Source organism: Aegilops tauschii, chromosome 2, assembly GCF_002575655.3.
Source record: "Aegilops tauschii subsp. strangulata cultivar AL8/78 chromosome 2, Aet v6.0, whole genome shotgun sequence".
NCBI classification, from domain to species: domain Eukaryota; kingdom Viridiplantae; phylum Streptophyta; class Magnoliopsida; order Poales; family Poaceae; genus Aegilops; species Aegilops tauschii.
This window is the reverse complement of record NC_053036.3, coordinates 442,893,654-442,965,742: the sequence shown is the minus strand read 5'-3', so window position 1 is coordinate 442,965,742 and position 72,089 is coordinate 442,893,654. Positions and strand designations below refer to the sequence as shown.

At 47.8% G+C, this 72,089-nt stretch overlaps 3 protein-coding genes and 1 pseudogene across 5 annotated transcripts; 3 read left to right on the top strand and 1 right to left on the bottom strand.

The window, feature by feature from the left end:
• Positions 1-17,987: 17,987 nt before the first annotated feature.
• On the top strand, positions 17,988-19,811 carry LOC109743680 (uncharacterized). Of its 2 annotated transcripts, none has more exons than XM_020302770.4 (2): positions 17,988-18,140; positions 18,248-19,811. In XM_020302770.4, exon 2 carries the CDS (start codon positions 18,303-18,305, stop codon positions 19,518-19,520), a length of 1,218 nt encoding a protein of 405 aa, XP_020158359.1. In that variant the 5' UTR covers positions 17,988-18,140; positions 18,248-18,302; the 3' UTR covers positions 19,521-19,811. The 2 variants fall into 2 exon arrangements, with proteins under 2 accessions (XP_020158359.1, XP_020158358.1); XM_020302769.3 differs by having other exon boundaries at positions 17,997-18,153.
• Positions 19,812-37,639: 17,828 nt separating this feature from the next.
• Positions 37,640-41,608, top strand: LOC109743678 (uncharacterized). Its single transcript, XM_020302768.4, has 3 exons — positions 37,640-39,801; positions 40,527-41,282; positions 41,366-41,608. Exons 1-2 carry the CDS (start codon positions 38,596-38,598, stop codon positions 41,055-41,057), a joined length of 1,737 nt encoding a protein of 578 aa, XP_020158357.1. The 5' UTR covers positions 37,640-38,595; the 3' UTR covers positions 41,058-41,282; positions 41,366-41,608.
• Positions 41,609-42,725: 1,117 nt separating this feature from the next.
• LOC109743683 (uncharacterized) lies at positions 42,726-44,673 on the bottom strand. Of its 2 annotated transcripts, none has more exons than XM_073508757.1 (2): positions 44,420-44,673; positions 42,726-43,745 (listed from the first exon to the last, which is right to left on the bottom strand). In XM_073508757.1, the coding sequence occupies exons 1-2, from the start codon at positions 44,671-44,673 to the stop codon at positions 42,797-42,799; spliced, it is 1,203 nt and encodes a 400-aa protein (XP_073364858.1). In that variant the 3' UTR covers positions 42,726-42,796. The 2 variants fall into 2 exon arrangements, with proteins under 2 accessions (XP_073364858.1, XP_020158360.1); XM_020302771.4 differs by having other exon boundaries at positions 42,726-43,761; positions 44,420-44,644.
• On the top strand, positions 44,652-46,903 carry LOC109743679 (cytosolic Fe-S cluster assembly factor NBP35-like; annotated as a pseudogene).
• Positions 46,904-72,089: the final 25,186 nt, after the last annotated feature.

The following is a 72,089-nucleotide window of genomic DNA, read 5'->3' as shown; positions in this document are numbered from 1 at the left end:
CAGATATGGAGGCTCATCCAATCACCGGAGTCCTTGTGTGCAAGAGTCCTAAAAGCCCGTTATTACCCTGATGGTTGTCTTCTTGATGCAAACCCAAGGGAGGGGATTTCATACTCATGGTGCAGTCTCCTACACGGTCTACAACTGTTCCGAGAAGGTTATATTTGGAGGATCGGGGATGGTATGAAAGTCAAAATCTGGTCTGACCCATGGCTGCCACGACCGTGGTCTCGGGGAGTCATTACACCTCGTGGTCATAGCCTTTTGGAGTGGGTTAGTGACCTCATCGACCCTGCTACGGGTAACTGGGATGAACAGCTCGTTCGTGAGACTTTCTGGCTCGATGATGCGACGCACATCCTGCGGATCCCCTTGTGAGATGGTGTCCAAGACTTAATTGCATGGCACTATGAGACGAAAGGCATCCACTCGGTTAAGAGTGCATACAAACTCCAAGTCCAGCTGGAGAAGACGAGGAAGGATGGAGGAGTGGGAGGGAGTTCAAGTGCTTTAGGGAACTTGAATGAGATCAAAGATGACTCGTGGAAAAGGCTGTGGAAAATGTCATGTCCGAGAAACATTCAGATGTTCACGTGGAGACTAAAGCATGACTCTCTTGCGCTGCGGACAAATGTTGCAAGGAGGGGCATCCCCATTGCAGACAGGAAGTGCCTCTTCTGTGCGAGAGCTGATGAGGACGGGGCTCACCTCTTCATCAAGTGCATAACTGTTAAAGAAGTGTGGAGGGAGCTTGCACCCGAGAGTGACCGCATTCAGCTGGAAAGGATAGGGTATGTGCATGCAATGCTAGACTATCTTTGGGGGCTAGATGAGAAAAAGCGCCTACATATATTAACTTCCTGGTGGCTATGGTGGTCCAATAGAAACAAGCTCAGGGAAGGAAAGCTGCCGCTGTCGGCCTCTGTTGTAGCTCGACAGACGAGATCCAATGTGCTTGAGTACCTGGAGATCTTCCGTCAGCCAGCTCCCAAACCGCAAGCGGACAAGTGGCAGCCACCGGGGGGAGAAGACTACAAGATCAATGTTGATGAATCTTTTGTGTCGAGCCAGAACCATGCAGGTTGGGGAGTCGCGGTGCGGACGACAGATGGTGCCCTTGTGTGTGCTCGAGCTGGCAGATAGGAGCATGTTACGGACGCGTTTGCCGCGGAAGCGGCGGCCATGTCGCATGCTATCAACACGGCAGCGGACCTGGGCATTGTCCGTGTGGTGCTTGAAACGGACTCGCAACTATTGGCCGAAGCACTAGACTTGCAAAGAGTTGACTCCTCCGCGTATGCAGTGGTCATCGAAGACATGAAGTACCAGCTTAAACTTTGGTTTTCCAAGTTTACTATCTTTGTTTGTAGACATTCTGCGAATTCTGTAGCCCATGAACTTGCCAATATTGGCCGTGTGTGTGACCCTCACCATTTCATGGAATGGGAGTCGGATGTACCAGCCCAAGTGGGCGTCTCTGTCTTGGGCGATATGCCTAAGATTAGTTAAGTAATAAAGCCAGGCGCAGATGGATGGCTTTTGGGATGCACTTGATACGTGTGGCTTGTCGGATATCGGATACATTGGTAACAACTGGACTTGGGAGAAGAAGGTGACTGGAGGCACGTTTACTAGAGTTCGATTGGACAGAGCGGTGGCTAATCCAGCATGGAGCATTGCCTTCCCATCGGCCGTTCTTGAGCACAAACTAGCAGCATCTTCAGATCACGTACCGATCCTTCTCACGCTTCGCGACATGCATGCATGCAGGAGGGCCCCACGCTCCTTTAAATATGAGCGGGCCTGGGAACGAGAGGAATCACGGGCGACAGCGTTGGCAGCGGGATGGGGAAAAGGCAATGTAGATTCAGTGCAATCATTGCATGATAAGCTGCAGTTAGTGGCGGGAGATTTGAGCACCTGGGAGCGATCGCATTTTGGCAACATACGACAAGAAATAGCTCGCCTCAAGCAGCAGCTACAGGAGTTCCGCGGGATCCCGGGGAGAGCCGGGCCTACACACGCTGAAACCAAGGTTTGTGATAGGCTGGTTGAGCTATACCATAGGGAGGAGATCCTCTGGCGTCAAAGGGCGAGGCTGGAGTGGCTTGTTCATGGCGACAAAAAAACATATTTCACTTGCAGACATTGTTACAGTTTCAGAATGAATACTGGAGGAAAAGATGCACGATCAGATTCTTCAGATTTGCGGATGAAAATACCAAACTCTTTCAATCTCTGGCCACGGAGAGATACAGACATAACTCTATCGCCATGCTTCGTGATGGCGATGTGGAAATGCATGATCATGTTGGCAAGGAAGGGGTGTTGTTCAGAACCTATAAGGAACGGTTGGGTTCCTCTAAACCCACTCACATGCGCTTTGATCTTTCCAGAATCATCCGTCGGATTGAGGGACTGGAGCACTTGTCGGCACCTTTTTCCAATGAAGAGATTGACACTGTTATTAAGGAAATGCCGAGTGATCGGGCTCCAGGTCCTGATGGTTTTAATGGTTGCTTCCTTAAGAGCTGCTGGCCGATCATCAAGTCGGACTTCTATGAGTTGTGTCATGCATTTCATGCGGGAGGGCTAGATATAACCAGTATTAGTGAGGGGTATATCACATTAATCCCAAAGAACTCTTCTCCAGAAACTGCAAATGATTATAGACCAATTACTTTACTGAATTGTTGTCTCAAAATCATCACTAAGATCTTGGCAAATCGGCTACAGAAAGTCATCCTCAAGATCATACACAGAAATCAGTACGGTTTTCTCAAAGGGAGGACTATTCAGGATTGCCTAGCGTGGTCGTTTGAATACATCCATCAATGCCATACCTCAGCGAGGGAAAACATCCTCCTTAAGCTAGACTTTGCCAAGGCGTTTGACACTATTGAACACGCCCCCATGATGGAAATTATGAAACACATGGGTTTTGATGACAAATGGCTTGGATGGATGAACACGATCTTTGGCTCGGGGGTTTCTTCTGTACTCCTTAATGGAGTCCCTGGTCGAAAATTCAACTGTAAATGTGGAGTGCGCCAGGGGGACCCTCTCTCACCGTTGATCTTTGTCCTTGCGGCTGACCTCCTCCAAGCAGCAGTTAACGATGCTTTTACTCGAGGGCTGCTTGATCTTCCTCTCCCTCGTGACAGGGCGGGTGATTTCCCGGTTGTCCAATATGCTGACGACACGATTTTAGTTATGCAGGCATGTCCCGTGCAGGCTGCCCATATGAAAGCTATCCTAGAAGATTATGCTACTTCCATTGGACTGAAGATCAACTTTCAGAAATCAACTCTCATACCCATTAACATTGATCACCGACGTGCTTGTGAACTGGCTGGGGTTTTTGGTTGCTCTGTTGGTTCCATGCCCTTCACATACCTCGGCCTGCCAATGGGCACAACGAGGCCCAGTGTCCTTGATCTTATGCCACTGGTTCATGCAGTTGAACGGAAGACATCCACTGCGCTGTCACTGATGTCATCCGGAGCTAAACTAACCTTGGTCAATTCAGTTGTGACTTCGATGCTGATATATGCAATGTGCACGATAAAGATACACCCAAAGGTGATTGAACATCTCGACAAGCTGCGTCGACATTGCCTTTGGGCTAAAAAGTCTGACGACGGGGTCAAAAATAACTCTCTTGCGGCCTGGGAGCTTGTCTGCCGCCCAAAACGCTGTGGAGGCCTTGGTGTTATTGATCTTAAAACGCAGAATGCAGCCCTCCTCCTAAAACATCTTTTCAAATTCTATAATCATGAAGATGTTCCTTGGGTGGAGCTTGTTTGGGATGCCTACTACAGAAACAAGATACCGCATGCATCTGAGGCAGTGGGTTCTTTCTGGTGGAGAGATGTGATGCAACTCAGTGGGATATTCCGAGGGATCACTAAAGTCACCCCCGGGGATGGCTCTAGTGCTCTGTTCTGGAAAGATGCTTGGTTTGATAGTACTCAAGATTCTCCATTAATGGATATATACCCGCGAGCCTTTTCATTTTGTTTGAATGAGGACGACTCCATTGCTAAGGTTCTTACTGCAACTGACCCATCCACGATCTTTAGTCTACCTCTCTCAACCCAGGTGTAACGCCCACGATGCGGCTATATCTCCCACGTGTCGAGGCACGACTTAGAGGCATAACCGCATAGTGGTTTTGTCGCAAGAAGGGTCATCTTCACACAATCCCATGTAATGAACAAGAATGGGATAAAGAGTTGGCTTACAATCGCCACTTCACACAATACATAAATATCATCATACATCATCCAAAATACAATCATATAGACTGACTACGGTCAAAATCCAGATGAAAATAAGACAACCCCAAATGCTAGATCCCCAATCGTCCCAACTGGGCTCCACTACTGATCATCAAGAAAAGACACATAGTAACGACCACGTTCCTCGTCGAACTCCCACTTGAGATCGACGCCATCGTCTGCACTGGCATCGTCGGCACCTGCAACTGTTTTGGTAGAATCTGTGAGTCACGGGGACTCAGCAATATCACACCCGCGAGATCAAGACTATTTAAGCTTGAAGGGGGGAATGGTGCAAAGAGGTGGAGCTGCAGCGGCAAAAGCATATATGGTGGCTAACTTGCGCAAATGAGAGCGAGAAGAGAAGCAACGGAACGGACGTCATCTAGCAATGACCAAGAAGTGATCCTGAACACCTACTTACGCCATACATAACTCAGACCGTGTTCACTTCCCGGACTCCGCCGAGAAGAGACCATCACGGCTACACACGCACTTGGTGTATTTTAATTGGGTCAAGTGACAAGTTATCTACAACCGGACATTAACAAACTCCCATCTGCCTCATAACCGCGGGCACGGCTTTCGAAAGATAATACCCTGCAGGGGTGTCCCAACTTAGCCCATCATAAGCTCTCACGGTCAACGAAGGATAAACCTTCTCCCGGAAAGACCCGGTCAGTCTCGGAATCCCGGTTTACAAGACATCTCGACAATGGTAAAACAAGACCAGCAAAGCCACCCGAATGTGCCGACAAATCCTGATAGGAGCTGCACATATCTCGTTCTCAGGGCACACCGGATGAGACATCCTACGAGTAAAACCAGACCTCGAGTTTCCAGGAGGGGGCCCCGCAGTCTGCTCAGTTCGGACCAACACTCGAAGGAGCACTGGCCCGGGGGGGTTAAAATAAGATGACCCTCGGGCTCGCGAAAACCCGGGGAAAAAAGGCTTAGGTGGCAAATGGTAAAACCAAAGTTGGGCCTTGCTGGAGGAGTTTTATTCAAGGCTAAATGTCAAGGGGGTCCCATAAATCACCCGACCGCGTTAGGAACGCAAACTCAAGGAACATAATCCCGGTATAACAGTAACTAGGGCGGCAAGAGTGGAACAAAACACCAGGCATAAGGCCGAGCCTTCCACCCTTTACCAAATATATAGATGCATTAATTAAATAAGAGATATTGTGATATCCCAACATATCCATGTTCCGACATGGAACAAACTTCAACTTCACCTGCAACTAGCAACGCTATAAGAGGGGCTGAGCAAAAGCGGTAACTTAGCCAAACAACGGTTTGCTAGGAACGGATGGTTAGCGGCTGACATGGCTAAAATAGGAGACATGATATAGCAAGTGATGGGTAGCGGAGCATGGCAATAGAGCGAACAACTAGCATAGCAAAGATAGAAGTGATTTCGAGGGGTGGTCATCTTGCCTGCAAGATTCTCAGAGTTGTCGAAAGCTTGATCCTCGTAAGCGTACTCGACAGGTTCCTCGTTCACGAACTAGTCTCCCGGCTCTACCCAAGACAAGAACACAAACAAACGGAACCACAATCAACAACGAGAAATGCACAAGCAACATGATGCAAAACATGTATGATATGCAAGATGTGATATGCGATGCATATGCGTGCTCCGGAAGGAAAATGATGAACATGGCAGTAACTTAGAAAACCAAGCATGCCACTGGAAAGATGAGATGATTTCGGTCGAAATCGATATAAAGATCACCGGAATCGGATGCACGGTTTGCAAATGGCAAGCAAAACAAGAATGACACTAAACTGCGATAAACAGCAAGATAGCACTTAAAATGCAACAAGTAACAATGCTACAGCACCCCAACATCGCAACAAAGCACATGGCAGTAATCTACAGGAGATTCTTGACAAAAGATGAACACTGAGATACGGCTAGTTCACAACATATCAAGCTCAAACAAGCATGGCAAAAGTGCAAAAGATTACAAGTTCACAGACTTAGTGAAAAACTGGACATGGCAGAAATCATCATCAGGTAGCAATGTTCAGAGGACGAAATTAACATGCTACAGAAATTTAACATAGCAAAACAAGGCATGGTAGTGTTCTAATAAATGCACATGAAAAAAGTCCCTTACTGACCATAAGCCAAAAAGGACCGGAATATATGATGGCAAGCATGTAAACATAGCAAGTTTCGTTATCAGGTTTTAGACTTAGCAGAAAACAGAGCATGGCAGAAATAATAATATGTAGGCCTCTTTGTGAGCTTGATGCACTCACTACAGAGCAATGCATGACAAACCAAGCATACCTACAGCAAGATGGCATTTTTATGAAGCTATCCATGGCAAGAACAATTGCATAGCATGCATGGATCAACTACAATAAGCTTGGCAAAAATGCATATCATGTTAAGAATCTGCCAGAAATATTTTATAGCAAAAGTAGAGCAAGATTGAGTCATGCTATGGTACTCTAAAATTGCAAACAATTGTAGGAATGGATCCATTACAACTATATCTACAAAACATCCTTACTGAACATCTCCAAAATATGCATGGATCTCTCTGTAGCATCAAGTTTACATGGCAAAAAAATTACAGCAGACAAGGACTTAGAGAAAACACCAAGTCCCTGAAATCAGAAATATTACGGGGCCTACTTTGCATGCTTGTGCTAGTCACCACAGAGATCGCAAAAATATATAGACTACACCACTGGAAAGATGGCATGGCATACTTCAAAACACATGTAGATCTCATGCTCAAAAGATGCACAGAATAAATGATACAAAAATGACAAATCTCCAAGTTCTGATAAGAACCAGAGATTAACAGCAACTAGCCCTCTTCCAACGAAGATTTGGGCATCAATATGACCTCTAATGAACATGGTGCAATTGAACAAAATGAAGAGCATCATGAGACAAACAATTTGACATATTATACGCGCGAATCGGAGCTACATGCACAGAGTTATAGCATCGGGAACAAGTGCATATGCTGATAAGTTTTAGGGACTTGGAAGAATTAGAGGGGGATTTCGAGAAAAATTCAACGGACTCATACCAGATCGGATCGAACCCGAGCTACAGGAGATCGGGCCGGCGACCGAAGGGACGAGGGAGATGGCCGGCGGGGGAAGCGGCCGGAGGAGGGCCGGAGCGGCGCCGGCGGAGGAGGAGGGCGCCGGAGGGCGGGGCACGGCGGGGCCGGGCCCGTGGCGGCGGCGCCCGACGGAGATGGCGGCGGCGGCGCCCGGCGGTGATGGCGCGGCGGCGCCGGCGGAGATGGCGGCGGCGGCGCCCGGCGGCGCGGGTGGCGAGGCGCGCGGGCCCGGTGCGGCCCGGGGCGGGCCGGCCGTGGGCTCGCGGGCCGCGGCGGCGGGGCGCGGGCGAGACGGCGGCGGAGGACACGTGGCAGCTTCTGATTCGCGGAGGGGTGCAGTTGGACGTTGTCCGGCGCGGGCGGACGCGTCCGGCGCGGCGCGGAGGGAGGAGCTAGGGTTCGTCTGCAGTTGTATTTCGGGATGCCCACTTATAAATAGGTAGAGGGAGCTAGGAGACTCCAAATGAGGTGCGGTTTTCGCCCACACGATCGTGATCGAACGACCTAGAGTATGGAAGAGAGTTTGGTGGGCTTTGGGCTGGTTTTAGAGGGGGGTTTTGCTGGACACTCAAATGGACTTTGCGGATGCCCGGTTAACCTTTGGAGTACCAAACGACCTCCGAATGGAACGAAACTTGACCGGTAGTCTCCGGCTGGTATATTAAGACCACTTGACAAGCCTCGGTCCATTCCGAGAAAGTTTGACACACGCACACGAAAGAAAACAAGAGGGGTGCACTGGAGGAGATAGGAGCGCCGGATTGCAAAACGGACAACGGGGAAAATGCTCGGATGCATGAGACGAACACGTATGCGAATGCAATGCACATGATGGCATGATATAAAAATGCATGACATGACAAAATACAAAATGAAAGACAAAACCCGACAACGGAGGGAAAATCATAACACATAGCCGGAAATGGCAAGAGTCGGAGTTACAAATATGGCAAGTTACATGCGGGGTGTTACAACACTCCACCACTACGAGAGGATCTCGCCCCGAGATCTAGGACTGAAAGAACTCCGGATATTCGGAACGGAGATGGTCCTCGCGTTCCCAGGTGGCTTCCCGGTCGGAATGGTGCGACCACTTCACTTTCAGGAATTTGATAGACTTGTTGCGAGTCTTGCGCTTAGTTTCTTCAAGAATAGCAACGGGCTGCTCATGATAAGACAAATCTTCTTGAAGGTCAATCTCTTCGAAGTCGATAGTGCGCTCGGGCGTCTTGAAGCACTTGCGGAGCTGTGACACATGGAACACATCGTGCACGTTCGCGAAGTTGGAAGGAAGCTCAAGTTGATAGGCGAGGTCACCTCTTTTGCCAATGATCTTGAAAGGACCCACGTATCTAGGGGCAAGCTTCCCTTTGATACCGAAGCGACGAGTGCCTTTCATTGGAGAGACGCGGAGGTAGACATGGTCTCCGATCTCGAAAGCCAAATCACGATGCTTACTATCATAGTAACTCTTCTGACGCGATTGCGCGGCTTTGAGATTATCACGGATGACTTTACACATTTCTTCAACTTCAGTGATTAAGTCATTGCCAAGAAGTTGGCGTTCACCAGTCTCTGACCAATTGAGAGGAGTACGACACTTTCTGCCATAGAGAATCTCGAATGGGGCCTTGCCCGAACTCGCTTGGAAGCTGTTGTTGTAGGAGAATTCAGCATATGGAAGACAATCTTCCCATTTCATGCCAAAGGAAATGACACAAGCCCTGAGCATATCTTCAAGAATTTGATTAACTCGCTCGACTTGGCCACTAGTTTGAGGGTGAAAAGTTGTGCTGAATCGAATGTTTGTGCCCATGGCCTTCTGGAAGGAGTCCCAGAACTTAGAGGTGAAGATGCTTCCACGATCAGAAGAAATCGATTGTGGAATGCCGTGCAAGGAGACAATTCTGGAGGTGTAAAGCTCTGCCAGCTGAGCTGCTGTGATGGATTCTTTAATTGGAAGGAAATGAGCCACTTTAGAAAGCTTGTCAATGACAACGAAGATAGCATCATTTCCACGCTTGGACTTGGGAAATCCAGTCACGAAGTCCATTTCGATATGATCAAACTTCCATTCTGGGATAGCAAGAGGTTGGAGGAGACCAGCTGGTCGTTGGTGTTCTGCTTTCACTCTTCGGCAGACATCACATTCATTCACGAATTGAGCAATCTCTCGCTTCATTCGAGTCCACCAATACGATTGCTTGAGGTCCTGATACATCTTCGTACTTCCAGGATGAATGGAAAGGAGAGAATTGTGCGCCTCGTTCATTATGACTTTCCTAAGATCACCTTTCGGAACCACAATCCGGTCCTCGAAGAACAAAGTGTCTCTGTCATCAATGCGATAGCACTTGTATTTGGAAAGACCCTTGTCGATACCACGTTTCACCTTCTTCACCATGGCATCAAGGAGTTGTGCCTCACGAATTTGATCTTCCAAAGTGGGAGAGACTATGAGGTTGGCAAGAACGCCTTGAGGAACAACTTGGAGATTCAGCTTGCGGAAAGCTTCACAAAGATCCGGTTGGAAAGGCTTGAGAATTAAGCTGCTGCAATAAGCTTTCCTGCTTAAAGCATCTGCAATGACATTAGCCTTGCCTGGAGTATATTCGATACTCGGATTGTACTCTTGAATCATTTCGACCCATCGAGTCTGCCTGAGGTTGAGGTGGGCTGAGTGAAGATATACTTGAGACTCTTGTGATCAGTGAAAATGTCCACTTGTCTTCCCAACAAAAGATGTCTCCACGTAATCAATGCATGGACAACTGCTGCCAACTCAAGATCGTGAGTGGGGTAGTTCTTCTCGTTGGGCTTCAACTGCCGAGAGGTATAGGCCACAACTTTCTTCTCTTGCATTAACACAGCATTGAGACCTTGGAGAGAAGCATCACAGAAAACTTCATACGGCTTGGATTCATCAGGAGGAGTCAAGACAGGAGCTGTGACTAGTTTCTCTTTGAGAGTGTTGAAGGCAACGTCACACTCAGGAGACCAGACATACTTCACATGCTTCTGTAGGAGGTTGGAAAGAGGCTTTGCAATCTTGGAGAAATTCTCAACGAATCTTCGGCAATAGCTTGCAAGACCCAGAAAACTGCGGAGCTGCTTGACATTTTGAGGAGGTTCCCAATCCAGAACTGCGGACACCTTCTCGGGGTTAACAGCGATGCCTTTGGCAGAGATGATGTGACCAAGGAAAAGAACTTCATCAAGCCAAAACTCACATTTAGAGAACTTCGCATAGAATTGATACTCTCTGAGCTTGTCGAGCACCAATCGCAAATGTTTGGCATGATCTTGCTTATTCTTGGAGAAGACCAATATATCATCGAGATACACCAGAACGAATTCATTGGTATAGGGGTTGAAGATGAAATTCATCATCCGAGAGAACACCGGAGGAGCATTGACAAGGCCGAAAGACACGACAGTATATTCATAAGAACCAAAGCTTGTTCTGAATGCTGTCTTGGGAATATCTTCTTCACGAATGCGAATCTGATGATAACCCATACGAAGGTCAAGCTTCGAGAATACTTTAGCCCCTTTGAGTTGCTCAAATAGCTCATTGATGTTGGGAAGTGGATACTTGTTCTTGATTGTCTTCTTGTTCAATGGACGGTAGTCAACACAAAGTCGGTCCGTGCCATCCTTCTTCTTGACAAAAAGAACACCTCAACCCCATGGAGAAGAACTCGGTCTGATCAAACCCAGATGTTCTTGTTCATCGAGCTGCTTCTTCAATTCCTTCAGCTCGTTAGGTCCAAGCTTGTTTGGACGCTTGCAAACGGGTTCAGTGCCAGGCTCTAGTTCGATAACGAACTCAACTGGCCGATGAGGAGGCATACCCGGAAGCTCTTCTGGAAAGACATCTTGATACTCGCAAACGACTGGAATTTGAGAGATGGCATTCAATTCGCCCTTCTCATTGAGAGAGAAAAACCGAATGGTTTCATCACGAGCAGCAAAAATAATCACATCCTCAGACGAGTGTGTCAATTGAATTTCCCTGGCAGCACAATCAAGTTGAGCCTTGTGCTTAGAAAGCCAGTCCATCCCGAGAATAAGATCAATATCCGAGTCACCAAGAACAATTGGAGAAGACTGGAATTTATAGTCGCCCATCTTGATGGAGACATCGGGAGCAACCAAACTAGAAGACAAGAGCTTTCCCGGAGAAACAACTTGCATAACTTTGGATAAAATCTCTGTGTCAACATTGTGCTTCGATGCAAATGGGTATGACAAGAAAGAATGCGATGCACCAGTATCAAAAAGAACTTTTGCAGGAATATCATTAACTGAGAGATTACCCATTATCACATCAGTAGATTCCTCCGCTTGAGCTGCATTCATCATGTTCACCTTAGCAGACTTTGGATTATGCTTGACCACTGCATTGCTGGAAGATCTGACAGGAGGAGGAGGAGGAAGACGCCTCTGGTTGAAGCACTTGTTAGCATAGTGACATTTCTGCTGACATTTGTTGCAAGTCACCTCTGAGAGAGGACGCTGATAAGGAGCATTGGACTTGGGAGCTTGATTCTGAGACTTGTTCTGATAGCCAGAGTTGGAAGAGTTGTTAGAACCATGGCCACCTTTGTTCTTCTGCTGGTAAGGCTGACGAAACGGAGGAGGAGGAGGGAACCAGAACTTCTGTTGCTTAGCTGTCACAAGTGAGGAAGAAGAAGACTGAACTGCGTCTCTGACTCTCTTCTTAGAAGCCTCACACTTGAGCTGAGCAGCCTCTTGCTTCAGTGCCATATTTTAGAATTGATCAAAGTGAGTAGGCTCAACAAGAACAAGAGCTAACTGCAGATCCTCTTTAAGGCCACCTCTGAAGTGATAGATCATGCTCTTCTCATCAGGAACGTCTTGTTTAGCGAAGCGAGCAAGTTTCTGAAACTGAATGTTGTATTGATACACAGACATGTTTCCTTGCTTGAGATTGCGGAACTCCTCACGCTTGCTCTCAACAACACTTTGTGGAATGTGGTGCGCTTTGAAGTCCCGACAGAAGTCAGTCCAAGTGATCACACGACCTCCTCTGGAATCTTTGTATTGTTGATACCAATCAGCAGCTTGGTCCTTGAGCTGGAAAGAAGCGAACTTGACATAGTCCTCAGGCCTGACATTGCTACATTCGAAATGCTTGTTGATGTCCACGAGCCAATCATCGGCATCCGTGGCCTCGGCACAGTAGCTGAAAGACTTGGGCTGATTTGCGAGAAACTGGTTGAGAGTGGCAAAGTGAAACTGATTGTTGCCTTGACCTTGATTGCCTTGATTGCCTTGCCCTTGAGTACGTTCTTGCAAGAGTTGCAGAATCATCTGAGCATTGGCGTTGGTGGCTGCCATGATTGCCTGCCATGCCTCCGGAGGTGGAGGTGGTGGCGGAGGGTTCGCTTGACTCCCTTCATTGCGATCCGGATTCTGACGCGTTGGCGGAGCCATCCTGAAGAGGGTGACATCCGGTAGCATCTTGATGGACAAATAGATAAGTAGAATCAACGGACAGAAATTGCAACATATAGTCTTCACAATAAACATTCGAACGAAGATGAACGAATGAATTCCGTAGTAAATCATCACACTTCCATAAGTTGAGAAGCCACTTGAAAAGATATGGAATGAACATATGAATTCGAAGCAACTCAAATACCACAATATAAAATAAAATAAAGTATTGGCTTGCAGAATAAGCCGGAACAAACATATGATAGATATTTCGTCCGAAGTTTTCGTGGTGGGGCCCACACGGGCTCAATCGTACAGCACCATCATGTACAAGGCTGTGCACATGACATACGAAGCGTCCCCGAGTCGGCAAAGCCATGGACTCTTTAAGACCCAACGAGACCACTGTAAAATCAACCGTATACAGGCGGACCACTAGACGTCGAACCCCAATCTCATATCATGCGTCTGTCGGAAAGATATCCTAAGGCTACTTGAATTCCCACTTATAAACTCCCGAAACTTTCTGGTTATGCAATCTGGTGTAGGGGATACAGGGGACACAAAATATATCACCCAAACTAACAATCCCTAGATCCAGCTGTATCCATCCGTCAACACATAACCAAGAAACCTTCAAAAATCATTTACCTCAACCTTCGAAAAACATCCGTTATACAAGTTATGGCAATACTCCCGAACTCCCGCCCCAGTACTGGGTGGCGTCGAGGTGATCTCACCAACAACTGCATAAAAGAGATTTCGATGTCAGCGAAACTCAGGTATACCAGAACTGCAACGATAAAATTGTGACGACAACACCTCGGAGCTCAACTCCCCGGGACACTGCCACAACCCCTAAATGACAGGAGGCACCAAGAACAATGTTCTCGTCACAAATCGATCGGAACGATTCCAAGATACCCGCGTGATCCTAAAAAAAATTAGTGAAATTTGAGGAGCGAATAGTAAAAACTTCTACGTCAGGAGACCTCACCAGAGCGACGAAGGGACTGAGGAGTAAAAAGAATCCTACTCTCCGATATATATAATCCTAAGACTCAAAACATTTTTCTTCTAGACTCAACAACGCCAGCGATTCGATCAAGCAGGGGGCTCCTAAGTCGGGGATGGCTCTGATTACCAACTTGTAACGCCCACGATGCGGCTATATCTCCTGTGTGTAGATGACCCTTCTTGCGACAAAACCACTATGCGGTTATGCCTCTAAGTCGTGCCTCGACACGTGGGAGATATAGCCGCATCGTGGGCGTTACACCAGGCGAGAGAAGAAATCAAAGAGATCCAGGAGGGGTTGCCGCAAAATCGGCTGGCCGCCGATAACAGTGATGTCTGGGAATGCCTGCTCGGGCGTTTTTCGTCCAAGAAGTTCTATAATCACTGCTACAAACAGGTTGTGGCAGATGAGGCGTTTAGATGGCTCTGGAAAGCTAAAAGCCCGATCAAATTCAAGATGTTTGGGTGGCTACTCCTAGTTGATCGCCTGAATACCAGGAATATGCTCAAACGCAGACATTTTGTTGTCGTGGGGGGCAACTATGCATGCATGTTCTATCAAAACCCTCCAGAGGAAACGGTGGAACATCTGTTCTTCAATTTCCCCTTTAGTCAACACTGCTGGGATGTAGTTGGAGTGACATGGCCGACAGCTGACAACAGACTGGCTCTTCTGCATGGAGGTAGGGGTAATTGGAGACAACCTCTCTTCATGGATATCTTTCTCTTAGCTGCTTGGAGTCTCTGGATGGAGAGAAACAATCAACACTTTAGAGGGATTCAGCACTCCCATGGAGCATGGCTAGCTAGGTTCAAGCATCTCTTGGAGCTGCTAACACATAACTGCCGGGAGGATCTTCATCCTTTCCTGTCTAATTACATTGTAAACTTGGGCCACTAAGACCGTGGATAGCTAGCATGGCCGGGGGCCACAAAACCCTTTGTAACACATATGTAATTGTTCCTTTGTGAGTAATACAAAGTCAGTGGGAGCCTCTCCCACTGTCGTTCTCCCTCAAAAAAAAACATATTTCTTTCATTTGTGAGCCAGCAGAAGAAGGAGAAAAAACCAAATAAAACAGCTTCAACGTCCGGATGGCCAGGTGACAGATAATACGGAGGAAATGGAGGCGATGACCACGTCTTTTTATAAAAACCTCTACACCTCCGAGGGGGGTCTAAACATGGAACAAGTTCTTGACACGGTCCCCTCCAAGGTGACGCAAGCAATGAACGATTCTCTCAACGCTCCGTACAGTGATGATGAGGTTAAAAAAGCTCTATTCCAGATGTTTCCAGTGAAGGCACCTGGTCCTGATGGCTTCCCAGCACACTTCTTTCAGCGTCACTGGGACCTATGTGGCAGCGATGTGACAAAGGTGGTGATCAAAATTGTGGAGGGTACTGAATCTGCTGAGAGTATCAATGAGACTGTTCTGGTCCTAATCCCCAAGGTAAAAAAACCAACTTTGTTAACACAATTTCGCCCCATTAGTCTGTGCAATGTCTTATACAAGATAGCATCAAAGGTGATCTCTAACCGCCTGAAGTTAGTGTTACCTGACATCATTTTTGAGGAATAGTCGGCTTTTGTCCCGGGAAGGCTGATTACTGATAACATCATAGCTGCGTATGAGTGTTTGCACTTCATGAAGAGAAACAAGGCCAATAAACATCAATCATGTGCACTCAAACTTGACATGATGAAAACTTATGACAGAGTTGAATGGGCATATCTTCGGGCCATTATGCTCAAGTTGTGTTTCTCTGAAAATTGGGTAGATATTGTCATGGGCTTGGTCAGCACAGTTTCCTTTTCAGTTATGTTCAATGGCAAAAAATTAGAAGAATTCAAGCCATCTCGAGGAACCAGACAAGGGGACCCGATATCTCCATACTTGTTCTTGATAGCAGCAGAGGGCCTTTTGTGCCTCCTAAAATCCAAAGACGAGTCATCAAACATGCATGGTCTACAGGTAGCACATTCTGCGCCACCAATAAACCACCTCCTTTTCGCTGATGACAGCCTGCTGTTTTTCAAGGCCAACGGTGTGGGTGCTACCGAGGTGAACCTAGCTCTGGAAGCTTACTGTCACGCTTCAGGTCAGCGGATCAATTATAATAAATCTTCAATCTTTTTCAGCAAAGGGGTTCCAGAAAGCACACGTTTGGAGATTAAAACGATGCTAAATGTTCCAAATGAGACGTTGAATGAAAAATACCTTGGCATGCCGTCTGATATTGGTACTTCAAAAAATGGGGCCTTTAAGTATCTGAAAGAACGACTTTGGAGCAAGGTGCAGGGGTGGATCGAGAATTGCATGTCTACGGCAGTCAAGGAGGTCCTAGTAAAAGCAGTTGCACAATCGGTCCCTGTCTTTTCCATGTCATGTTTCAAGTTGCCGAGAGGATTATGTGAGCACCTTAATATGTTAATCAGGAAGTTTTGGTGGGGCTCAAAGGAAGGCAAACGAAAACCACACTGGGTCTCTTGGGAAACTATGACTCACCCGAAGGGCATGGGCGGTCTTGGTTTTAAAGATTTTGAACTTTTTAACCTGGCTATGTTGGCAAAGCAGGCATGGCAACTTCTGCAGGAACCCAGCTCTCTCAGTGCCAGATTACTAAAGAGCATATACTATCTGAATAGTGATATCCTGCAAGCCTCTCTAGGGGGTCACCCGAGCCACATTTGGAGATCAATAATCTAGGGCCGTGACGTTTTGAAGCAGGGTCTGATCCGACGAGTCGGATACGGAGCTACCACCAATATATGGACGGATAATTGGCTCCCAAGGAAAGAGATGCTTCGGCCCTATGGGTGCATCTCTGCGAACCCACCGCAGCTTGTGTCAGAATTGATAGATCCAACCTCAGCTAGCTGCATTAAGCAAAGGGTGAACGAGGTCTTCATGCCAATGGACGCAAATATTATACTGGGCATTCCTCTCCATACACGCAACATAGATGATTTCTGGTCTTGGAACTTTGAGAGCAAAGGCACTTTCTCAGTTAAATCCGCGTACAGAATGCTTTCTGAAACCAAACAGCGCCGTGAGGCATGGCTTAATGGGGCACCAGGAACGTCATCGTCGCAGTCAGAGGAAGGGATGTGGAAAAAACTGTGGAAAACCGAAGTAGCAGGCAAAGTTCGGATGTTTCTATGGAGATTGTCTAAACACTCCCTTCCCACTGAGGATGTGTGAGCTCACCGCCATATGAAGACGTCTAGTAGCTGCGGGCTATGTGGGATGCCAGATTCGTGGAAACATTCGTTGATTCAATGCACAATGTCCAGATGTGTATGGGCCTTGGTGGACGAGGAACTTGCACATAAAATGATGGCGCTCACAGAGCCTAAAGCGAAGCAATGGCTGTTCTCACTTATTGAGTCCCTCACACATGATCAGTTTGCCCTCTTGTCGATTACTCTGTGGTCAATCTGGCACGCGAGGCGCAAGGCGATCCATGAGGGGATTTTTCAGAGTCCTCAGGCAACACAAATTTTCATCAGAAGATACTGTGACGAGCTTAATATGATCCGTCTGACAGTAAGGCGAACGAGTGCACCAAATGTTCCAGTGGGACCGCAGAGACCCAAGGCACCTCCGGCGGGTTTTGCAAAAATACACGTTGACGCTGCAGTCCGACCAGGGAAAGGTGGGTCAGCAGCTGCAATTTGTCATGATTCAAATGGAAATTATCTAGGGAGTTCAGCCCTAGTGGTGGAAGGAGTGGATGATCCGGCTTCTTTGGAAGCTATGGCATGCAGGGAGGCAATGTGTTTGGCAGAGGATCTCCTTATCAACAACTACATTGTGGCCTCTGATTGTAAGCAAGTTGTCTCCGATATAAATTCTGGTAGTAGAGGGCATTACGGTGCCATTCTGTCCGAGATCAACCTTCCAGCTACCCTTTTTCAATGTACTTTTTCTTTTGAGTGTCGTGCTGTAAATTATGAAGCACATAGCCTAGCTAGATTCTCTCTTAAAAGGGGACCGGGGCGCCATATGTGGCTTGGCCAACCCATGACCTATTTTGTATCCCACTCTCTGTGGACTTCGATTAATAAAGTTGGCTTAATCCAAAAAAAAAAGTTAAGTAATAAAGCTTTCGCTTTGATCTTAAAAAAAAAAGTAGTTTGGACGCACGGCATTGAATTCGACCGGACTGGGCGTGCTGCTGCTTCTCGGCTTCTCCCCTCTTTGCCCCTCTCCATTCCGGAGCCGGATCCTCCTCCATTTCGTTTGTATCTCATCTGCTCTGCTCTGCTGCCGCTCTGGTCTGTAGATCTGGTAACCTAATCCTGCTCCAGTTCTTCCTTTATGTGCGATTGTGTGCTAATTTTCAGTTTTATTTACAAAAATCTGTGCCTTTTGTTTTTCACAGGGAGGATCAGAGTCAGACATTGGGGTTTTGTGATTAGACTAGAAGAGGCGCGTTAATGTCGCAAGAACTGGTGCGTACGGCAATGGCGGCCGCGCCCGGTGATGTTCCGCCGCCTTTGGCCACTCCTGCTCTTCTTCCGCAGGCCAAAAGGGTTAAGGAAGACCCAAGTTTTCCCCAAGCCTCGCCGGTGGTTCCGGCCATGACGGCGGAAGACTGGTCCAAATGGTCCACACTTCCGCCCGACCTCGTCCGCTGCATCGGCGACTCCCTCCTGTCCACCAACGACCTCGACTGCTACATTCACTTCCGCGCCGTTTGCCCCGGCTGGCGCGCCGCCGCCGACGACCCCATGAGCGACACCTCCGACCCCCGCTTCCACCCGCGCCGGTGGATCGTCCTCAACGAGGACTTCCAGAGCGAAGGGAAGCTGCTCCTGCTGAACACTGACAACGGCCGCTTCGTCCATAGAAAGCTCCCGCTGCTCAGCGACCACTACGTCGTAGCCACAACTCGCAATGGCTACTTGGTCCTGGCGGACAAAAGCCCTCCTCACTCTGCAAGCGTCCTCAACCCTCTGACCGGCGTCGTCATCCGTTTCATGGCGCCTGTGCCCCCTGAGGTGGGACACGCTGCTGTCTCCCTTGCCAGCTCTGCCCTCGGGCTCACCTTGTTTGGCGACTCATCTCACAAGATTTACTCGGCCTATCCCGACAACAAGAGTTCCGTCGTCCACGAGGCTCAGCAAGCAGCTTATGTTTTCTTCCGTAATGCGGTCGTGGGTGGTGTCTACTCAGACACTATAGGGCATGCCGTGATTGTCCGTTTATGCAGATCGCTGATGCCTCCAGATGCAAACCACCTTTGTTTTCCAGTGGCTTTGGGTAGAGAAATGCTGCTTGTCGGGACTGCAGAGAGATCGTTCTTTATTTTTAAAACAGACATCGAGTTAAGTAAGCTGGAGGATGTGGACACCATCAACAACTATGCCATTTTCATTGGTCATCAGAGGTGCCTGGCTGTCTATGCTGATAAGTTCATAGGCATTGAGGCAAACTGCATCTACTACACTGAAAATCTGGGTTCGTCCGCTCGTATATGCAAGTGCGGCATCAAGGACAGAAAAGTAGAGAAGATCTCTGAAACTGCCGATTTCATCAAGAAGGACAAGAAGTTTGTCCTCGTTGCTGACCGTCCTTCGACGATCATCGACCTTCTCGCCAGCTACACCATCAACATCCCGGACTCTCGGCTGGCCTTGCAACAGATTCCATAAGGCGCCGGCAGATCTTCGTTCAACTCTGGGGATCTCGATGACCAACTGACAAGGCTATGCTTTCGCTAAGTAATTGCTCCTAATTACTGTCTAGTCCCCTGCTTTGTTATTTTGGATATGCCTTGCCTTGTAGTAACATGTAAGAAGCAGGTTGATCCTAGGTTAGATCACCTTTAGTGGAACTACCGTTTGTTGTCTTAATTATCAGTACTTGGTCTGTGTGTCCCACTTCTACTTGCATTACTACTACTTAGCAATGCAATCTGGTGCTTAATTTCTGGCAGCGGTAAATGTTGGCCCAATTTTTGCAAAGTTCTGAATTCAGCTCCTGCAACTGGACTGTTGAACTTGTCGCCGTGCCTTCTTGTTCTCTGTATGCTTTATTTATTTTGCAATGTCATGCACTGGGCAAAAGACGGGTTTTCTATTTGGTTAAAGATGGCCACTCGAGGCCAGGGTCAAATCAGGGTAAGGAAGTAATGCTCCCTGGGATCTATTCTTCAACCCCATGAACTAATTACACTTTTAACTTGTTCCTTGTATTTCTGGGAATTATTGCAGAGACCCAATCTGCAGCACCATTGCTGTTAAGAACAGAGGGCGCATAGATAAATTCTCTGCATATACATATTTCTGACACAGTTTGATGTTGCTGTCTCTAAATGGCTTGTGTAGTTTCTTTACATATTTTTTCCGGGTAGATGCTGTGCATTTACACATATATTATCCTGTTCATTGGATCATACGATGATACAGGTTGAAAGTATGCAGAGAACAGTAGTTGAAAGTAACACAGGTGACAGGTCACTGGATGAACTATTGAACAGCAGGTACATGCATGACCACTAGTAGTTGAAACTTGAAGTAAAATAGTCTCGTCTTGTTCTCTGAGAAAAGATAATGCCAGTGGATGTTGAGCTCTTTTGAAGATATGATTTACCGGCCAGCAATGCATTGGCATTTTTTTTTCCCAGTGTAGCAGCAGTGAGTGAGTGTGGTGGGATGGATCCGCACTAGTCCAACCCTCATATTACTTTTAGTGTCGGTTGAATCCTAAGCTAACTGATGGAAAACTTGAGATCATCAAATGTTAGCCAACTAATCTGCACCATGTGTCTATTGTATTGGGCTGAGGAATTGACTTTGTTTTATTTTATTTATTATCTCTTGGTTCTTCTTAGTACTCAACTGTTTGCAATATATATGGCTCGTGTCTCTCTTCCTTGAACTGAAGAATTGACTTTACCTTCTTTTATCCAGTGGTCTTCTCAATAGTCAGTATTTGGGGTGTTTGCAGTACTCACTAAGCTTTCTATGAGTCCGGTGGCTATGTCGTTTGTTGTTAGGTCTAAATTTTGCTTCCTAGAACCACAGGTAAACTTCTTATCCCTCCCTGTTGTTTCAACTGCCTGAATTGACCTATTGCTGACATCCATAGCAACTCGTAGAAGGGATTTCATTCCTTTGATACTGATTAATTGATAGTGTGGTCAACGTTTATTGTACGATCCATTCATGTCAGTTTTCCACATGGATTTCCCTTTGTTTTGTGTCAACGACCAATTAGTTTTATGACGATGTTTTTGTTGACTTGGTGGATGATTAGTGGTATATAGTGGACGTTGCGTTTTCTACCTCTGAAACCCTCTTTTGTTTCAGAGGATACACTTGAAACTCTGAAGGAATGCTTCTTCCGCAGCTTCATGGACCTTCTCCTATGAATATAATGCCAGATACAACCAAGCAATGACCCAAGATTTATCTCATTTTTAAGGGAGCCCCCAGAAACCAGTCTGCCCATTTGATGCCATTGTGAAGCACCTATATTTTCTGGTGATGCTGAAACTCTGAAATTATTTCTAGTCACTCTCATATATGCATATAAATAAAGCATATATAAGCAAAGCTTGGATCCAGATTTGCTCTAGTTTGGAGAAGATCATCCAAAAAAAAGTCCTGTCCTTTTTGGCACTTTTTGTGAAACAAGTGTTTTTTCACTGATCCTTTTTATATGAATTTTGCAAGTTGAATCCCCATCCCAGACAAGCCACCTGAGAGGAACTTCAGATCCAGGCTTGATGACCATGACCAATTGCCAATCACCAACATTTTGCTGTTGTTTTGGGGTTTGAAAACGTTTGCACTATCATGTTGCACGCCCGGGGCTCTCCTCCCTCCCTGATGCTCAAACCAGCAACGAACAACCTCCCAGACAAGGTCTTAAACCCCTTGGCACCCCGGAGCATGCTTTTACCATGGTGACCACGAGTGCGGCGTGCCCCAGAGCGCGACCACAGTGCCCCCGAGCCCAACCTCCCTGTTCATCCCCGCGCCGCTCCCCCCAGCCGTCGCAGCCCGACCCAGAGGGCCATCTACCTGTGAGCTACCCCTTTGCCCCGCGCGTGGTTCCTGACTAGCGTCCACGAGCAAAGAAGAAACATCGGGGCCGTCAGACTGCTCGGCGCACCGCCAGCCGACTATACATCGGAAACATCGAAAGGAACGAAGAGACCAACTCGGGAACGAAGCAAGCCACGCGAGTGCGTCAACCAACATCACGTACGCACTCAGTACCAGATCGAAAGACAATCCCCGCTTTTGCTTTCCTTCGGCAGGCAGAAAAGAAAAAATGGCGCAACAAAACGAGTGGCCTTCTCGCCGCGCGCGCGCCCTCCCTCCTCCTCACGCTGCCACCAGGCACACGACTACACGAGCGCGTGTGCCTGCCGTAGTGCTGCACCGGTCACGGCCGCACCCGCACCCGACTTTTCCCGGTCGACGAGGACCGGACGGAAGCTTTCGTGCCCGCCAAGCCGCGACACGCGCAACGTGCCGCGCCCCGCGACGCGCACGTAAGCGCTGACAGAAACCACTGGCTACAACCTACAAGTAGTGAAAAAGGAATCCATCCACTCTGACCCTGCGCAGGCAAGGCAGATCGGGTCGTCTGCCGGACCGAGGGCGACCCGTGCTTCGCCGCGAAGGAGCCCCCGCGCCGGAGACGTGTTGAAGTGCTGCCGGTGCGGGCGCCTCCCCTGACGCCACGTAGAGGAGGAGGAGAACGAGAGGTCCGGAGCTGCCGCTGCCGAGCATGGACCGTGGAAAACCAAACAACGGGAAAGAAGACGTCGCATTCATGGCCGGGTTGCTGCCCAGCGGCAGGTAATGGCCTTTTTTCCCTTCGGAAACAAACCGGAGCCACCAAACGCGAATGGCCCAAATCCCACGTTCCACTATGGCCCAACCGATCACATCACGTCACGGTCGCGCAACTAATCAAGAAATGTGTTAATTAATGCGTACACCTTATCTCCCTGGAAGAAAACACTTTTTTTTGGTACGTCTCGTGTACTACAAAAAATAAAATCGTTAATCTCGAGCCGCATTTTCCATTTCGCGATGGAGAAAAATAATCTGCCCTTTTTTAATGGACTCAACGACTCTATCTCGATCTCTAGCTGCTTGCCAGCCGAATCAGAAGCTCGGCCATCCAAGCCCAACCAGCGAATCCAGAGCGATAGCGCCGGGGCGGTAGGAAGTGGCTCCGTGGAACCGGTCCACCACGTACGCGGTCACGCTTATCCCCGTGCGGTTCCGGGACGCGCACGCCCGATCGGGCGCCATCCGGCGGCGTCGCTCCGTCACGCAGAGCACCACGTGTGCGGGCCACGTGCTACACGTGTAGGCCCACGGTGGCGGCCAACAGACAACGCCCATCCGTCCGTCTGCGACGGCTCTATCCATCCATCCGTGCATCAAATGCCTTGGCTCTAGCGGGGTCTCTCGTCGCTGCTACGTAATCCATGGCTGGCTCTATACGCTTACGTGCACGCGATAAGCTGGCCGCACTTACATCAGCTGCGGGTCCCACGTGTCAGTGGGTGCGGCGTGACGATCGAGGACGGTGAGGGGTGACCAGAAAGAAGAGCACTCCATGTTTTGCACAAAATAGATTTGGCGGTTGGCACTTGCCCGTGGAGAAGGCACGCGGTGAACCAAGTGAAAGTTTCCTTGCGGTTCAAAAGACCGAGAGGTTTGCTTGAACTATGCATTTTTTCTAAGGATGCGCAATACGAGTACTTGTTTCTCCGAAGTTTCATCTTTTTTTAGTACATCTAGGTGTACCATTTTTTATAAAAGACAAATACATGAGATTACAACTTGATGCGAACAACAAACATAGTCAAAATTTCACACCCGAGCTAATCAAACTATTAGCCACCATAACTACTACAAACACAACATAAAGGAGCCAGCCCTAACAAATCTACATGCCGCATCTCGACCAACGGCAGACACGTTGAAGAGCAACAACTTCGATTAAGTTTTCCTTGACAATGCACCAGCCATTCATGATTGCCTAATAGGAGATGTCTAATGGGTAGTGGGACTCAGTCAGACCCGAGAAAGCCATCGTCTTGGATTCATCGGCAGCTGCGTACGTTGCGCACATGAAGATCAATTCGGACCAGCGACAAGCACCGGAGAACCATTGCACAGAACCTCCAAGCCATGTGCTCCATCCACAATGCTCTCAATAGAGTAACCACTGCACAGAAGTTTCAACTTTGACTTCGCAGTGATGGCATGAACAAATCCTGACCTTATTTTCTTTGGTTTGTACCTTTTGCTTTTAAGATCGCAGTTGATCCTAGACCACCGACTTGTTTAGAGGTTATCTTAACTAGAATAACTTGCTACTATCATTGACATTTATGGTCCGCATGTTTAATCCGTCTTCAATTGTATTGTTTTTATTTTCTTTTTTGCAAAAAGGATCAAGTCTATTATGAAGATTCATCGAAAGTACAAAAACACCTCAAAAATAATAAAATTACATTTAGGTCCATGGTCCACGAAATGACCATGGCCGCCGTCAGAACAAGCAGCTGACGCGTCGCTGTCGTCCCTCCCATATCAGAGCCGACCTAACCTTGTCGATGGCAGCCGGAAAGTCTTCGAATAAGCTTGGATGGGTAGATTTCTTATGGTATAACCTGCACACCAATGTTCAAGTCCAGACCTTTTTGATGCGGGTGGTTGCATTTTCTAGATTTATTTTAAGCTTTTTAATATATTTTTGTGGTATTGCGTGCTCGTCAATCAATAGGTGTATGTAGTGATTAGTTAATATAGTTCTAAGTACTCCCGCCATTCAGTTGCATATCGGCAACTTACCAAAACCAGATATCTCGGGTATAGCAGTTGCACGTGGCGGAACACATGCCGGACAATTAACGATATTATTGCACAATAGCAACTGCATTAGTTAGTAATTATTATGTGCCTTTGTCATGACTCAACGGCTAAATAGCCCTATCCACCCGACATGTATTGGTCGGATTAACATTCCAGTCGTACCAATTCAAACCTCTGAGTAACGGGACCAAAAAACCGATGCCTTACCACGTGGCCGCGCTTCATGACAGGTGTAACGCCCGGGTAATCATGCTACAGTAATCTCACGCTAATCATGCCACGTCACCTCAGTTACTGTTGCTAACCTCGCAGCATTTCGAAACGGAGTCAAATTCAAATTTAAAATTAAATCAAACAATAAAAATTTTCAAACATCAAAACAAAAATGTTCGATGGATGCCAAATATTGTCATGGTAATTATGGTGTAGATGACACAATTTTATAAATTACATAAATGCCCTAAATTAAATATAACAGAAAAGAAATAAAAGAAAACAAAATAAAACAGAAAAGCAAAAGAAAAGAGAAAAGAGAAACCCCCCGGCCCTCGGCCCAGCAGGCCACCAGGCCGCCAGGCCGGCCCAGCCGCGCCCGCTACTACTCCCCACGCGAGCAAACCCTAGCCCTATCCCCTCACTCTCCCTCTCGCTCCCCATCCCCCCCATCCGGAACTAGATCGGGCCGAAGCCCCCGACGTCGGCGCCCGTCCCCGCCGCTGGGACTGCCTCGCCGGAGCTCGCCCCGTCGCCGTCGTCCGCCTCGTCCTCTCCCTCGGCGGACCGCCCTCACCGGATCGTCGCCGGACTGCTCCTCTCCGCCGCCGTCCCCGACCTCCGTCGAGCCCGCTGCCATTTACCCTACGGCCCCGCCGTGAGCGCTCTCCTCCTCTCCCCTCTTCCCCTGTCACTGCGCCCCCGAGGCCGTGCTCGCTCGCGGCCTCCCCGCGCTCGTCGCGCCCCGTTTCTGCACTGCCTCCGCCACGGCCATCGCTGCTCCCGGCCGCGCCCCTGCCCGCGTGCTTGCTGCTGCTCGTGCGGTGCTGCTGCCTACTCGCGGCGACGCGCGCGCCCGCGCCTCCCAACCGCGCTCCCCGCCACTGCTCACTCTGCCGCCCGACGCCCGCGCGGTACTACCGCCCGCCCGCGCGGTACTACCGCTTGACAGGCAGTACTACCGTGCCACTGCCGCCGGCCCGCCCCTAGAACGTTTAATAATATAAAATAATTAATTAATTAATTAATTAATTAAATTAATAAATTCTTTTAAAATCAATATAAAATAAATCGTAACTCGGATTAAAATATTTTCAACATGAAAGTTGTTCAGAACGACGAGACAATTCCGGATACGCATCCCGTTCGTCCGCCACACCTCCCTAACCTATCACACTCGCAACTTTCCCCCTCCGGCAACTCTGCCCGAAAACGCGAAACACCGGGGATACTTTCCCGGATGTTTCCCCCCCTTCGTCGGTATCACCCCTTACCGCGTTGGGGCTCACCTAACACCGCGTTGCTTTGACATGCATCGTCATGCATATGTTTGCATTATATTTATTGTTTCTTCCCCCTCTTCTCTCGCTAGACACCGAGACCGACGCCGCTGCTACCCAGTACGACTACGGCGTTGACGACCCCTCCTTGCCAGAGCAACCAGGCAAGCCCACCCCTTGATCACGAGATATCGCCTACTCTTCTCTATACTGCTTGCATTAGAGTAGTGTAGCAATGTTACTGCTTTCCGTTAATCCTATTCTGATGCATAGCCTGTCTTTGCTCCTACTGTGTTACCTTTACCTGCAATCCTACTTGCCTAGTATAGGATGCTAGTTTTTCATCAGTGGCCCTACTTTCTTGTCCGTCTGCTATGCTATACTACTGGGCCGTGATCACTTCGGGAGGTGATCACGGGTATATACTATACTTTAATACATGACACATGTGGTGACTAAAGTCGGGTCAGCTCGTAGGAGTACCCGCGAGTGGAGCTTTGTGGCGGAGCGACAGGGCAGGTTGAGACCACCTAGGAGAGAGGTGGGCCTGGCCCTGGTCGGCGTCCGCGGTTATTTCAGAATAACACGCTTACGAGTTCTTGATATTTGATCTGAGTCTGGCCATTTGGTCTATACGCACTAACCATCTACGTGGGAGTAGTTATGGGTATCCCGGCGTCGTGGTATCAGCCGAAGCCTTCTTGACGTCAGCGACTGAGTGGCGCGCGTTGTGTTGGACCGTGATGACGTAATCACCGTGATCGTGTGGATTGCTAGGTCTGCTCGCGGCCGCGTACGCAACATGCAGGTGTGCTATGGGCGATGGGCCCAGACCCCTGTGCGCTTAGGATTAGACCGGCGTGCTGACCGCTCTGTTGTGCTTAGGTAGGGCTGCGACGTGTTGATCTTCCGAGGCCGGGCATGACCCAGGAAAGTGTGTGCGGCCGAATGGGATCAAGCGTGTTGGGTTACGTGGTGCACCCCTGCAGGGAAGTTTAATCTATTCGAATAGCCGCGATCTTCGGTAACAGGACGACTTGGAGTTGTACCTTGACCTTATGACAACTAGAACCGGATACTTAATAAAACACACCCTTCCAAGTGCCAGATACAACCCGGTGATCGCTCTCTAACAGGGCGACGAGGAGAGGATCGCCGGGTAGGATTATGCTATGCGATGCTACTTGGAGGTCTTCAGTCTACTCTCTTCTATATGCTGCAAGATGGAGGCTGCCAGAAGCGTAGTCTTCGAACGGATTAGATATCCCCCTCTTGTTCTGGCATTCTGCAGTTCAGTCCACTGATATGGCCCTTTACACATATACCCATGCAGATGTAGTGTAGCTCCTTGCTTGCGAGTACTTTGGATGAGTACTCACGGTTGCATTTCCCCCTCTTTTCCCCCTTCCTTCCTTTCTGGTTGTTGCAACCAGATGCTGGAGCCCAGGAGCCAGACGCCACTGTCGACGACGACTCCTACTACTCTGGAGGTGCCTACTACTACGTTCAGGCAGCTGACGACGACCGGGAGTAGCTTAGGAGGATCCCAGGCAGGAGGCATGCGCCTCTTTCGATCTGTATCCCAGTTTGTGCTAGCCATCTTATGGCAACTTGTTTAACTTATGTCTGTACTCAGATATTGTTGCTTCCGCTGACTCGTCTATGATCGAGCACTTGTATTCGAGCCCTCGAGGCCCCTGGCTTGTATTATGATGCTTGTATGACTTATTTTATTTGTAGAGTTGTGTTGTGATATCTTCCCGTGAGTCCCTGATCTTGATCGTACACGTTTGCGTGTATGATTAGTGTACGATTGAATCGGGGGCGTCACAAGTTGGTATCAGAGCCGACTGCCTGTAGGAATCCGCCTTCCACACTCCTTGGCCGAAGTCGAGTCTAGACATTGCAAAACTCTTTACTAACATGGTTGTGTGTCTTACGGGCCCACGTCGCCAATTGGGTGGTACTAGGATCTTTTACTCCTCGACCTTTACTCTGGGACTCTGAACTCTCTCCTACTCGGGTTAAACGATTTTACTAACTCTAAAACTAGGATCCTGTGACCACATTCACCCCAAAGTTGGATAAGCCATAGTTATTCCTTAGAATAGCTGTTGGAATAATTTCCACACTGTCGTTTGACTCCTTTGAAACATCTTTGTTTTCAGATGGAACCCACGAGGCAGGTCGTGCGCCACACGACGGCCATTGGTGCCTCGGGATCACCTGCTGTGCTAGCTGAGATGATGACCTATCTGGGTTATCGCTGGCACCCTGAGTACACCATCTACGAGGAGTACCAGGACTTTAACCAGGAGCAGTACCGTGCCATCGTCCACCTGTACTCTCGGGAGTATGACTCCACTGCTGTGTTGCACACCGCTCATGGTGTTGGAGTGACCATCGATATGGGAGTTCACGATGCAGCTTATGCTGCTCTGACACGTCTTCGTGGAGAGTATCGGGAGTTGGACACCTCCCCTTTCAGGCACATTGCTATCGCATCCGATGTTGGTGCGGAGGGATACTACACTGCTGCCTACTCCACTGTCACCCGAGAGCCCTTCTACCATCAGAACCTGGTTCTGCATGCTGATGGGCTGGATCGAGCTAACCGAGCTCTTCGCCACGAGTTGTACACCACCCGACAGCACCTTTACCGAGCTCTGACGCTGTTGCACCCCCGTGTCCGATCTGGTGATCTGCCGCGTTCTGCGGTCTACCCAGCTAGGACTGTGATGCCCCAGGGTGTCGGTTGGCCAGATGTGGGAGGCTACTCTCCCCTACTTGGTCCTCTTCTGCCACTTGAGTGTCGGGTTCTGCATCAGAGTATCCGCGGACCCCAGGATGCTGACGTGGAGTTCCCGATGCGACACTAACAGCTCTCAGGCTACACTTACCTCCACAGTTCCACCTGGGACTGAGGTAGTCTCGCCTATTAGTGTTAGGTGCCTTCGTCGCGAGCCTGTGTACCGCCTATGATGTCTTTAGACTATGTACTGAACTCTATGCATGACCCCTTTTGTAAGTTATGCCGACTACTGTGTAGTAGCTATCATTTCCTTTCATTATGCATGTTTCATCATGAATGATTCTTGACTTTTCAAATTTCTCGATGCTGAACTACCCCTGTTATATATTAGCAGGATGGTTAGACCAAGTGGTCGTGGTAGTGGTGGCAATGCCCCACCACCGCCTGAGTACATGGCTGGAATGATCCAACAGTTCGAACTGAACCGCCAATTTATGGAAAATATGATGGCTCAGTTCCCTCGCCCCAATATGAACCAGCAGCCAGCCCAAGTGACTCTGCAAGATTTCATACGCCTCAACCCAACCATCTATCGCAGCTCAACTCAGCCTCTGGATGCTGATGACTGGCTCCGTGACATCACCTATGAGATGGAGTCTGCTGATGTAGCCCCTGCCAGTTATGTCACCTTTGCTTCCTTCTTCTTAAAGGGACCCGCAGCTCAATGGTGGGACAGCCACAGGCGTACTCTGCCAGCTGGAACAATCATCACCTGGCCAGACTTCCAAGCTGCTTTCCGTGCCCGCTTCATTCCTCAGGGAGTCATGGACGGGAAGAAGCGTGAGTTCCGCAACCTCACCCAAGGCAACAAAACTGTCGAAGCTTATCAGCGGGAGTTTCTGGACTTGTCCTGCTATGCTGAAGAAGACGTTGCAACTGATGCTCGCAGACAGGAGAAGTTTCGCGATGGACTACAAGCTGACATCAAGCTCGCACTTCTAGTGCATGACTTCGCCGATTTCGCCACCTTGGTGAATAAGGCCATCAATGTCGAGACTGGTCTGCAGGAATACCAGAGCTCTCAGAGGCGCAACCGTGACACGGGCTCATCTTCGGGCCCGCCCTCGCAGAAGCGCAAGATATGGATCCCGAACAGCATGTACCGTCCAAATGCACCTGCTCCAAAGCAATCTTATGCTGCACCGCGTCTGCCTCCTCCACCATCTAGGCAGCCAAAGCTTCCAGCTCCACCACCTGGAGCTCCTGTTCCCACTCCCGATAATGGTCTGTGCTACAAGTGTGGTCAACCGGGTCACTTTGCCAGGAACTGCTATCAGAATTAGAATCAGAGTCAACCGGCCCTTCCAGCAACTGGCCGTGGAAACAACCAGCCCCACAACAACAATGCCAAGTCTTATGGTCGTGTTCATGCCAACCACGTTGATCTCAATGAAGCTCAAGACCAGCCAGATACCGTGATGGGTACTCTTCTCGTAAATTCAGTAACAACATCTGTTTTATTTGATACAGGTGCATCGCATTCATTCATGTCAGAAGATTTTGCATACAAGCATGACGTTAAATGTGAGGAGATGAACACTTCGGTAGTGGTCAAAACCCCCGTGGGACAATGTCAAACCTCCTTGGTTGGCATCGACGTCCCCGTGGAAATCGAAGGGCTGGAATTTTATGCCTCTCCCATTATCCTGAAGTCGTCTAACATTGACCTCATTCTGGGGATGGACTGGTTGAAAGCGCATACTGCTTCTATAGTTTGCGCCACTAAGACCGTCCATCTGCTACACCCTTCCGATGAAATAATAAGCTACAATGCTCGTCTGATTCAAAATGCCGAGGCACGGCTTTATGCCTTGAATGCATTGAATACTGCACCACTCGAGGGCATTGAAAACATCCCTGTCGTTCGCGAATTCCAAGACGTCTTTCCTGAAGAACTACCAGGGATTCCCCCTGCTAGAGCTGTCGAATTCGTCATCGACTTGAAACCAGGCACCGTTCCTATTGCCAAACGACCCTACAAAATGCCACCTCATGAGCTCCTTGAACTTAAGGAGGAAATCGACAAATCTCTTCGTAGTGGTTTCATTCGCCCAAGTTGCTCTCCTTGGGGAGCACCTTCTCTCTTTGTTAAGAAGAAGGATGGGACAAACCGATTAGTCCAAGACTACCGTCCTATAAACCAAGCTACCATACAGAATAAATATCCTCTTCCTCGGATCAATTATCTGTATGATCAATTGGCTGGTTCGTCAGTGTTCTCGAAACTCGACTTGAGGTTGGGTTACCACCAGATCCGTGTTCGTGAAGAGGATATCCCAAAGACCGCCTTCGTGACTCGATATGGATCATACGAGTACACCGTCATGTCTTTCGGCTTAACCAATGCTCCAGCCACCTTCTCTCGTTTGATGAACTATATATTCATGGATTACCTCGACAAGTTCGTGGTGGTTTATCTGAATGATATCCTGGTATTTTCCAAGAACAAAGAAGAACATGCTGAACACCTTCGTCTTGTGCTGGAAAAGCTACGAGAGCATCAACTATATGCCAAGTTCTCCAAGTGTGAATTCTGGCTTCCCGAAGTAACTTATCTGGGGCATGTCATCTCTAAGGATGGTATTGCCGTCAACCCCAAGCGAGTTCAGGCTATTCTCGATTGGACTCCTCCGAAGAACGTTAAGCAAGTCAGAAGTTTTCTCGGTCTCGCCAGCTATTGCCGTCGATTTGTCGAGAACTTCTCTAAGATCGCCAGGCCTCTGACTAACCTGTTGCATAAGGGTGTCAAGTTCCAATGGACAGACAAATGTCAGGAAAGTTTCCAGGCACTCAAGGACAAGTTGACTTCTGCCCCAGTGCTAGCTCCACCAGATACTAAGAAGGACTTCGTCATTTACTGCGACGCTTCCCGTCAAGGATTAGGCTATGTCCTAATGCAAGACCGCAAAGTAATTGCTTATGCCTCTCGCCAACTGCGCCCTCACGAAGAGAACTACCCAGTTCACGATCTCGAGCTTGTTGCTGTCATTCATGCACTAAAGCAGTGGCGACATTACCTTCTCAGTAATCGTTGTGAGATCTTCACCGATCACCAAAGTCTGAAGTATCTGTTTACTCAGCCAGACCTGAACCTCCGTCAGCAGAGATGGATGGAGATTGTTGCAGACTTTGACATGGGTATTTCCTATACACCAGGCAAGGCTAATGTAATGGCTGATGCCTTGAGCCGCAAGTCTTATTGCAACCACCTCCAGGTTCACAAGGTTCAACCTTCGCTTATTGAAGAATTCAGGAAGCTGAACCTCCATATTGTTCCTCCTGGTGCACTCGTTCCCCCTCCTCCTGAGAGCCGTAAGATGAACCTTCACGTTGTTACCCAGGGTTCTCTCAATACCCTGGTTGCTAAAACAGATCTCGTGGACAGCATCAAAAGGCTACAGAAGTATGACTCTCAATCCCTTAAGATTAAGCACTACCTCGCTGAAGGAAAGCCCTCATTCTTCACTGTCGCTGATGATGGCACTTTGTACTTCAAGGGCCGCCTAGTGGTGTCGTGTAAGGAGAAAAACCTAGATATGACTCAGGAGGTTATGAAAGAAGCTCATGATACGCCTCTGTCTATTCATCCCGGTAGCACCAAGATGTACCAAGACATTCGTGAGAGATTCTGGTGGTCTAACATGAAGCAAGACATTGCTCGTTATGTTGCTGAGTGTGACGTTCGCCGTCGTATCAAAGCCGAACATCAACGGCCTGCTGGAACTCTGCAGCCTATCTCTATTCCTGAATGGAAATGGGACCATGTTGAAATGGACTTCGTCACTGGATTTCCCAAATCGCAGAAAGGTAATGATGCTATTCTTGTCGTCATTGACCGGCTTTCTAAGGTTGCACATTTTCTGGCGGTCAAAGAAACAATCACTGCTAGTCAACTTGCAACCCTCTATATGTCCAGAATTGTTTCACTCCATGGTATTCCACTGGTTATCAGTTCAGACCGTGGCAGCTTATTCACTTCAAGATTCTGGGCAAGTTTCCAAGAAGCTATGGGAACTCATCTGTCATTCAGTACTGCATTTCATCCCCAGTCGCAAGGGCAAGTTGAACGTGTCAACCAAGTTCTCGAAGACATGCTTCGAGCTTGTGTTATTTCTTTTGGCAAGAAATGGGAGGAATCTCTCCCGTATGCTGAGTTCTCCTATAATAATAGCTATCAAGCTAGTCTGAAGATGGCCCCCTTCGAAGTGTTATATGGACGAAAGTGCCGAACCCCTCTGAACTGGTCAGAAACTGGGGAACGTCTACTCTTTGGTCCGGATATTATACAACATGCCGAAGAACAAGTCCGCATTATTCGCGAGCATCTCAAAACTGCTCAGTCGCGTCAGAAGAGTCAATATGACCGTCATCATAAAGACATGGTCTATCAACCTGGCGAAAAGGCCTATCTTCGAGTTACACCAATGAAGGGTGCTCACCGCTTCGGGATCAAGGGCAAGCTAGCTCCTCGCTATATTGGCCCATTCACTATTCTCGAAAGGCGCGGAGAAGTGGCATATCAACTGGAGCTTCCGTCGAACCTTTCTCAGGTTCACGATGTGTTCCACGTGTCACAACTCCGCCGTTGCTTCAAGGACCCAATCCGAGCAGTGGATCATGAAGTGCTCGAATTGCAGCAGGACCTCTCCTATAAAGAGCATCCGGTCTGCATTCTCAACCAAGCTGAACGCCGCACACGTCAGAAGGCTATCAAGTTCCTCAAAGTTCAGTGGCCGAATCACTCTGAAGACGAAGCCACTTGGGAACGCGAGGATCGCCTGCGTGATGAATACCCCGCACTGTTTCCTTCTACCTCCTAAAATCTCGGGACGAGATTTCTTGTAGTGGAGGAGATTTGTAACGCCCGGGTAATCATGCTACAGTAATCTCACGCTAATCATGCCACGTCACCTCAGTTACTGTTGCTAACCTCGCAGCATTTCGAAACGGAGTCAAATTCAAATTTAAAATTAAATCAAACGATAAAAGTTTTCAAACATCAAAACAAAAATGTTCGGTGGGTGCCAAATATTGCCATGGTAATTATGGTGTAGATGACACAATTTTATAAATTACATAAATGCCCTAAATTAAATATAACAGAAAAGAAATAAAAGAAAACAAAACAAAACAGAAAAGCAAAAGCAAAAGAAAAGAGAAACGAGACCCCCCCGGGCCTCGGCCCCGCAGGCCACCAGGCCGCCAGGCCGGCCCAGCCGCGCCCGCTACTACTCCCCACGCGAGCAAACCCTAGCCCTATCCCCTCACTCTCCCTCTCGCTCCCCATCCCCCCGATCCGGAACTAGATCGGGCCGAAGCCCCCGACGCCGGCGCCCGTCCCCGCCGCTGGGACTGCCTCGCCGGAGCTCGCCCCTTCGTCCTCGTCCCCGTCGCGGTCGTCCGCCTCGTCCTCTCCGTCGCCGGACCGCCCTCACCGGATCGTCGCCGGACTGCTCCTCTCCGCCGCCGTCCCCGACCTCCGTCGAGCCCGCTGCCATTTACCCTACGGCCCCGCCGTGAGCGCCCTCCTCCTCTCCCCTCTTCCCCTGTCACTGCGCGCCCGAGGCCGTGCTCGCTCGCGGCCTCCCCGCGCTCGTCGCGCCCCGTTTCTGCACTGCCTCCGCCACGGCCGCCGCTGCTCCCGGCCGCGCCCCTGCCGGCATGCTTGCTGCTGCCTACTCGCGGCGACGCGCGCGCCCGCGCCTCCCCAACGCGCTCCCCGCCACTGCTCACTCTGCCGCCCGACGCCCGCGCGGTACTACCGCCCGCACGCGCGGTACTACCGCTTGACAGGCGGTACTACCGTGCCACTGCCGCCGGCCCGCCCCTAGAACGTTTAATAATAAAAATAATTAATTAATTAATTAATTAATTAAATTAATAAATTCTTTTAAAATTAATATAAAATAAACCGTAACTCGGATTAAAATATTTTCAACATGAAAGTTGTTCAGAACGACGAGATGATTCCGGATACGCATCCCGTTCGTCCGCCACACCTCCCTAACCTATTGCACTCGCAACTTTCCCCCTTCGGCAACTCTGCCCGAAAACGCGAAACACCGGGGATACTTTCCCGGATGTTTCCCCCCCTTCGTCGATATCACCCCTTACCGCGTTGGGGCTCACCTAACACCGCGTTGCTTTGACATGCATCGTCATGCATATGTTTGCATTATATTTATTGTTTCTTCCCCCTCTTCTCTCGCTAGACACCGAGACCGACGCCGCTGCTACCCAGTACGACTACGGCGTTGACGACCCCTCCTTGCCAGAGCAACCAGGCAAGCCCACCCCTTGATCACGAGATATCGCCTACTCTTCTCTATACTGCTTGCATTAGAGTAGTGTAGCAATGTTACTGCTTTCCGTTAATCCTATTCTGATGCATAGCCTGTCTTTGCTCCTACTGTGTTACCTTTACCTGCAATCCTACTTGCCTAGTATAGGATGCTAGTTTTTCATCAGTGGCCCTACTTTCTTGTCCGTCTGCTATGCTATACTACTGGGCCGTGATCACTTCGGGAGGTGATCACGGGTATCTACTATACTTTAATACATGACACATGTGGTGACTAAAGTCGGGTCAGCTCGTAGGAGTACCCGCGAGTGGAGCTTTGTGGCGGAGCGACAGGGCAGGTTGAGACCACCTAGGAGAGAGGTGGGCCTGGCCCTGGTCGGCGTCCGCGGTTATTTCAGAATAACACGCTTACGAGTTCTTTGTATTTGATCTGAGTTTGGCCATTTGGTCTATACGCATTAACCATCTACGTGGGAGTAGTTATGGGTATCCCGGCGTCGTGGTATCAGCCGAAGCCTTCTTGACGTCAGCGACTGAGTGGCGCGGGCCGTGTTGGACCGATGACGTAACCGCCGTGATCGTGTGGGTTGCTAGGTCTGCTCGCGGCCGCGTACGCAACGTGCAGGTGTGCTATGGGCGATGGGCCCAGACCCCTGTGCGCTTAGGATTAGACCGGCGTGCTGACCGCTCTGTTGTGCTTAGGTAGGGCTGCGACGTGTTGATCTTCCGAGGCCGGGCATGACCCAGGAAAGTGTGTGCGGCCGAATGGGATCAAGCGTGTTGGGTTACGTGGTGCACCCCTGCAGGGAAGTTTAATCTATTCGAATAGCCGCGATCTTCGGTAACAGGACGACTTGGAGTTGTACCTTGACCTTATGACAACTAGAACCAGATACTTAATAAAACACACCCTTCCAAGTGCCAGATACAACCCGGTGATCGCTCTCTAACAGGGCGACGAGGAGAGGATCGCCGGGTAGGATTATGCTATGAGATGCTACTTGGAGGTCTTCAGTCTACTATCTTCTATATGCTGCAAGATGGAGGCTGCCAGAAGCGTAGTCTTCGAACGGATTAGATATCCCCCTCTTTTTCTGGCATTCTGCAGTTCAGTCCACTGATATGGCCCTTTACACATATACCCATGCATATGTAGTGTAGCTCCTTGCTTGCGAGTACTTTGGATGAGTACTCACGGTTGCATTTCCCCCTCTTTTCCCCCTTCCTTCCTTTCTGGTTGTCGCAACCAGATGCTGGAGCCCAGGAGCCAGACGCCACCGTCGACGACGATTCCTACTACTCTGGAGGTGTCTACTACTACGTTCAGGCCGCTGACGACGACCAGGAGTAGCTTAGGAGGATCCCAGGCAGGAGGCTTGCGCCTCTTTCGATCTGTATCCCAGTTTGTGCTAGCCATCTTATGGCAACTTGTTTAACTTATGTCTGTACTCAGATATTGTTGCTTCCGCTGACTCGTCTATAATCGAGCACTTGTATTCGAGCCCTCGAGGCCCCTGGCTTGTATTATGATGCTTGTATGACTTATTTTATTTGTAGAGTTGTGTTGTGATATCTTCCCGTGAGTCCCTGATCTTAATCGTACACGTTTGCGTGTATGATTAGTGTACGATTGAATCGGGGGCGTCACAACAGGGGCATTTGCTAGTGGATCTATTTTTTCACTAGGAATTACAATCTTAATAGCGTTGCTTTCACCTTACATCTATAGTTGTAATGCTCGTACCGACTTACCATTGCTTGTTACTTTGTTTCTTGACCAGATGATATAAGTTCAACATTTCCCGAATATCCGAAAGAAAAACCGAGGGATAAATATTAGCAAAATTGAGTGCCAAGAAAACATGGGTTATGGCAAAACAAGCACATCATCTTTCAAGTTCGTGTGTGGAAAACTAGCAAGAGCAGAAAAACTATGCTCACGTAACAAAACTTGTCCGTCCCTCAAACAAAAAAAAAATTGTGCGTGAAACTCCTTTTGAGTCATGTGATTCTCTTCCCTCCCGTAATTGTTCAGAAAAGAAAAGAAAAGAAAAACTACTGAGTTACACACTTTTGGGCACGACCAAAAATTTGTCTAAGATACAAAGCGTTCCGTTTCACACCCTCTGGATTACCTTGTACTCCTAGTATACTACTACTGCTCCGTCATGCAAGAGTACGACCTAAACAAATCCAGCCCCAATCCAATTCAAGAAGGAAATCGATCAATTTGAAAGTTCCAGATCGGCCGCAGTAAAGGAGCCGATAAATTCCTTCCCCAAACCGACGAGGCATCCATCCAACCCACAGCCGCACGGACACGGTCACGCGCGCGCATCCCTCCCAACAGTCCAACCGGCGCGAAATTCGCACGGCCGCTGCGGTCACAGCAGCGCACGGGAAAGCCCGGGAAGAAAATATTCTCCGGAAAAAGAGATCCCCCGCCCGCCCGCGCAGCGCACACCCGAAGGAAAACCCCCACCGGAACGCAACAAACAAGAGGGAGAGCGGGGAGCCGCCCGCCCCGGAAGTAGAAAAGGGGATCGGCCCGGCCGCCCCCACCCCCAGGCAGGCAGGCAGGCAGGCCACCACGCGCGCGCCCTCCCTCCCTCCTCTCCAACCCCTCTCCTCCTCCCGTTCCCTCCCCCTCCCTCGCGCCGCGCGGAAGGCCAAGCGGGAGAAGGAGGCTTGGAGATTTTCGCGGAACCCCCACCCTCACCCCCCTACCTCCCATCAAGGTTTCACCACCACCACCCGTCCTCCACCAGCCTCCCCCGCATCGCCGCACCAACAATCCCAGTCGAGTCATCCGCCCACCCCCACCCCACCCCACCGCCGCCGCATTCGCAGGCGTCCGCCCCCCGCGTCCGCCGCAGAGTCGCCAATCCCCTCCCGAGAGCCCCCGCCCCGTCGGCTCCCGCCGGCGCCGGTGGGTGGGGATTCCGGTCCCGTGTTTATTGCTCTGATTCGGGCCCGGATTCTCCCCGGATTGCGTTTCCTTTGATGGGGCCGCCGCCGCCGCTGCTCCGGCTCGGGGTCTGATTCTGATTCTGATTCGGGCGGAAGGTAGAGATTGTCGTCTTTTTATTGAGCGCCCCCTGCCCTGGTTTCTCTGCCGCTATTGGATTGATTTGGGATCCGCGATCGAGATTGCTCCGTGAAGTTTTTGGTCCTAGGGATATTTTTTGACTGGCCCGGATCAGGAATAGAGGGTTCTCTTGCTGGGGGGAGGGAGATCTAGGGTTGCGTCTTCTATAGTTCTCTTTGTGCATGTGCATACTCCATAGAAAAAAACACCAAAAAAAAGAGGGGGTGAGGAGGAGGAGTTGGAGGAGCAGGAGGAGGAGGATTGGAGCGCAGGGGAATTTGGAGGTTATTATGGCGCTGAATTATCCGTCGTGCTCATTCTTGGTGAGCGACGAGTGCTCTGCCCTGATGAGGGGGTGTGGATGCTGGTCGGAGGAGGCCTCACCCCTCTCGTCCCCAGGGGTCAACTCCAGGCGCTGGGATGATTTCGAGCCCGACCCTGCGGATCTATTGCCTGCGGATCCCTTCGGGATGAACTTGGGGAACACCATCACTGCAGCCATCGCCAGTTGCCTCGACCTCACGGTCATGTCTGGTGCAGGGCGTTTTGGAAGCAGTGACGGTGGCACGGCCGACTTGAGTTTTTACCTGAATCATGCTATTGCCGTCTCCCGGGGGCCATCATCTTACCTCCCGGGTGGCTTCGGGCGTGCTTTTGAGGGGCCCTTTGTGTTTGGAGGCCTTTATGAGGCCGGAGGCGCCAACTGCTGTCAAGGGTTGCCTCCCCTTGTGTCCTGCTCACGCTCAATTGTACCTGGAGAGGATCCATCTACTTCTGGCAGTGCTGCATTGTTGTGCCGTGATGGAGTTGATGCCATGGGAGCGTCCTGCTCACGCCCAATTGTACCTGGAGAGGATCCATCTACTTCTGGCAGTGCTGCATTGTTGTGCTGTGAAGGAGTTGATGCCGTGGGAGCGTCCTGCTCACGGCCAATTGTACCTGGAGAGGATCCATCTACTTCTTGCAGTGCTGCATTGGTGTGCCGTGATGGAGTTGATGCCGTAGGGGCGTCATGCTCACGGCCAATTGTACCCGTAGAGGATCCATCTCCTTCTGGCAGTGCTGCATTGGTGTGCTGTGATGGAGTTGATGCTGTGGGAAGTGCACCACATGACGGGATGATGTACGCTCTTGCCTATCTTGGGCTTCGTGACATCCTAGCTACAGAGATGGTGTGCAAGTCTTTGCATTCGTGGATCCGCAGCGAGTTATCGTGGAAGTGTATCCACATTGAACCGGTATTGAGCGGGAAGATCTCTGATCCTGATCTTCTATTTCTGACACAGAAGATTCCAGGTGATTTGCAGTGTCTAAATATAAATGACTGCATAAATATCACCGACAATGGTTTGAATGCTGTTCTCCAAAGCAATCCGACGTTAACAAAGGTTAGTATGGTCACAATACTTTTTGCAAGTATTTCTAAGAATAATTCAGTTCCTTGGAAGGCCTGGGATCATATTTGGCAACAAATTAATCTGTATATGTTCATAATTGAACCAATGTATTTCCTATCTTAGCATACTCTGATAGAAAAAAAATAGAATATGCACACAAATTCGAGCTAAATATGACTGACTTAGGTGGTGGTGGTGTACGGACACAACTCCCTCCGATGGAGCTAGGGCCAGTACCTTAGGATACTTTGGGTAGTCGAATGTAGATGTTATATGGAGCATACCATGTTTTTCTTGCTCTAGCTATCTGGGTAGTATTTTCTGCGATGAATATTCACCAAGGTTTTTAAATATGATTTCTCTAGTTATTTTCTGTGATGAATATTCACTATGGCTTTTTTAATACGATTTCTCTAGTAGTTTACATATAGCACCAACAAAGCGAAGTTAGGTTTCATTTTTTTAGCTAATGCTATTCACTTATCTGTAAATCTGCTAGATCGTTGTCTAGAGGGCAAACTAGTTAAAAAATCAGTATATGTTTTTTACTTTCTCACAATAGTTTAAAGTTGAAACAGCATGATGAAAAACTTGTCCTATCAATTTTAGGGGGGACTCTTGTTATGCTGCATATGCTTTTTGTCATACGTTTTTAATTCAACAGAAATATTTTTGTTTTGTGATTGATTCTAACCTGCTCCTTCTTGTTACAACAGTTGAGTATTGCACGCTGCCCGCGGTTAACTTTGGATGGCCTTATTGCCAATCTAAAGTCATTTAATATGAAAGCAGTGTCGGGTATTAAGAGCCTCAGAATTGACAAAAACTTCAATTTACCAAAAGAGGATTATGAGGAGTTATTATCCTTGTTGAGCATCGACAAGAGACAGGAGTTGCACAACCGGGCTCCGCGATTCCGTCATTCTAATCATTTTTTATTAGATTGCAATGACGGATATGCTCTTGATATTGAGATGTGCCCCATCTGTCAAAGTTACAAACTTGTTTTTGACTGCCCTGAAGTGGAGTGCAGTGACAAGAGATCTGGCAAATGCCGAGCATGTGAGGTTTGCATCAAGAGATGCCGGCAGTGTGGAAGGTGCTTAGAACGAAATGAGAAGTTTGAAGAGAAATTTGATCTGGTCTACCTTTGCTACAAGTGTCGAGGCGATCCGGCTTCACCATCTCTCGGTGTGGAAAAGGATCTGGTCTCCATTTTATCCAGTGGAAGAATACCTTCTCCTTGACCATGGAGGAGCAACAGTCCATGTCCAGCCATTCAGCCATCTTTCTTAGCATTACTGATGAAGGAAAAAAAAAAGAAAAAAAAATATAGTTTGCTATTCATGAAGGTGTGTGGTCGTTTGACAGATGGTACATTTGCTTGCAAGAAAAACAAAAAAAGATGTTACTAATTCCAGCAGAAATAAAGGGATGATTCCCACTATTACAGCCTCACCAGCGACAACGAGGTGGGTGGCGCATTACTTTTGGTAACATTTAGTTGTTTGGTGATGAGGAGACACTCATTTCCTTTATTATTATCTTGTTCCAGGGATGTTTCTTCATGGAGTTTGCAGTTCAAGAGTGTATAGGTAGAGGGTGTGGTTGGTGTCGGTGTGTTGCTTGATGCTGCATCTTCCTGTGAAGAAGACTGAAGATGAACTTATTCCTTGGCTTCCAAGTATATTATATCTGTATATGCGTGACATTGTAATAGTTTGTCCTGGATACGTCTTGTCGTATGACTTGGTAACTTGTTTCATAGAAATAAATAAATCAATGACTTCTAACTATACTATCACTATCTTCAATTTTGTTGCTACATAAGCATCCTTTTTCATCTGTTGTGTTTGGTTGGAGTTTACTGTGAATCTGTGATGATATCCCGATATGATAAAACCTGCTCCTTGGCCGTCCTTGCAGGCAGCTTTTGGTAAAACCTGAGCAGTTTCTTGAAAACTTGCTTCAGATATGAAATTTTGGGTATCCAGGGAGGTCCTTGTCAAGATTGCCCGATAATAGATCAATTCATCCAAAGCTCGCCCTGCTTGTTCTGCCCCCAATAATGTAAGCGGTTTGCAGACAATCATGATATTCCACGAGAGCATATGGAGTCACGTAGCTTGTGAAAAGGTCATGCAACAAATGTGAGGCGAGCTCCATCGGTCTGGGAAGCATGTCGACTCCGCCTACCTCGCTTGCTTGTCCCACAGGCAAGGCAAAGCAGGGATTCGTTAGAGCTGAGAAGCGGCCAGCAGTAGGTTGATTCTGTCTTTCGAGGGTAGCAATCCACATTCTCATCCGGCAAGAATCCATGTCCCGGACGCAAGCACCACCTGTCGAGTTGCTCTGCTTTTCTTGCCTTGCGTGCGAGGGAACGTGTTGGCCAACTCAACCATAGCAGCGGCCGGAAGGATCAAGCAAGGGAGCCCATGCTTCTAGGGAAGCAGAGTTCACCACTTTGAGAAGACTGAAATCTGGTGGTACCTTGAGTGATCCCTCCAACCCCTTGTTTCATATGTGAAACCTGTTTGTTTCTTGTAGACCACTTTGGCCGGAAATGGTCCTTTTGGTGTCTGTTATTTACGTATTTTTTTTTTCTGATATCAAACACTCGGATTCCATTTAAGACATGGCAAGATTGCTGGTTACTGCACAGGTTACATCATCAGGGTAGCTATCAAACCATTCACGAGAGAAAAAGATGCGTGATGGCTACATTCCATATGTAAGAAGCAAATTGTATGTGCCCATTTCTTTGGATGACCCCCACCTGATTCACTGCTACCTGTTTTCTAGTTTCACTAGTTTAAGTAAATCTGAAGAACATGTGGAATGATCCTAGGGCACATCACCTAGAATCTCACATAGTTTTATAACCATACAAAAACAAGTGACAGCGAATGCAATGGTTTGGAAGTAATTCATGATTTCATTTAACGAATAAACAGAATACAGTGTACAACCACCGCCAGAACTACACTCATGGGAAGAATTCTACATGGCCACCAACATCCCTACATAACAACTTGGCTTCAGAAGCTAGTTTCCTGCTCTTAACTATCACTAGATTTGTCAGTCGGTGCTTGGGCTGTGGCTCAAAAGATCTCGCCTCGGCATCCTTCCCAAGCAGCACCAGCTCCCGGGAGGGCATCACGTTGCCCCACCAGAACTCACGCAGGACATCGTGGATGAGCTCCCAGTATGCGCGGTCCCGAGGCACTCGGAACAGGCTGCTCCCGTTGGGGGTCCAGCAGTAGAGGTCGACCCAGTCTCGGCCCATGATCTCCATCAGCCCCTGCACCTGTGGCATGTAGTAGTATGGCACGATACGCCATGGCAGAGCAAGCTCGGGCTTACCCTTGTTGTACGGGCACTTGACTTCCAGGATCCCACCATCGGGGTCACACCCAAGAACGCCGTCAGGTGAAGCTCCGAGCCACCCCAACTTAGCCTCGGTGTGCACTGCAAAGCCAAGGGAACCCACTGACCGTCCTGTGATGCTCGTGTACTGCCCTACAGCCATACTTTCATGATTGGTTCCCCAGGCCATGGCAGCCATGGCCGCATCCGCCAACTTGACATCTGTTGGTCCAAAGACCTTCTCACTCCAAAGCTCCGACCGTCTGTTGCCGGCCCAGAAACCCAAGGCAGTGCTGAAGGTGCTTGTGGTGAGCTTATCCTTGCGCAGAGCAAACCACTCCTCTGACCGCTGCTCTACATCAGCCGGCGGAAGCTGGGCTGACACCATGAGGGCTGAAGATGGCGAGAGAGATAACGGTGATGACCGGGTAGTGTATATCTGCAACGATGAACGCGAGCAGCTGCGAGGAATATAGCCTTCAAAGTTTCGTCTTGACGGCAAGGATGCAGATGGAGTTAACCGCACACGTGATGTTGAGCAAAATGCCGTTGGAATCGGCAGGAGCGACCTGAACAAATAAGAAACTGCTCAACGGTTAGACAACATTGTGATGCGGTTTGGATAAGTAGTACGGAAGACTGAGAAAGCATACAGAGGAAGTGCTCCACAAGAATGGTGAACCTATGAATGTGCGTGTAACACATGACAGAGTTTGTGTTGTGCTTCTCTTATATGAAGAGATTGCCTCACTTGTTGGATAAAGCATTGAGGAATTTCGCAAGCAACCACCAAGGGCTTATTCCTTGCCTGGCTCCAGGAAGCAGACATGCTTGGGGCAAGTAAACATTTCTGACAGGTGCAAAGCTTATGCTGCTACTAAAACGAAAGCAAACTCTAGGTAACTGAAAATGACAGCCTGCAATCTTGCTCCACTAGTTGGGTGATACTGTGCGAGCCTTGTATTAAGATTCCAACATCTACAGACATTACACACAGAATCGATTGCGACCAAATTAGGAACGATATAATCAGTAAGCTACAATAATCCAAAAATAACCTGAAACTAAACCGGACTACCGCGAGCATTTCCCAAATAATTTCCGCATTTGGGAGCGAGAAGCATTCATGTCGTCGTTCACGATGCTCTGAAGCTCTGGAGGAGCGTTAGGGTTGCGATTGACACTCAAGGTGAAACCATAGAGCAGCGGGGCGAGAAGTGGCGGGGGTGGGTCGCTCACTCACCTGCGCGTTGCGGGAGGGCGAGCGACGACGCCGGTAGAGCCGAGCGAAGCCTCGGCCGTGGCGGCCCGGCCCCGCGGCTGAGCGCGTGACGGCCGGCGGCGGCCGCCTGCGGAGAAGCTGCCATGGCTAGGTCTCCGCTTGGGGATGGACCTGGTTCCGTCTGGGTTCGGGACGGGACGGGCGAAAGGTCTCGGTCTGGGACTCTGGGTCGAACACAACCAGCCTTCCTTCGGCGCAGGGGCAAAAGCGTCCATAAAAAAGTATACGATTCAGGTGGATTTTATCCAACGGTCGCACGAGCAGGGAGCAGCCGCCGCGGGAGCGAAGAGGTGGGGGCGGGGAAGCGATCGGAGGCAATGGCGAACGGCGGCGACGGCGACGTCCCGGAGAACGCCAACGAGCGTAAGGCCAGCCATTCGCTTGCGAGGGTTTACTGTGCCCGAGGGTTTTAGACTCGTTTCTGATGAATTTCTGTGTTTCGCCGCCGCAGATTGCCCCGGGACGCAGTCGGAGGCGGCCGGGAAGGCGGAGTCCTGCGCCGGGTGCCCCAACCAGCAGATCTGCGCCACCGCGCCCAAGGGCCCCGACCCAGGTAACACCACCCTGCCCCTCTGCACCTTACTTTTCCCCAGTCTGATCCTTGTGCGGTTGGCCACGCGATGTCAGTGTGGCTTGCTTGCTAGCATGTTGCCCCGATGCTTGCTGTTGGCCAGGTTTTTATTGTTGTTACAGCTGACTACGAGCTTAGTAGAGAGCGTATGGTCTGCACTTGTGTGTGAATTTTGTTGAGCTCGTGTGCACAAGATGTTACACTTTGGTTGTCACATACTCACCATGTGAGCGAATTTGCATGCTTTCTCTGTGTACAAATTTATTTTGGTATATCTGACCATGAATTCCATGGTGTTGAAGAAGTTAAGATGGTACATAAATAGCGGTCTGATATGCACTAGAAAGTATGAGATACCTGAAAGATCTACAGTTAGTTCACTGACTCTCAGGTACTGTTTATATACTGGATGAGGGTGTTCTTGTTACATCTTGTACCGGTTAGTCAACCCAACTTAATTTGATCACATGAAGAAGTGCTATGTCAGGAAAAAGTACTTGAAGAACGTACTGCCGCATGCCTGCATTTAGATTCTCATACATGTACGCAAATTCAGTTAATTCTGTATGTGTGCCGGTTCTATTACTGGTGATGCCAGCTGTTATTTTTTGACCTAGCTATAAGAACTTTTAACCTAAGGTCCCACAAGCACACAGAAGCCACATTACTCTTGACTGTTTTATGTCATGTGACATATCATATCTGGCCTTTAGCATGATTATACATACATATAAAATGCAATTCATGTCTTATGCGATTGTTTCTGCATCCATAATATCTTACTGTTCTTTCATCTCTAGTATATTTATTCTTGGCGAGACAATGCTAAGCTGGGTCATTTCATTTTCAGACCTGCTTGCCATCATTGAGCGAATGAATACTGTGAAACATAAGATACTGGTGTTGTCTGGCCAGGGTGGTGTAGGGAAGAGTACTTTTTCAGCCCAGCTCTCATTTGCCCTTGCTGAGATGGACTATCAGGTCGGCCTTCTTGACATAGACATATGCGGACCTAGCATCCCAAAACTGTTAGGCCTTGAAGGCCAGGATATTCACCAGTGTATGTTGAGTCCAACCTTGGTGTCATGTCAATTGGCTTCATGCTGCCAAACCCAGATGATGCTGTCATATGGAGAGGTCCTCGCAAGAATGGGCTCATCAAACAGTTCCTGAAGGATGTTGATTGGGGAGATATTGACTACCTTGTGGTGGATGCTCCTCCAGGAACCTCAGACGAACATATTTCAATTGTGCAGTACCTCCAGATTGCAGGAATTGATGGTGCCATCATCGTCACCACTCCACAGCAAGTTTCTCTAATTGACGTGAGGAAGGAGATAAGCTTCTGCAAAAAGGTTAGCGTTCCTGTCCTTGGTGTCGTGGAGATTGGAGAACATGAGTGGCCTGAGGCAGGCACTTTCAGATATGAAATTTGTGAAGCCAAGTGAGAATGGCGAGACAGACGCCACCAAGTGGGCACTGGACTACATCAAGGACAAGGCCCTGGAACTTCTATCGCTCATTGCATGCAGCGAGGTGTTCGATAGCAGCAATGGTGGCGCCGAGAAGATGTGCCACGAGATGGGGGTCCCTTTCCTCGGGAAGGTGCCCATGGATCCGCAGCTCTGCAAGGCGGCGGAGGAGGGGAGATCATGCTTCACCGATCAGAAGTGCAGTGCAAGCGCTCCAGCTCTTAAAAGCATAATCAAGAAGCTGATCAAGACACAGTAGGAGGGTGTTGACATACAGCAATGAAAATATGGTTAATTGTAGATTATTAGGCAGTTTCAGTGATATTGTTTAGCTTTGCAGAAACCCAAATGATAAGTGCCACACGTGTGGCACGAAGCAACATGGTCCAAACGCCTTCATTATCATCCATTTTGCCACATCAAACAGATGATTTCAGCAAAATCTTTTTGTTTTTTCAGATTTAAAAATGTTTTATCTCTCAAATAAAAAATCTGATTAAAAATCCGTTTTAACCATTAAATCCGTATGACGTGATCTTTAAAACAAGATCCCATATTGATATGTTTCGACGACTTTGCCAAAAGTTACCATGATGTTACACTGAAGTTGCCATGATATGTTTCATATTTTTTTCCTTCTAGATTTAAGAGATAAAACATTTAAAAGTTTGAAAACCTAAAAGATTCTCGCTGACAGCATGTGTTTTCGTCCCTGTTTGCATGCATATGTGAGTGTTCGGCCCGACGTACTTCAGCCCACACGTGTGGCACTTATCAGGGTCCTTGCAGAAAACGTTCTGTTGTCACATGCTCACTCGTGGATTTAGTAAAATTTTGCACTGGTGTGTGTTACCACAATTATACTGGAAATGAAGAACCATTGACTGCCTGATGAAACTATGCGATGTTAGCCCACAAATCAGAATCCTCAGGCGATGTCCCTGATCTTTGTATGGCTCGGTTCCGGACCAGGCGATGTCCCTGATCTTTGTATGCAAGACTTTCCTGTTGAGTGATCAATAAAAACTTTCCCCACTGCAAAAAAGAAAAAGAAAAATCAGAATCCTCAGCGTATGGCCATTGCTGGCTGCACCGGCATTATTGTTCTTTGAGTGAGGTGTAGGCCGGCGGGATCCTGATTGCATTTATCGAATTTGTTGCATATTAGACCGCGTGCGTGAATGCGAGAACCATTGACAAAAGTAACATGGCGGCATGTGGACACGTGGCACATGCTGCTATTGGGATCGGAATATCGGGAATTCCTCCACGAGGAATCAAACTGGGCTCCTTTGGTTCAAAGTAAAAGTGGAGGAAAATTGTAGAAATAGGAAAATTTCCTAATCATGGTACGCAGGGAAAGGAATCGTCCCCGTGTCCACGTGTATACATACACCGGCAAATCCAAATCAATATTATACATGAATGGAAAATACTCAATAACCTTGAGATGTTCATGGGTAAAAAGTTTTACTAAATGGAGCGTTCCATGGTTATAAAATTATACTTACTCGACATTGTGTATTATACTCTTGTCATGCGGTGAGCAATAACTCAAACAAATAATACAAAGAAAAATGGGCAAGTTGGGGGCACTCCAGTTCCCAATTATAATACCCTTAGTTTTGAAAACCCTAGCCATGTAATTTGAAAAACAGGAATTAGACAAAACAAATTACGATGTATACCCCCATCTCCCTTGGGTGGGGCTCCCGGTTTCACACTGGCGTGTAGGTGCAGTTTGCAACTTTGCCATTGGACACCCAACATATTTAGTGTTGTCCGAGAGGCAAACAATACCTGCAAAAATATGGTGTTCCAAATGCCAATCTGCTGGACACAAGGCGGGCGATTGCGAGACGCAGCAATACTGCTTCATTTGTAACAAGACCAATCACCCGATGACCATGCGACGGTGCCCAGTCCTGAAGTTACCAAGCCGGTGGCGATGCTCTGTGGTTACGGAACTGAAAGCATGTCGTTTTTTAGACGCCTGTTAATTTTTGTAGGGAGAATCTCTCACCGCAGAACTCACTGACAGCTTTGGTATCGATTTTGGGCGGTTCACTTTCTGCCGATATTGTGGAGGTAGAGGTGGGCAAGATCGCTCAGTTTTAGCACGAGTGGACTTGGGAGGCTGTACCACATGGTGAGGATGCATTTCTGATGTCCTTTCCTAGTGAGCATGTTTTGCAGAGGGTGATCAGTTTTGTAGTTTTCCTCAAGTCTCATAATGTCACCATCGAGTTCAAGCCCTGCAAGTCAGAGGAGATACCACATGTTTCAAGCTTATTCCTATTTGCTACATGTGCATGGAGTGCCTCACGCTCTTCATCACTTTTTGGGTCTCTGGGCGGTCGGCTCGGTTATTGGAGCTACTCTGGATGTTGATCTTCTATGTTTGCGTCGCAGAGGAATTGTTCCTATTCAAGTAGCGGTGCTAAACCTCGACGCTTTCAAGAGAAGGACAATTGATTCCCTTTCTTCTGACGTGGTCGTTCAGAGGAAGGGTTATGAGTTCCGGTACAACCTGGAAAAACAGGACTTCCGCGTTGATGCTGATTTTGTGCCTCGAGTATGGGAGCACGGGGATGATCTAGGAGGCGACAAGGGAAATGACAGGGAGGACACATCGGAGGGAAATGATCCAGTTGAAGGAAATATGCCCTAGCGGCAATAATAAAGTTATTATTTATTTCCTTATTTCATGATAAATGTTTATTATTCATGCTAGAGTTGTATTAACCAGAAACTTGATACATGTGTGAATACATAGACAAAAAGAGTGTCACTAGTATGCCTCTACTTGACTAGCTCGTTGAATCAAAGATGGTTAAGTTTCCTAGCCATAGACATGAGTTGTCATTTGATTAACGGGATCACATCATTAGGAGAATGATGTGATTGACTTGGCCCATTCCGTTAGCTTAGCACTTGATCGTTTAGTATTCTGCTATTGCTTTCTTCATGACTTATACATGTTCCTATGACTATGAGATTATGCAACTCCCGTTTACCGGAGGAACACTTTGTGTGCTGCCAAACGTCACAGCGTAACTGGGTGATTATAAAGGTGCTCTACAGGTGTCTCCGAAAGTACTTGTTGGGTTGGCGTATTTCAAGATTAGGATTTGTCACCGATTGTCGGAGAGGTATCTCTGGGCCCACTCGGTAATACACAAATCACTATAAGCCTTGCAAGCATTATAACTAATGAGTTAGTTGCGGGATGATGTATTACGGAACGAGTAAAGAGACTTGCCGGTAACGAGATTGAACTAGGTATTGAGATACCGACGATCAAATCTCGGGAAAGTAACATACCGATGACAAAGGGAACAACGTATGTTGTTATGCGGTTTGACCAATAAAGATCTTCGTAGAATATGTAGGAGCCAATATGAGCATCCAGGTTCCGCTATTGGTTATTGACCAGAGATGTGTCTCAGTCATGTCTACATAGTTCTCGAATCTGTAGGGTCCGCACGCTTAACGTTCGGTGACGATTTGTATTATGAGTTATGTGATTTGATGTACCGAAGGTAGTTCAGAGTCCCGGATGAGATCGGGCACATGACGAGGAGTCTCGAAATGGTCGAGACGTAAAGATCGATATATTGGACGATTACATTCGGACATCGGAAAGGTTCCGAGTGATTCGGGTATTTTTTGGAGTACCGGAGAGTTACGGGAATTCGTATTGGGCCTTAATGGGCCATACGGGAAAGGAGAGAAAGGCCTCAAAAGGTGGCCGCACCCCTTCCCATGGTCTGGTCCGAATTGGACTAGGGAGGGGGGGTGCCCCCTTCCTTCCTTCTCCTTTTCCCTTCCCTTTTTCCTATTCCATGTGGGAGGAGGAATCCTACTAGGACTCCACACTTCTGGCGCGCCCTAGGGGCTGGCCGGCCTCCCCTCCTCCATCCTTTATATACGGGGGCAAGGGGGCACCTCTAGACACACAAGTTGATCTGTTGATCTCTCCCAGCCGTGTGCGGTGCCCCCCTCCACCATAATCCACCTCGGTCATATCGTAGCGGTGCTTAGGCGAAGCCCTGCGTCGGTAGCAACATCATCACCGTCATCACGCCGTTGTGCTGACGGAACTTTCCCGTGAAACTCTGCTGGATCGGAGTTCGCGGGACGTCATGGAGCTGAACGTGTGCTGAACTCGGAGGTGCCGTGCGTTTGGTACTTGGATCGGTCGGATCGTGAAGACGTACGACTACATCAACCGCGTTGTGCTAACGCTTCCGCTTTCGGTCTACGAGGGTACGTTGACAACACTCTCCCCTCTCGTTGCTATGCATCACCATGATCTTGCATGTGCGTAGGATTTTTTTTGAAATTACTACATTCCCCAACAGTGGCATCCGAGCCAGGTTTATGCGTAGAGGTTATATGCACGAGTAGAACACAAGTGAGTTGTGGGCGATACAAGTCATACTGCTTACCAGCATGTCATACTTTGGTTCGGCGGTATTGTTGGATGAAGCGGCCCGGACCGACATTACGCGTACGCTTACGCGAGACTGGTTCTACCGACGTGCTTTGCACACAGGTGGCTGGCAGGTGTCAGTTTCTCCAACTTTAGTTGAATCGAGTGTGGCTACGCCCGATCCTTGTGAAGGTTAAAACATCACTAACTTGACGAACTATCGTTGTGGTTTTGATGCGTAGGTAAGAACGGTTCTTGCTCAGCCCGTAGCAGCCACGTAAAACTTGCAACAACAAAGTAGAGGACGTCTAACTTGTTTTTGCAGGGCATGTTGTGATGTGATATGGTCAAGACGTGATTTGATATAAGTTTTTGTATGAGATGATCATGTTTTGTTGAAGTTATCGGCAACTGGCAGAACCCTTATGGTGTCTCTTTATTGCATAAGATGCAAGCGCCAAATAATTGCTTTACTTTATCGCTATGTGTTGGGGATCGTTGCAGAAATTAAAATTTTTCTACGCATCACCAAGATCAATCTATGGAGCTTACTAGCAACGAGAGGGGAGTGCATCTTCATACCTTTGAAGATCACGATGCGGAAGCGTTGCAAGAACGCGGTTGGAGGAGTCGTACACGTAGCGATTCAGATCGCAGCAGAATCCGATCCAAGCACCGAACAACGGTGTTTCAACACACGTGCAGCCCGGTGACGTCTCCCGCACCTTGATCCAGCAAGGAGGAGGGAGAGGTTGAGGAAGAAGGCTCCAACAGCAGCACGACGGCGTGGTGGTGGTGGAGTGGCAGTTCTCCGGCAGGGCTTCACCAAGCTCACGCGGAGGAGGAGAGGTGTTGGGGAGGAGAGGGGCTGCGCCTTGGATGTGGTGCTGCAGCCTTTCCTCCACCCCTCTATTTATACGGAAAAGGGGTCCGGTGTTGGTGAACGTAGCAGAAATTCAAAATTTTCTACGCATCACCAAGATCAATCTATGAAGTAATCTAGCAACGAGGGGAAGGGGAGTGCATCTACATATCCTTGTAGATCGCGATGCGGAAGCGTTGCAAGAACGCGGATGAGGGAGTCATACTCGTAGCGATTCAGATCGCGGTTGATTCCGATCTAAGCGCCGAATCACGGCGCCTCCGCGTTCAACACACGTGCAGCCCGGTGACGTCTCCCACGCCTTGATCCAGCAAGGGGAGAGGGAGAGGTTGGGGAAGACTCCATCCAGCAGCAGCAAGACGGCGTGGTGGTGGTGGAGGAGCGTGGCAATCCCGCAGGGCTTCGCCAAGCACCGCGGGAGAGGAGGAGGAGGGAGAGGGGTAGGGCTGCACCGAAAGAGAGACGTTCTCATGTGTCTTGGGCAGCCCAAACCTCAACTATATATAGGGGGGGAGGGGGCTGCGCCCCCTCTAGGGTTTCCACCCCCAAGGCCTGGCGGCCAGCCCTAGATCCCATCAAGGGGGCGGCCAAGGGGAGGAGAGGGGACCTAGGGTTTGCCCCCTCCCACTCTCCCATGCGCCTTGGGCCTTGGTGGGGGGGCGCACCAGCCCACCTGGGGCTGGTCCCCTCCCACACTTGGCCCACGCAGCCTTCTGGGGCTGGTGGCCCCACTTGGTGGACTCCCGGGACCCTCCCGGTGGTCCCGGTACATTACCGATATCACCCGAAACTTTTCCGGTGACCAAAACAGGACTTCCCATATATAAATCTTTACCTCCGGACCATTCCGGAACTCCTCGTGACGTCCGGGATCTCATCCGGGACTCCGAACAACATTCGGTAACCACGTACATACTTTCCCTATAACCCTAGCGTCATCGAACCTTAAGTGTGTAGACCCTATGGGTTCGGGAACCATGCAGACATGACCGAGACGTTCTCCGGTCAATAACCAACAGCGGGATATGGATACCCATGTTGGCTCCCACATGTTCCACGATGATCTCATCGGATGAACCACGATGTCGGGGATTCAATCAATCCCGTATACAATTCCCTTTGTCTATCGATATGTTACTTGCCCGAGATTCGATTGTCGGTATCCCTATACCTTGTTCAATCTCGTTACCGGCAAGTCTCTTTACTCGTTCCGTAAATCACATCATCCCGTGATCAACTCCTTGGTCACATTGTGCACATTATGATGATATCCTACCGAGTGGGCCCAGAGATACCTCTCCGTTTACACGGAGTGACAAATCCCAGTCTCGATTCGTGCCAACCCAACAGACACTTTCGGAGATACCTGTAGTGTACCTTTATAGCCACCCAGTTACGTTGTGACGTTTGGTACACCCAAAGCATTCCTACGGTATCCGGGAGTTGCACAATCTCATGGTCTAAGGAAATGATACTTGACATTAGAAAAGCTCTGAGCAAACGAACTACACGATCTTGTGCTAGGCTTAGGATTGGGTCTTGTCCATCACATCATTCTCCTAATGATGTGATCCCGTTATCAACGACATCCAATGTCCATGGTCAGGAAACCGTAACCATCTATTGATCAACGAGCTAGTCAACTAGAGGCTTACTAGGGACATGGTGTTGTCTATGTATCCACACATGTATCTGAGTTTCATATCAATACAATTCTAGCATGGATAATAAACGATTATCATGAACAAGGAAATATAATAATAACCAATTTATTATTGCCTCTAGGGCATATTTCCAACATCCGGCCCCTCTAGATGAGATCTAGAGGGGGGGCGGCGGCCAAGGGGGAGGGGGCTTGCCCCCCAAGCAAGGGGGGCGCCCCCCCTTTAGGGTTCCCCCCAACCCTAGGTGCATGGGCCCTAGGGGGGGTGGCGCCCAACCCACTTAGGGGCTGGTTCCCTTCCACCTACAGCCCATAAGGCCCTCCGGGGTAGGTGGACCCTCCAACCCCTCCGTTGGTCCCGATACAATACCGGTATACCCCCGAATATTTTCGGTGACCGTATGATGACTTCCCATATATAAATCTTCACCTCCGGACCAATCCAGAACTCCTCATGACGTCCGGGATCTCATCCAGGACTCCGAACAACATTCGGTAATCACATACAAACCTTCCTTATAACCCTAGCGTCATCGAACCTTAAGTGTGTAGACCCTACGGGTTCGGGAATCATGCAGACATGACCGAGACACCTCTCTAGCCAATAACCAACAGCGGGATCTGGATACCCATGTTGGCTCCCACACGTTCCACGATGATCTCATCGGATGAACCACGATGTCGAGGATTCAAGCAATCTCGTATACAATTCCCTTTGTCAACCGGTACGTTACTTGCCCGAGATTCGATCGTCGGTATCCCAATACCTTGTTCAATCTCGTTACCGGCAAGTCACTTTACTCGTTCCGTAATGCATGATCCCGTGACCAACTACTTGGTCACATTGAGCTCATTATGATGATGTATTACCGAGTGGGCCCAGAGATACCTCTCCGTCATACGGAGTAACAAATCCCAGTCTCGATCCGTGCCAACCCAACAGACACTTTCGGAGATACCTGTAGTGCACCTTTATGGCCACCCAGTTACGTTGTGACGTTTGGTACACCCAAAGCATTCCTACGACATCCGGGAGTTGCACGATCTCATGGTCTAAGGAAATGATACTTGACATTAGAAAAGCTTTAGCAAACGAACTACACGATCTAGTGTTATGCTTAGGATTGGGTCTTGTCCATCACATCATTCTCCTAATGATGTGATCCCGTTATCAATGACATCCAATGTCCATGGTCAGGGAAACGTAACCATCTATTGATCAACGAGCTAGTCAACTAGAGGCTCACTAGGGACATGTTGTGGTCTATGTATTCACACATGTATTACGATTTCCGGATAACACAATTATAGCATGAACAATAGACAATTATCATGAACAAGGAAATATAATAATAACCATTTTATTATTGCCTCCAGGGCATATTTCCAACAGTCTCCCACTTGCACTAGAGTCAATAATCTAGTTACATTGTGACGAATCGAACACCCATAGAGTTCTGGTGTTGATCATGTTTTGCTCGTGGAAGAGGTTTAGTCAACGGATCTGCGACATTCAGGTCCGTATGCACTTTACAAATATCTATGTCTCCATCTTGAACATTTTCACGAATGGAGTTGAAGAGACCCTTGATATGCCTGGTCTTCTTGTGAAACCTGGGCTCCTTGGCCAGGTCAATAGCTCCAGTGTTGTCACAGAAGAGAGTCATCGGGCCCGACGCATTGGGAATAACTCCTAGGTCGGTAATGAACTCCTTCATCCAGATTGCTTCATGTGCTGCCTCCGAGGCTGCCATGTACTCTGCTTCACATGTAGATCCCGCCACGATGCTTTGCTTGCAACTGCACCAGCTGACTGCCCCACCATTCAAAATATACACGTATCCGGTTTGTGACTTAGAGTCATCCAGATCTGTGTCGAAGCTAGCGTCGACGTAACCCTTTACGACGAGCTCTTCGTCACCTCCATAAACGAGAAACATATCCTTAGTCCTTTTCAGGTACTTCAGGATATTCTTGACCGCTGTCCAGTGTTCCATGCCGGGATTACTTTGGTACCTTCCTACCAAACTTACGACAAGGTTTACATCAGGTCTGGTACACATCATGGCATACATAATAGACCCTATGGCCGAGGCATAGGGGATGACACTCATCTTTTCTCTATCTTCTGCCGTGGTCGGGCATTGAGCCGTGCTTAATCTCACACCTTGCAATACAGGCAAGAACCCCTTCTTGGACTGATCCATATTGAACTTCTTCAATATCTTGTCAAGGTACGTGCTTTGTGAAAGACCAATGAGGCGTCTCGATCTATCTCTATAGATCTTGATGCCTAATATATAAGCAGCTTCTCCAAGGTCCTTCATTGAAAAACACTTATTCAAGTAGGCCTTTATGCTTTCCAAGAATTCTATATCATTTCCCATCAATAGTATGTCATCCACATATAATATGAGAAACGCTACAGAGCTCCCACTCACTTTCTTGTAAACACAGGCTTCTCCATAAGTCTGCGTAAACCCAAACGCTTTGATCATCTCATCAAAGCGAATGTTCCAACTCCGAGATGCTTGCACCAGCCCATAGATTGAGCGTTGGAGCTTGCACACCTTGTCAGCATTCTTAGGATCGACAAAACCTTCTGGCTGCATCATATACAATTCTTCCTTAAGGAAACCATTAAGGAATGCCGTTTTGACGTCCATTTTCCATATCTCATAACCATAGAACGCGACAATTGCTAACATGATTCGGACGGACTTCAGCTTCGCTACGGGTGAGAAAGTCTCATCGTAGTCAACCCCTTGAACTTGTCGATAACCCTTAGCGACAAGCCGAGCCTTATAGATGGTCACATTACCATCCGCGTCTGTCTTCTTCTTAAAGATCCATTTATTTTCTATGGCTCGCCGATCATTGGGCAAGTCAGTCAAAGTCCATACTTCGTTTTCATACATGGATCCTATCTCGGATTTCATGGCTTCAAGCCATTTGTCGAATCCGGGCCCGCCATCGCTTCTTCATAGTTCGAAGGTTCACCGTTGTCTAACAACATGATTTCCAGGACAGGGTTGCCGTACCACTCTGGTGCGGAACGTGTCCTTGTGGACCTACGAAGTTCAGTGGTAACTTGATCATGATCGTCATCATTAACCTTCTCTCTAGTCGGTGCAGGCACCACAGAAACATTTTCTTGTGCTGCGCTACTCTCTGGTTCGAGAAGAGTCATCTCATCAAGTTCCACTTTCCTCCCACTTACTTCTTTCAAGAGAAACTCTTTCTCCAGAAAGGATCCATTCTTGGCAACAAAGATCTTGCCTTCGGATCTGAGGTAGAAGGTATACCCAATAGTTTCCTTAGGGTATCCTATGAAGACGCATTTTTCCGACTTGGCTTCGAGCTTTTCAGGTTGAAGTTTCTTGACATAAGCATCGCATCCCCAAACTTTCAGAAACGACAGCTTAGGTTTCTTCCCAAACCATAATTCATACGGTGTCGTCTCAACGGATTTCGACGGAGCCCTATTTAAAGTGAATGCGGCAGTCTCTAAAGCATATCCCCAAAATGATAGCGGTAGGTCGGTAAGAGACATCATAGATCGCACCATGTCCAACAGAGTGCGATTACGACGTTAGGACACACCATTACGCTGAGGTGTTCCAGGCGGCGTGAGTTGTGAAACAATTCCACATTTCCTTAAGTGCGTGCCAAATTCGTGACTTAAATATTCTCCCCCACGATCTGATCGTAAGAACTTTATTTTCCTGTCATGTTGATTCTCAACCTCACTCTGAAATTCCTTGAACTTTTCAAAGGTCTCAGACTTGTGTTTCATTAAGTAGACATACCCATATCTACTTAAGTCATCAGTGAGGGTGAGAACATAACGATAACCACCGCGAGCCTCAACGCTCATTGGACCACACACATCAGTATGTATGATTTCCAATAAGTTGGTTGCTCACTCCATTGTTCCGGAGAATGGAGTCTTGGTCATTTTGCCCATTAGGCATGGTTCGCATGTGTCAAATGATTCATAATCAAGAGACTCCAAAAGTCCATCTGCATGGAGTTTCTTCATGCGTTTGACACCAATGTGACCAAGGTGGCAGTGCCACAAGTATGTGGGACTATCATTATCAACCTTACATCTTTTGGCATTCACACTATGAATATGTGTAACATCACGTTCGAGATTCAATAAGAATAAACCATTGACCAGCGGGGCATGACCATAAAACATATCTCTCATATAAATAGAACAACCATTATTCTCAGATTTAAATGAGTAGCCATCTCGCATTAAACGAGATCCAGATACAATGTTCATGCTCAAAGCTGGCACTAAATAACAATTATTAAGGTTTAAAACTAACCCCGTAGGTGAATGTAGAGGTAGCGTGCCGACGGCGATCACATCGACCTTGGAACCATTCCCGACGCGCATCGTCACCTCGTCCTTCGCCAGTCTCCGCTTATTCCGCAGCTCCTGTTTTGAGTTACAAATATGAGCAACCGCACCGGTATCAAATACCCAGGAGCTACTACGAGCGCTGGTAAGGTACACATCAATAACATGTATATCACATATACCTTTGGTATTGCCGGCCTTCTTATCCGCTAAGTACTTGGGGCAGTTCCGCTTCCAGTGACCGTTTCCCTTGCAATAAAAGCACGCAGTCTCAGGCTTGGGTCCATGCTTTGGCTTCTTCCCGGCAACTGGCTTACCGGGCGCGGCAACCCCCTTGCCGTCCTTCTTGAAGTTCTTCTTACCCTTGCCTTTCTTGAAACTAGTGGTTTTATTGACCATCAACACTTGATGTTCCTTTTTGATCTCCACCTCCGCTGATTTCAGCATTGAATATACCTCAGGAATGGTCTTTTCCATCCCCTGCATATTGAAGTTCATCACAAAGCTCTTGTAGCTAGGTGGGAGCGACTGAAGGATTCTGTCAACGGCCGTGTCATCCGGGAGATTAACTCCCAGCTGAGATAAGCGATTGTGTAACCCAGACATTTTGAGTATGTGCTCGCTGACCGAACTATTCTCCTCCATCTTACAGCTGTAGAACTTGTCGGAGACTTCATATCTCTCGACCCGGGCATGAGCTTGGAAAACCATTTTCAGCTCTTGGAACATCTCATATGCTCTGTGCTGCTCAAAACGCTTTTGGAGCCCCGGTTCTAAGCTGTAAAGCATGCCACACTGAACCAGGGAGTAATCATCAACACGTGCTTGCCAGGCGTTCATAACGTCTTGGTTTGCTGGGACGGGCGCTTCACCTAGCGGTGCTTCCAGGACATATGCTTTCTTGGCAGCTATGAGGATGATCCTCAAGTTCCGGACCCAGTCCGTATAGTTGCTACCATCGTCTTTCAGCTTGGTTTTCTCTAGGAACGCGTTGAAGTTGAGGTTGACGTTAGCGTGGGCCATTTGATCTACAAGACATATTGTAAAGGTTTTAGACTAAGTTCATGATAATTAAGTTCATCTAATCAAATAATTAATGAACTCCCACTCAGATAGACATCCCTCTAGTCATCTAAGTGATACATGATCCGAGTCAACTAGGCCGTGTCCGATCATCACGTGAGACGGACTAGTCATCATCGGTGAACATCTTCATGTTGATCGTATCTGCTATACGACTCATGCTCGACCTTTCGGTCTCTTGTGTTCCGAGGCCATGTCTGTACATGCTAGGCTCGTCAAGTCAACCTAAGTGTATTGCGTGTGTAAATCTGGCTTACACCTGTTGTATGCGAACGTTAGAACCTATCACACCCGATCATCACGTGGTGCTTCGGAACAACGAACCTTCGCAACGGTGCACAGTTAGGGGGAACACTTTCTTGAAATTTTAGCGAGGGATCATCTTATTTATGCTACCGTCGTTCTAAGCAAATAAGATGTAAAACATGATAAACATCACATGCAATCAAATAGTGACATGATATGGCCAATATCATTTTGCTCCTTTTGATCTCCATCTTCGGGGCGCCATGATCATCATCGTCACCGGCATGACACCATGATCTCCATCATCGTGTCTTCATGAAGTTGTCTCGCCAACTATTACTTCTACTACTATGGCTAACGGTTAGCAATAAAGTAAAGTAATTACATGACGTTCCAGTTGACACGCAGGTCATAAATAAATTAAGACAACTCCTATGGCTCCTACCGGTTGTCATACTCATCGACATGCAAGTCGTGATTCCTATTACAAGAACATGATCAATCTCATACATCACATATATCATTCATCACATCCTTCTGGCCATATCACATCACATGACACTTGCTGCAAAAACAAGTTAGACGTCCTCTAATTGTTGTTGCAATTTTTTTACGTGGCTGCTATAGGTTTCTAGCAAGAACGTTTCTTACCTACGCCAAAACCACAACGTGATATGCCAATTTCTATTTACCCTTCATAAGGACCCTTTTCATCGAATCCGATCCGACTAAAGTGGGAGAGACAGACACCCGCTAGCCACCTTATGCAACTAGTGCATGTCAGTCGGTGGAACCTGTCTCACGTAAGCGTACGTGTAAGGTCGGTCTGGGCCGCTTCATCCCATGATGCCACCGAATCAAGATAAGACTAGTAACGGCAAGTAAATTGACAAAATCGACGCCCACAACAACTTGTGTTCTACTCATGCATAGAAACTACGCATAGACCTAGCTCATCATGCCACTGTTGGGGATTGTTGCAGAAATTAAATTTTTTCTACGCATCACCAAGATCAATCTATGGAGCTTACTAGCAACGAGAGGGGAGTGCATCTTCATACCTTTGAAGATCGCGATGCGGAAGCGTTGCAAGAATGCGGTTGGAGGAGTCGTACACGTAGCGATTCAGATCGCGGCAGAATCCGATCCAAGCACCGAACAACGGTGCCTCCGCGTTCAACACACGTGCAGCCCGGTGACGTCTCCTGCGCCTTGATCCAGCAAGGAGGAGGGAGAGGTTGAGGAAGAAGGCTCCAACAGCAGCACGACGGCGTGGTGGTGGTGGAGTGGCAGTTCTCCGGCAGGGCTTCGCCAAGCTCACGCGGAGGAGGAGAGGTGTTGGGGAGGGGAGGGGCTGCGCCTTGGATGTGGTGCTGCAGCCTTCCCTCCACCCCTCTATTTATAGGGAGAATGGGGAAGGGGGCCGGCCCCTCTAGATGAGATCTAGAGCGGGGGCGGCGGCCAAGGGGGAGGGGGCTTGCCCCCCAAGCAAGGGGGGCGCCCCCCCTTTAGGGTTCCCCCCAACCCTAGGCGCATGGGCCCTGGGGGGGGTGGCGCCCAGCGCACTTAGGGGCTGGTTACCTTCCACCTACAGCCCATAAGGCCCTCCGGGGCAGGTGGACCCTCCCGGTGGACCCCCGGAACACCTCCGGTGGTCCCGGTATACCCCCGAATATTTTCGGTGACCGTATGATGACTTCCCATATATAAATCTTCACCTCCGGACCAATCCGGAACTCCTCGTGATGTCCGGGATCTCATCCGGGACTCCGAACAACATTCGGTAATCACATACAAACCTTCCTTATAACCCTAGCGTCATCGAACCTTAAGTGTGTAGACCCTACGGGTTCGGGAATCATGCAGACATGACCGAGACACCTCTCTAGCCAATAACCAATAGCGGGATCTGGATACCCATGTTGGCTCCCACATGTTCCACGATGATCTCATCGGATGAACCACGATGTCGAGGATTCAAGCAATCTCGTATACAATTCCCTTTGTCAACCGGTACGTTACTTGCCCGAGATTCGATCGTCGGTATCCCAATACCTCGTTCAATATCGTTACCGGCAAGTCACTTTACTCGTTCCGTAATGCATGATCCCGTGACCAACTACTTGGTCACATTGAGCTCATTATGATGATGTATTACCGAGTGGGCCCAGAGATACCTCTCCGTCATACGGAGTAACAAATCCCAGTCTCGATCCGTGCCAACCCAACAGACACTTTCGGAGATACCTGTAGTGCACCTTTATGGCCACCCAGTTACGTTGTGACGTTTGGTACACCCAAAGCATTCCTACGACATCCGGGAGTTGCACGATCTCATGGTCTAAGGAAATGATACTTGACATTAGAAAAGCTTTAGCAAACGAACTACACGGTCTAGTGCTATGCTTAGGATTGGGTCTTGTCCATCACATCATTCTCCTAATGATGTGATCCCGTTATCAATGACATCCAATGTCCATGGTTAGGAAAATGTAACCATCTATTGATCAACGAGCTAGTCAACTAGAGGCTCACTAGGGACATGTTGTGGTCTATGTATTCACACATGTATTACGATTTCCGGATAACACAATTATAGCATGAACAATAGACAATTATCATGAACAAGGAAATATAATAATAACCATTTTATTATTGCCTCTAGGGCATATTTCCAACACTATGCGATAGCAATAGTTGCAAGAGCAATAGTTGGCGAGACGACCATGTGACGACACATTGATATAGATCAAGACGATGGAGATCATGGTGTCATGCCGGTGACAATAGAGATCATAACGGTACTTTGGAGATGGAGATCAAAGGCGCAAGATGATCATGGCCATATCATGTCACATATTTTGATTGCATGTGATGTTTATCTTTTATACATCTTATTTTGCTTAGTTCGACGGTAGATTTATAAGATGATCCCTTACTAAAATTTCAAGGTATAAGTGTTCTCCCTGAGTATGCACCGTTGCGACAGTTCTTCGTGCTGAGACACCACGTGATGATCGGGTGTGATAAGCTCTACGTTCAAATACAACGGGTGTAAGATAGTTTTTGCACACGCAGAATACTCAGGTTAAACTTGACGAGCCTAGCATATGCAGATATGGCCTCGGAACACTAGAGACCGAAAGGTCGAGCGTGAATCATATAGTAGATATGATCAACATAGTGATGTTCACCATTGAAAACTACTCCATCTCACGTGATGATTGGACATGGTTTAGTTGATTTGGATCACGTGATCACTTAGATGATTAGAGGGATGTCTATCTAAGTGGGAGTTCTTAAGTAATTTGATTAATTGAACTTTAATTTATCATGAACTTAGTCCTGGTAGTATTAGCATATCTATGTTCTAGATCAATAGCTCACATTTAGCTCCCCTGTTTTATTTTTGATATGTTCCTAGAGAAAACTAAGTTGAAAGATGTTAGTAGAAACGATGTGAATTGGATCCGTGATCTGAGGATTATCCTCATTGCTGCACAGAAGAATTATGTCTTTGATGCACCGCTAGGTGAAAGACCTATTGCAGGAGCAGATGCAGACGTTATGAACGTTTGGCTAGCTCAATATGATGACTACTTGATAGTTTAGTGCGCCATGCTTAACGGCTTAGAATCGGGACTTCAAAGACGTTTTGAACGTCATGGACCATATGAGATGTTCCAGGAGTTGAAGTTAATATTTCAAGCAAATACACGAGTTGAGAGATATGAAGTCTCCAACAAGTTCTATAGCTAAAAGATGGAGGAGAATAGCTCAAGCAGTGAGCATGTGCTCAGATTGTCTGGGTACTACAATCGCTTGAATCAAGTGGGAGTTAATCTTCCAGATAAGATAGTGATTGACAGAATTCTCTAGTCACCATCACCAAGTTAGTAGAACTTCGTGATGAACTATAATATGCAAGGGATAACGGAAACGATTCCCAAGCTCTTCGTGATGCTGAAATCGACGAAGGTAGTAATCAAGAAAAAACATCAAGTGTTGATGGTTGACAAGACCACTAGTTTCAAGAAAAGGGCAAAGGGAAGAAGGGGAACTTCAAGAAGAACGGCAAGCAAGTTGCTGCTCAAGTGAAGAAGCCCAAGTCTGGTCCTAAGCCTGAGACTAAGTGCTTCTACTGCAAAGGGACTGGTCACTGGAAGCGGAACTGCCCCAAGTATTTGGCGGATAAGAAGGATGGCAATGTGAACAAAGGTATATTGGATATACATGTTATTGATGTGTACTTTACTAGTGTTTATAGCAACCCCTAGGCATTTGATACTGGTTCAGTTGCTAAGAGTAGTAACTCGAAACGGGAGTTGCAGAATAAACAGAAACTAGTAAAGGGCGAGGTGACGATGTGTGTTGGAAGTAGTTCCAAGATTGATATGATCATCATCGCACACTCCCTATACTTTCGGGATTAGTGTTGAAACTAAATAAGTGTTATTTGGTGTTTGCGTTGAGCATGAATATGATTTGATCATGTTTGTTGCAATACGGTTAATCATTTAAATTAGAGAATAATTATTGTTTTGTTTACATGAATAAAACCTTCTATGGTCATACACCCAATAAAATGGTTTGTTGGATCTCGATCGTAGTGATACACATATTCATAATATTGAAGCCAAAAGATGCAAAGTTAATAATGATAGTGCAACTTATTTGTGGCACTCCCGTTTAGGTCATATTGGTGTAAAGCGCATGAAGAAACTCCATGCTGATGGGATTTTGGAATCACTTGATGCTTGCGAACCATGCCTTATGGGCAAGATGACTAAGACTCCGTTCTCCGGAACAATGGAGCGAGCAATTGACTTATTTAATACATACTGATGTATGCGATCCGATGAGTGTTGAGGCTCGCGACGGGTATCGTTATTTTCTCACCTTCACAGATGATTTGAGTAGATATGGGTATATCTACTTGATGAAACATAAATCTGAAACATTTGAAAAGTTCAAATAATTTCAGAGTGAAGTGGAAAATCATCTTAACAAGAAAATAAAGTTTCTACTCCCTCCGTCCCAAAATTCTTGTCTTACATTTGTCTAAATACGGATGTATCAAGTCACGATTTAGTATTATATACATCCGTATCTAGACAAATCTAAGACAAGAATTTTGGGACGGAGGGAGTATGATCTGATTGTGGAAGAGAATATTTGAGTTATGAGTTTGGTCTTCATTTGAAACAATGCGGAATAGTTTCGCAACTCACGCCACCTGGAACACCACAACGAAATGGTGTGTCCGAGCATCGTAATCGCACTTTACTAGATATGGCGCGATCTATGATGTCTTTTACTGATTTACCGCTATCGTTTTGGGGTTATGCATTAGAGACAGCTGCATTCACGTTAAAAAGGCACCATATAAATCCATTGAGACGACACCGTATGAACTGTGGTTTAGCAAGAAACCTAAGCTGTCGCTTCTTAAAGTTTGGGGCAGCGATGCTTATGTGAAAATGTTTCAAACTGATAAGCTCGAATCCAAATCAGAGAAGTGCATCTTCATAGGATACGCAAACGAAATTGTTGGGTACACCTTCTATCACAGATCCGAAGGCAAATTCGTTGCTGAGAATGGATCCTTTCTAGAGAAGGAGTTTCTCTCAAAAGAAGTGAGTGGGAGGAAAGTAGAACTTGATGAGGTAATTGTACCTTCTCTTGAATTGAAAAGTAGCTCATCACTGAAATTAGTTCTAGTGATGCCTACACGAATTAGTGAGGAAGTTAATGATGATGATCATGAAACTTCAAATCAAGTTACTACCGAACCTCGTAGGTCAACCAGAGTAAAATCCGCAACAGAGTGGTACGGTAATCCCGTTCTGGAGGTCATGTTACAAGACCATGATGAACCTACGAACTATGAGGAAGTGATGATGAGCCCAGATTCCGCAAAATGGTTTGAGGCCATGAAATCTGAGATAGGATCCATGTATGAGAACAAAGTATGGACTTTGGTTGACTTGCCCGATGATCGGCAAGCCATAGAAAATAAATGGATCTTCAAGAGGAAGACGGACGCTGATAGTAGTGTTACTATCTACAAAGATAGACTTGTCGAAAAAGGTTTTTTGACAAAGTTCAAGGTGTTGACTATGATGAGATTTTCTCACTCGTATCGATGCTTAAAGTCTGTCCGAATCATGTTAGCAATTGCCGCATTTTATAAAATCTGGCAAATGGATAACAAAACTGCAATCCTTAATGGACTTATTAAAGAAGAGTTGTATATGATGCAACCAGAAGGTTTTGTCAATCCTAAAGGTGCTAACAAAATGTGCAAGCTCCAGCGATCCATCTGTGGACTGGTGCAAGCATCTCAGAGTTGGAATATGCGCTTTGATGAGATGATCAAAGTATATAGTTTTATACAGACTTGCGATGAAGCCTGTATTTACAAGAAAGTGAGCGGGAACACTACAGCATTTCTGATAAGTATATGTGGATGACATATTGTTGATCGGAAATAATGTAGAATTCTCTGTAAAGCATAAAGGAGTACTTGAAAGGAGTTTTTCAAAGAAAGACTTCGGTGAAGCTGCTTACATATTGAACATCAAGATCTATAGAGATAGATCAAGACCTTGATAAATTTTTTCAATGAGTACATACCTTGACAAGATTTTGAAGTGGTTCAAAATGCAACAGTCAAAGAAAGAGTTCTTGCCTGTGTTACAATGTGTGAAATTAAGTAAGACTCAAAGCCCGACCACGGCAGAAGATAGAAAGAGAATGAAAGTCATTCCCTATGCCTCAGCCATAGGTTCTATAAAGTATGCCATGCTGTGTACCAGATCTATTGTATACCCTACACTGAGTTTAGCAAGGGAGTACAATAGTGATCTAGGAGTAGATCACTGAACAGCGGTCAAAATTATCCTTAGTAGAATTAGGATATGTTTCTCGATTATGGAGGTGACAAAAGGTTCGTCGTAAAGGGTTACGTCGATGCAAGTTTTGACACTGATCCAGATGACTCTAAGTCTCAATCTAGATACATATTGAAAGTGGGAGCAATTAGCTAGAGTAGCTCTGTGCAGAGCATTGTTGACATAGAAATTTGCAAAATACATATGGATCTGAATGTGGCAGACCCGTTGACTAAACTTCTCTCACAAGCAAAACATGATCACACCTTAGTACTCTTTGGGTGTTAATCACATAGCGATGTGAACTAGATTATTGACTCTATTAAACCCTTTGGGTGTTGGTCACATGACGATGTGAACTATGGGTGTTAATCACATTGTGATGTGAACTATTGGTGTTAAATCACATGGCGATGTGAACTACATTATTGACTCTAGTGCAAGTGGGAGACTGAAGGAAATATGCCCTAGAGGCAATAATAAAGTTATTATTTATTTCCTTGTTTCATGATAAATGTTTATTATTCATGCTAGAATTGTATTAACCGGAAACTTGATACATGTGTGAATATAGACAAAAAGAGTGTCACTAGTATGCCTCTACTTGACTAGCTCGTTGAATCAAAGATGGTTAAGTTTCCTAGCCATAGACATGAGTTGTCATTTGATTAACGGGATCACATCATTAGGAGAATGATGTGACATCATTAGGAGAATGATGTGATTGACTTGGCCCATTCCGTTAGCTTAGCACTTGATCGTTTAGTATTCTGCTATTGCTTTCTTCATGACTTATACATGTTCCTATGACTATGAGATTATGCAACTCCCGTTTACCGGAGGAACACTTTGTGTGCTACCGAACGTCATAACGTAACTGAGTGATTATAAAGGTGCTCTACAGGTGTCTCCGAAAGTACTTGTTGGGTTGGCGTATTTCGAGATTAGGATTTGTCACTCCGATTGTCGGAGAGGTATCTCTGGGCCCACTCGGTAATAAACACATCACTATGAGCCTTAAGCATTGTAACTAATGAGTTAGTTGCGGGATGATGTATTACGGAACGAGTAAAGAGACTTGCCGGTAACGAGTTTGAACTAGGTATTGAGATACCGACGAGCAAATCTCGGGCAAGTAACATACCGATGACAAAGGGAACAACGTATGTTGTTATGCGGTTTGACCGATAAAGATCTTCGTAGAATATGTAGGAGCCAATATGAGCATCCAGGTTCCGCTATTGGTTATTGACTGGAGATCAGTCTCGGTCATGTCTACATAGTTCTCGAACCCATAGGGTCCGCACGCTTAATGTTCGGTGACGATTTGTATTATGAGTTATGTGATTTGATGTACCGAAGGTAGTTTGGAGTCCCGGATGAGATCGGGGAAATGACGAGGAGTCTCGAAATGGTCGAGACGTAAAGATCGATATATTGGACGACTATATTCGGACATCGGAAAGGTTCTGAGTGATTCGGGTATTTTTTGGAGTACCGGAGAGTTACAGGAATTCGTATTGGGCCTTAATGGGCCATACGGGAAAGGAGAGAAAGGCCTCAAAAGGTGGCCGCACCCCTCCCCATGGTCTGGTCCGAATTGGACTAGGGAGGGGGGGGGCACCCCCTTCCTTCCTTCTCGTTTTCCCTTCCCTTTTTCCTATTCCATGTGGGAGGAGGAATCCTACTAGGACTAGGGAGTCCTAGTAGGACTCCACACTTCTGGCGCGCCCTAGGGGCTGGCCGGCCTCCCCTCCTCCATCCTTTATATACGGGGGCAGGGGGGCACCTCTAGACACACAAGTTGATCTGTTGATCTCTCCCAGTCGTGTGCGGTGCCCCCCTCCACCATAATCCACCTCGGTCATATCATAGCGGTGCTTAGGCGAAGCCCTGCGTCGGTAGCAACATCATCACCGTCATCACGCCGTCGTGCTGATGGAACTCACCCATGAAGCTCTGCTAGATCGGAGTTCGCGGGACGTCATCGAGCTGAACGTGTGCTGAACTCGGAGGTGCCGTGCGTTCGGTACTTGGATCGTCCGGATCGTGAAGACGTACGACTACATCAACCGCGTTGTGCTAACGCTTTCGCTTTCGGTCTACAAGGGTACGTGGACAACACTCTCCCCTCTCGTGGCTATGCATCACCATGATCTTGCGTGTGCGTAGGATTTTTTTTTGAAATTACTACGTTCCCCAACACCAGTAAGAGGCCCAAACCCACTTCGTCGTCCAAGGAGCCTTCAGTTGCTCCTACCTCCCATGAGTGATGCTCATGCAGTTGGCCATGTCTCCGTCTATTTCGGGGGGATCTTCTCCGCCGAACAAGACTTTCTTCATCGCCGTCACACCGCCGAAGCTACTTCGACGTTAACCTACTAAGGTCGTCTCTACACCACCCGAGGGGTCTTCTCGATCGGCCATGGTGACACCGGCTTCTATGACTTTGGTGCCGCCGGCTTTTCACGATGACTATGGTGCACCGGACTTCGACGCCACCAGCCGCGTCACCCCTGGCAGCATGCCTCGCCTCGACGAGGGGGTCCTTGGTGGGGCCTAGGATTCAGGGGGAGGCATCTATTGCGGCCTCTTCGTCACCGACCCCTACCACAGTCACCCACGCCGACATCATCAGCTCGGTGGAGAGTGATTTTCTCATCGTCGGTTCGGGCTGACCATGAGTTGGAGATGGAGAAGCTGCGAGGATTGTCCTCTATGACTTTGACATCTCTAGGGGCAACGACTCCCAGGGCTTCCATGCTGCCCACATCGTCACCACTGTTCGAGGGCATGGAGGCTAAGATGCAGCCCCCTTGGTCTTCTTCAGCTTCGTCGCGCCCTTCTACCCCATCACCGGGGGTGCTGTGACCTTGGTTGCAACCGACTTCACACCCTCACCGCTGAGACGCAACGGTCGTCACTCTATCGGTGTTGATTGTACAACAACTACCGTCGAGGACTCTCTGGCTAAGGCCACGCGTAGGACGGCATCCCGCAACCTCGACTTCAAAGGTTATTCATGCATGTACGCGATGACTTCGTACTTGGTCTATCTTGCAGAAGCCGAAGGACAAAGACCTTTTTATGATGGCGTCTACATGGCTGGAGTATACGACCAAGGAGGTTTTCTCCCTCCATTGATGGCAGTGTAATCTCCGGATAGGATCCGCCCCATCCTAGGCTAGATTGATTTATTTTTGCTGCAAAACATTGTTTATTTTTCAATTGTTTGGACTTGTTGGCTGTGTGCATCATGTTATGTAGAGGACATGCATTTTTAGATGTGGCTATATCACCTCGATAAATCAATTCAATGTGCCCTTTACCGAAAAAATACCCCCATCCAGAAAATAATTATTCCATGTGTAGGACATTACAAGGATTTCCGAGATCCCCGAACCCTTCCTTCATTCCGTGCGTCTTGCGATTCATACTACTCGTGCCGGGTCCACATTTCCTCATACCTATAATCGTTGCTCTCCCTTTGCCTGTTGTTCACCGGTGCTTCAAGAGCCCTAATCAGGATGGCTGCATGGTCCGACTCCTCGGTAAGAACATGGTCCACCGTCATTTTCGGTAAATCCGAGCTGCAAGTGCCTCTATCCAGCCTAACTTGAATATTTTTATTAGCATACATTTTATTGTCCCACGTAAACATGCCTTCAATGAATCATAGGTCTGCTAGTCCGCTGTCATCCAAGCATTCCCGGAAGCCCTCCGTCTGAGCAAAACTACGCGGGTTACAAACCAACTGTCCTAACTGGAATAACACCTCATTGAAATCGTCTGCACATAACCAAGGTAAGTCATCTTGATCTTATAAATATTGGATAGAGTCCCATGTTTTCTTTCGTAGTTCCATCTCAGGCTCCCCATAGATCTAGTGAATCTAAAAGTTTTGCCATCCACGGTAATTACCGCATCTAGAAAATATTGACACCAAGGCCTCATAGATCTAGTGAATCCAAAATCCACGGTAACTACAAATTATCACTCCACCACAATGCAAGTGCTCCACTTTTCCCATCATAGTCCATCGCCATGCCTTGTTGGAAGCCAAGACTCCACATGACTTTCTTCGTAGCCCTTGCTTTTTTTGTTTCATTCAAAAACACCACCATTGGGTTGTAGGACCTAACCATGTCACCTAGTTTGCCCACTGTCAAGTCCAACCTTAAGCCCCGATAGTTCCAGCCCAAGAAATTAATTGGCTTCGCCGTCTCTGCCTCACAGGGTCCGCCGCTTGCTACATGTGATAGGCATTGGGATTCCCCAAAGAGGAAGAGTGATGTACTATAGTAGCAGATAATATTTCCCTCAATTAAAAACCAAGGTTTATCGAACCAATAGGAGACACCACACAAACAAGATAAGCGGTACCTACACACACACACATAAAGCAAATGCTTGCACCCAACGAAGGCAAGAGGGTTGACAAGCTTGTTCTCGCCAATTGCAAGGATTAAATTTTATAGTGGTAGATATATAAAATAAAATAAAAATAAAAAGGAAATAAAAATAGTGAGCAAATTTAGGGTTTTAGTAAATATAGAAAATGGACCCAGGGGCCATAGGTTCACTAGAGGCATCTCTCTCATGAGCATATCAATCGTGGGTAAACAAATTACTGCTGGCAATTGACAGAATAGCGCATACTTATGATGATTCTTCATGGCATGATCAATATATAGGCATTACATCCATGACAAGTAGACTACAATCCAAGTGCGTCTAGTACTACCATGCTAAGACCGCTAACCAGCTTGCATCTCAAAGTATTAAGTTCATGACAAACAGAGTAATGCGTTAAGCAAGATGACATAATGTAGACAAAGTAAGACCAAGCAATATGTTTGAACCCTGTCGCTTTATCCTTAGTAGCAACAATACAATTGTTGGGGAACGTAGTAATTTCAAAAAAATTCCTACGCACACGTAAGATCATGGTGATGCATAGCAATGAGAGGGGAGAGTGTCGTCCACGTACCCTCGTAGACCGAAAGCAGAAGCGTTATGACAACGCGGTTGATGCAGTCGTACGTCTTCATGATCCGACTGATCCAAGTACCGAACACACGACACCTCCGAGTTCAGCACACGTTCAACTCGATGACGTCCCACGAACTCCGATCCAGCAGAGCTTTGCGGGAGAGTTTCGTCAGCATGACGGCGTGATGACGGTGATGATGTTGCTACCAACGCAGGGCTTCGCCTAAGCACCGCTACGATATGACCGAGGTGGATTATGGTGGAGGGGGGCACCGCACACGGCTTGGAACAATCAACTTGTGTGTTCTAAGGTGCCCCCTGCTCCGTATATAAAGGATCAAGGGGGGAGGCAGCCGGGCAAGGAGGAGGGCGCGCCAAGGGGGGAGTCCTACTCCCACCGGGAGTAGGACTCCTCCTTTCCTAGTAGGAGTAGGAGAAGGGGGAAGGAGGAGGTGGAGAGAAGGAAGGAGAGGGGGGCCGCCGCCCCCTTCCCTTGTCCAATTCGGACTGGGCAAGGGGGGCAGCGCGCCACCTCCTGGCTGCCCTCTCTCTTCTCCACTAAGGCCCAACAGGCCCATTACATCCCCCCGGGGGTTCCGGTAACCCCCCGGTACTCCGGTAAAATCCCGATTTCACCCGAAACTCTTCCGATGTCAAAATATAGGCTTCCAATATATCAATCTTTATGTCTCGACCATTTCGAGACTCATCGTCATGTCCGTGATCATATCCGGGACTCCGAACTACCTTCGGTACATCAAAACATATAAACTCATAATACCGATCATCACAGAACTTTAAGCGCGAGGACCCTACAGGTTCGAGAACTATGTAGACATGACCGAGACACGTCTCCGGTCAATAACCAATAGCGGAACCTGGATGCTCATATTGGTTCCTACATATTCTACGAAGATCTTTATCGCTCAAACCGCATAACAGCATACGTTGTTCCCTTTGTCATCGGTATGTTACTTGCCCGAGATTCGGTCGTCGGTATCTCAATACCTAGTTCAATCTC

Bases quoted from the DNA above. Each gene is read 5' to 3' on its own strand.
- LOC109743680 (XM_020302770.4), top strand. From the start codon at position 18,303: ATGTCGCAAGAACTGGTGCGTACGGCAATGGCGGCCGCGCCCGGTGAT.
- LOC109743678 (XM_020302768.4), top strand. From the start codon at position 38,596: ATGTGCATACTCCATAGAAAAAAACACCAAAAAAAAGAGGGGGTGAGG. The intron at 39,802-40,526 runs GTTAGTATGGTC...TTGTTACAACAG, and splicing joins GCAATCCGACGTTAACAAAG to TTGAGTATTGCACGCTGCCC.
- LOC109743683 (XM_073508757.1), bottom strand. From the start codon at position 44,673: ATGGACGCTTTTGCCCCTGCGCCGAAGGAAGGCTGGTTGTGTTCGACC. The intron at 43,746-44,419 runs GTGAGTGAGCGA...TTATTTGTTCAG, and splicing joins CGCCCTCCCGCAACGCGCAG to GTCGCTCCTGCCGATTCCAA.